A 72,089-nucleotide genomic window follows, 5' to 3' on the forward strand; every position below is an offset into this window, starting at 1 on the left:
TTGCGGAAGCTGAAAAACTATGGCTTACCATGGCCGCCTGCAAGCCGAATTCTGTTGCCCAGCCCTGCGTGTGTGATCGCTAACCCCAAAGCCACAGGCACTCAATATAAGATGCAAAATGCGACCTTGTACCAAAATCACACGTGCTATGTAATGTGAATAGTGTTCACCGTGAAAGTGTATAGACATTGTTCTGTAAAATGTATCTTCACTGCCTTTTTTTCCACCAGCAACTGCAAATGTTTCAAGCCTCCCTCCTCCGTCCCAAAGGCTATTTCAGATAAGGCGGTGAAAAAACCGCACGCGCGAAAAAATGTTCTCTGAGCTCATGCAATCGTCTGGCACTGACAGAGCTCAGCAGAATGTGTGGAGGGACACAGTAGCAGAGTACAGGAAAGTGGCTGATGAACGTGAGGATAGGTTTGCGGCAGGAAGACCAGAGGAGATATGATGCAACACTGGGTCTACTGCTGGATCAAACGGACATGCTCCAGTGTCTGGTGGAGATTCATGAACGGCAGCAGGATCACAGACTGCTGCTGCAGCCCCTGTTTAACCGCCCTCCCTCCTCCCCAAGTTCCATAGCCTCCTCACCCAGACGCCCAAGAATGCGGGGCCGGGGGAGGCTCCGAGCACCCAACCACTCCACCCCAGTGGACAGCCCAAGCAACAGAAGGCTGTCATTCAACAAGTTTTGAAGACTTTTCCTTCCCTCCTACCCTCCTCCCACATCCCACCTGGGCTACCTTGTGAGTTATCTCCCTATTTTTATAATCAATTAATAAAGAATACATGTTTATTGTATAGTAGTGACTTTATTTCCTTTGCAAGCAAGCTGTGATCAAAGGGGGGAGGGCGGGTGGCTTACAGGCAATTTAGAGGCAACCAAGGGGCGGGTTTTCATCAAGGAGAAACAAACAGAAGTGTCACACAGTACCCTGGCCAGTCATGAAACTGGTTTTCAAAGCTTCTCTGATGCGTAGCGCTTCCTGCTGTGCTCTTCTAACCGCCCTGGTGTCTGGCTGCACTTATTCAGCAGCCAGGCGATTTGCCTCAACCTCCCACCCCGCCATAAACATTTCCCCCTTACTCTCACAGAGTCTGTGAAGCACACAGCAAGCAGCAATAACAATGGGAATATTGGTTTCGCTGAGGTGTGAGCGAGTCGGTAAACTGCACCAGCGACCCTTTAAACGTCCAAATGCACACACTATCACCATTCTGCACTTGCTCAGCCTATAGTTGAACAGCTCCTTACTAGTGTCCAGGGTGCCTGTGTATGGCTTCATGAGCTAGGGTATTAAGGGGTAGGCTGGGTCCCCAAGGATAACTATAGGCGTTTCAACATCCCCAACAGTTATTTTCTGATCTGGGAAGTAAATCCCTTCCTGCAGCCTTTTAAACAGACCAGAGTTCTTGAAGACGTGAGTGTCATGAACCTTTCTCGGCCATCCCACATTGATGTTGGTGAAACGACCCTTGTGATCCACCAGTGCTTGCAGCACCATTGAAATTACCCCTTGCAGTTTATGTACTGGCTGCCTTGGTGGTCTGGTCCCAAGATAGGGTTATGCATTCCGTCTATAGCCCCACTACAGTTAGGGAATCCCATTGCAGCAAAGCCATCTAGTATGACCTGCACATTTCCCAGAGTCACTGCCTTTGATAGCAGCAGCTCAATGATCGCTTTGGCTACTTGCATCACAGCAACCCCCACAGTAGATTTGCCCACTCCAAACTGATTACTGACTGACCGGTAGCTGTCTGGCATTGCAAGCTTCTACAGGGCTATTGCCACTCACTTGTGAATTGTGAGGGCTGCTCTCATCTTGGTATTCTTGTGCTTCAGGGCAGGAGAAAGCAAGTCACAAAGTTCCATGAAAGTGCTCTTACGCATGCGAAAGTTTCGGAGCCACTGGGAATCATCCCAAACCTGCAACACTATGTGGTCCCACCAGTCTGTGCTTGTTTCCCGGGCCCAGAATCGGCGTTCCATGGCATGAGCCTGCCCCAGTAACACCATGATCTCCAAATTGCCGGGGCCCGCGGTTTTAGAGAAATCTGTGTTCATGTCTTCATCACTGGGCTGCCGTCGCCTCCTCGCCTGGTTTTTCAGGTGCTGGTTCTGCGTAAACTGCACGATAATGCGTGAGGTGTTTACAGTGGTTATAACTGCTGCGGTGAGCTGAACGGGCTCCATGCTTGCTGTGCTATGGCGTCTGCTCAGGCAATCCAGGGAAAAGGGCGCAAAATGATTGCCATTGCTTTCACGGAGGGAGGGAGGGTTGACTGACAACATTTATCCATAACCACCCGTGACAAATTTTTGGCCCCATCAGGCACTGGGAGCTCAGCCCAGAATTCCCATGGGCAGCGGGGACTGCGGGAACTGTGGGATAGCTACCCACAGTGCACCGCTCAGAATGTCGACGCTTGCCGTGGTACTGTGGACGCACTCCGCCGAATTAATGTGCTTAGTGTGGATGCATGCACTCGACCTTGTACAGTCTGTTCCCAAAAATCGACTTCTGTAAAATTGGAGTACTTCTGTAGTGTAGACATGGTCACACCTTTAGTTAATTCAGATCAGCTTTCCTGGATGTCCCCATGTAGACTAGCCCTTAGACACAACCAATGGGAGACATAACTCTTACTTTGGCCTGGTCTACAGTAGGAAATTAGGTTGGTGTAACTACATTGCTCAGGGGTGTGAAAAATCCATCCCCCTGAACGACGCAGTTAAACTGACAGAACGGCCAGTGTAGACAGAATTCTCCTATTGACCTAGCTACCGCCTCTCAGCAAGGTGGACTACCTAAGCTCAGGAGTGTGCACAAAGTGGGGCAAGCAGGGACAGAGCCCTCCCCACCCCCCACAGTAATTAGAAGGGGCACAGAACTCCTCTGGGGCTGTGGGGGGGAAAGTGAGCTCCTCTGACCCCGGGGCCAAAGCGGGAGCTGACAGCTCCTCCAGCCCTGGGGCGGGGGGGGGGGAATCTGTCCCCCCACCCGAGTTTAATATCGGAAGGCTGCTCGCAATGCATGTCCAGGCAGAGCTCTTAGCTGCAGTGTTGGGCAGCCAGATCCCCTCCTCCAGGAGCTAGAGTTCTCTAGAACCACCCCACCCCTTCTCTGCCTCCATCAATTAGCAGCTGAGATGATATAGAGTGACAATCCTCCTAACCAATAGTAGAGTGGCAGTGAGCAGGGCCCCTGGGGGTGGGGAAGGCAAGGAAGGGATTGGTGGACTGAGGAGCATAGGGTCCGGGGGTGGGCGGGCACAGGGTACCCCGCAGCCGTGGTGGGCAGGAGGGGGGAGCACATGGTCCCCAGTGGGGCCCTGGGGGCGGAGAGTGAGCTCCTCTTGCCCCCGGGCCATGTGGGAGCATAGAACATGCCCCCCCCCCAAAAGGGGTCAAACTTTTATTCCTGTGCATGCCCCTAAAGGGGCGAACCCCTCCCATCGGCGTAGGTAGTGTCGTCACTGAAGTGCTACTGTGGTGGAGCTGCATCGTTGCAGCGTTTGACGTGTAGACAAGCCTGTTCCCTAGCTGTAGATGTGTTAAAGAGATGGGGCATTTTCCTTTCTTCACTTTCCTTTATAGTCTTTCTTCTGTCTAAACAAAATAACTTTTAAAGTTCAAGGCTTGTCTACCCTTGAAATGCCACAACAGCACAGCTGCGCTGATGTCACGCTTCAGTGTGGATGCTATCTACACCGATGTGAGGGGTTCTCCCATTAGTTTATGTAATCCACCTCCCCGAGAGGCAGTAGCTGCGTCGACAGAAGAATTCTTCCAAAAACCCAGTGCTGTCTATATTGGGGCTTAGGTTGGCTTAACTATGCTGCTCAGGGATGTGGGTTTTTCACACCCCTAAGCGACATAATTAAACCGATTTAATTTTCTAATCTAGACCAGACCTTACTCTCCAGATGCCAATTGTTTGGCCATCATATTTAGCTGGCTCATCTCTCCCAGACGCAGGCTGAAAAGAGGCATGACTTGCTGGGGTGCTGCTGACTCACGGTACCCCATCAGTCATTGCTATGGACTGTTGGAAATGGTTGACCAATCTGTTCAAGGGTAGTTTAAATGTACTCTGTTCCAGCAGGGTTTCTTGTTGCACTACTCACAGGCAAGAATTTAGGGGTAAACCGTCCAAAATAACAAGGAACCAAGATACAATTGGCTTGTCAGGGGAAAAAGATATTTACAGCTATAAAATGAAGGGGTTTGAAGAATTCCACTGAATAATTTCCTGTTGACTTTATCGTTCTCACTAGTCTTCCTATCTTCCTCAAGGGTGTTAGAAATACATGTGGGGAAGCATCAAGAAATGATTGAGTCTCTGTACTGTGTGTCCTTTAGTCGATATTTTTGTTTTTTAACAGACGACTTACTCTTGCAACACAGCTGCTGTTTCTATAGTCCATCTTGGAAAATTTCCATTCTAAATTGCTATTTTACGTACAAATTTTTCAACTGTTTAAAATCTCACTATGCTGAAACCTGATCTTGAGAAGTCAAAATAATAATTTCACTCGATTTCAAAGTATTTCTTTGTTGCGCTAATGGTGAACTGTGTCTTGTTGCATTTTTGGCACAAGCTATATATTGATTTCCAAAGCCAGTAACATGGAATATTACCCAGAGGGATCCTCAAGTATTAAGTAATAGAGTCAGATGAACAGCAGCTTGTAATTTAGCACAGAAATTTTGAATGTGTGTGAAATAAGATTTTCAAAAGCACAAGCATTGGTCTAACTCTGCGCCATTTGAAATCAGTGGTGATAGTAAAATTCCTATGGAAGCAGAATTAAGCCAGCATTGAGCACCTTTAGAAATCCTGCCTATGTAGTACCAACGGTCATATACAGCCTTGGGTTGGGGTCTATCCATTATTTTAATTATATTTAGTGCCCTTAAAAGGCAGCAGATTTACAGTCCTGCAGATTAAATTCTTCTCCTTATAAATTGGACTCATAAAGCATGTCCCCAGTCAACTCTCCCAATGTGCCTCAACTCTCACCTGGAGATGCCACTTTTAGAGAAGAGAGATTAGTTCAGTACCTGGTCTCCCTTCTGAGATTGCAAACAAAGGAGCCATTTGGTATAAATGTGATGGTTTTTTGGATGTGACACTTGTCCACTAGGAACTAAACTGAGATCACCAAACTCGCTTCACAAATTCTGTCACACCAGTCTTAGGTCTTGGTCATTACCATCCTGTGCTAGATTTGAATTAGCAACCTAGAGGCTAAATCTAATCTAAAATCAATTGTCAGTAAATCTAGTGCTATCCATAGTTCTTTTATCTGTAATTGACACCCGTCTTGATGATTCAGCTATTTTAGTGTTAGTGTAGCTTTCTTTGATTAGTCCTGGGTGCACCATGAGCTTAGGAAGGCTCAGGGAGAAAAAGTGCTCATGATTATTGTATATGACCTCAAAAGTAGAAAGGGCAGGATCCAGAAGATGAGTCTTTCAAGTGTGTTCAGTTAGTATGTGAGTCTTGAGATACAGCTAAAATAGCATTTTTCGTGGCATATTCAGTTAACTCTGTTGCTCCCCGTTCCAAACAGAACAGAGCTGAGATTAGTAGAATCTTTCACACTTCTGAACCGTGACTGTTGTATTTGAGTGTATCCTTCTCCCCCTCTCACGCTTTGTCTACACTACACGGCTTTTAGTGACACGGCCGTGTCGCTAAAAGTCGGGCAGTGTAAACGCTGTTTGTCGGCACTTTTGCCAACAAAATGCTTCCACCCCCTTTGAGTGGGGTTCGCGTTGTCAGCAGGAAAGCGCTCCTGCCAACAACGAGCCATTTACACTGCCACTTGCCGCAGCAAAACTTTTGTCTTTCGGGGAAGGGCCTTTTTTAAGCACGTGTGAACGACAAAAGTTTTGTGGTTCAATTGGCAGTGTAGACAAAGCCTTATGGCTTGTGTCATAAAAATAAAGGAAGGGTAACCACCTTTCTGTATACAGAACTATAAAATCCTTCCTGGCCAGAGGCAAAACCCTTCACCTGTAAAGGGTTAAGAAGCTAAGATAACCTCGCTGGCACCTGACCAAAATGACCAATGAGGAGACAAGATATTTTCAAAGCTGGAAGGGGGGAACAAAGGGTCTGTCTGGCTGTGTGATGCTTTTGCTGGGACCAAGTCAGGAATGCTCTTCAGAACTTCTGTTAAATTAGTAAATAATCTAGCTAGAAATGCGTTAGATTTCCTTTTGTTTAAATGGCTGGTAAATAAGCTGTGCTGAATGGAATGTATATTCCTGTTTTTGTGTCTTTTTGTAACTTAAGGTTTTGCCTAGAGGGATTCTCTATGTTTTGAATCTGATTACCCTGTAAGGTATTTACCATCCTGATTTTACAGAGGTGATTGTTTTACTTTTTCTTTCATTAAAATTCTTCTTTTAAGATCCTGATTGTTTTTTCATTGTTCTTAAGATCCAAGGGTTTGGGTCTGTGTTCACCTATGCAAATTGGTGAGAATTTTTATCAAGCCTTCCGCAGGAAAGGGGGTGTAAGGCTTGGGGGGATATTTTGGGGGGAAGACGTCTCCAAGTGGTCTCTTTCCCTGTTCTTTGTTTAACACGCTTGGTGGTGGCAGCATAGGGTTCAAGGATAAGGCAAAGTTTGTACCTGGGGGAACTTTTTAACCTAAGCTTGTAAGAATAAGTTTAGGGGGTCTTTCATGCAGGTCCCCACATCTGTACCCTAGAGTTCGGAGTGGGGAAGGAACCTTGACACTTACCTACACTGGCAAGTTTTTTCGATGAAACTAATGTCGCCAAGGAAAAATTGACAAAAACAAAGTTGCCAAAGCATGTCTACATTTGCTCCCTCTGTCAACAGATCATGTCCACATTCGGGGCATCTTTGTCAACAGCGAGAGCAGTGGACAGTGGGTATGTATCCCACAGTGCCTGGCAACACCATCCGTCGCTAGGTGTTGTGAGAATGCGGAAACAGAGCACGGTGCATCCTGGGATGTGCAAAATGTACCATCATGCACTGCTTTGTGTCCCATTCCTCCAAAGGCCTCTGGCTTCCTTTCGTGCTGTTTTTCTAGCTGTCATTCTTTTGTAGTGCATGCCAGCATCTGCAGTGAGAGAGGTAGATCCTGCACTTCTCTCCTATGTGCTGTTAGCTGTCATGAGGACATTGCGCATGTCAGCACAGTTACTCAGAGTTACTCGCAAAGTTAGCCGAGGATGAATCACAGGCCCCCAAGTGTCATATGGACGGCAGCAACTTATCAGTGCTTTGTGCATTCACAGAGCAGCTGCATACGGTAGACAGTTGCTTTTCGGCTAGGGAAACAAGCACTGATTGATGAGATCGCATTGTCATGCAGGTGTGGGAAGACGACCAGTGGGTACAGAACTTTAGGATGTGTAAAGCAACCTTCATGGAGCTTTGTGCTGAGTTGTTCCCCGACCTGCAGCGTAAGGACACCAGAATGAGAGCTGCCCTTTTGGTAGAGAAGCGTGTTGCAATCGCTGTGTGGAAGCTGGCGAATCCAGACTGCTACCGGTCAGTTGCAAATCGATTTGGAGTAGGAAAGTCCACTGTTGGGGCTGTATTACTCCAAGTGTGCAGGGCAATAAATCACATCCTGCTGCATAGGACTGTGACTCTGGGAAATGTGCATGACATAGCGGGTGGCTTTGCAGAGATGGGTTTCCTTAACTGTGGCGGGGCGATTGATGGCACACACATTCCAATTTTAGCACCAGACCACCTTGCCTCTGAATACATCAATAGGAAGGGATACTTCTCCATGGTGTTGCTGGCGCTTGTGGATCACCGGGGGCATTTCATGGACATCAGTGCAGGCTGGTCTGGAAAGGTGCACATGCATCTTCAGGAACAGTGGCCTGTACAGAAAGCTGCAGGTGGGGGCTTTCTTTCCAGACCACGAGTTCACAGTGGGGGATGTGGAAATACTCGTAGTAATCCTGGGAGACCCGGCTTACCCCTTACAGCCCTGGCTCATGAAATCTTACACAGGGCACCTGGACAGCAGCAAGGAGCATTTTAACAACAGGCTGAGCAGGTGCTGCATGGTAGTCGAATGTGCCTTTGGCCGTTTGAAAGCTCGCTGGAGGTGTTTAAATAGCAGGCTAGACCTTACCGAGGATAATATTCCCATGGTCATAGCCACGTGCTGCTCTTTCCATAATCTGTGTGAATCTAAGGGTGAAATGTTTGCTCAGGTGTGGAGTACTGAGGCAGAACGCTTGGCTGCACAGTTTGAACAGCCAGATGCTGGGGCTGTCAGAGGAGCCCAGAGGGCTGCTATTACCATCAGAGAGGCTTTGAGGAACCACTTTGACAATGAGGGGCACTAACACATGTCTGCTTTGGAGTTGCTTCCCTGTTGTGTCCATGTACAAATTTGGGGCCCAAGATCCATGCAACACAATGCTTTAGAAGCCTGTTCCTGAGAGTGGATTGATTTGCTATATGCTTTTGTAGAACACAGAATAAAAACGCTGTACCATTAAATACCTCAGCCTTTATTTATTGTTAAAAAGGATAAAACCTCACAACTGTGTGTAGCTCCAGCTATCATTGTGCCAGCTGTGAGTGGGGGTGGAGCGATGGGGAAATGTAGGAGTGCTGTGGAGTGAAAAGGAATGTGTGGGCATGGGCAGGGGGGGGGTTGGCAAAGAATTGTGCATCTGCTGCAGTGGCGCTCGACCACGGATCTGCTCAGTCTGCAGCTGGATCAGGGACTTGAGCATCTCTGTCTGATCCTCCATCACTTTTAGCATCTGCTCTGTCGCTTGCCTAGCAAAAGCAGCACTCACCTTTCTGTCCTGCCTTTCGGCTTCCCAGCACTCTTTGCATGCCCTGGTCTGTCTCTCATCGTACTGCAGCACCTCGTGGAACATCTCCTCTTTGCTGTGCCTAGGTTTTTTTCTTATCTGCCACAGCCAGTCGGCGGGGGTGCGTGGCGATAGGTGCATACTGAACAGAAGAGGGATTGTTACATTCCAGCAAACGATTGAAACATTTTAGTAAAAAGGACATTTTGCTAGTAGAAATCACTTTCTCTCTGAGACTCTAGGCAGGCACACAGCTCCGCGAGCACCCCAATCATGGTGAGTGTCGGGAGTGCGGGGAAGGCGGTTGTGCGTACGGACAAAAAGGCAACGGCTTTCAGGGCAGCTTTTCAGGGAACTCATTCTAAAATTATCCCATACTTTTTCACAGGCGGCCAACCTGCTGGCTGACATCTCGCTGCTGAGGGTGAGCAGAGAAACCAGGGCTCAGCTGCTGCATGCTTGCAGCTTTCACCCTGGTCTATATGCAGCTCGGCTATGTGCCGCTTTGGTCCCAGCTCCAGTGATTGCTAAATGGCATGGGACAGTTTCCTACAATGGGGGAACTAACAAGGCTGCAATCCCTTGGAATCTGCGGTAGAGGATTAACAAGTACCTCTTTGAAACTTTCCAGAGCCTCTCTCTGGAGAATTCCCTGCAGGTCTCGATGTCCATTGACACCCTGCTTGGCCATGTAGATTAGCTACACAGGGCAATGTCCATCTCACAGAAAACACTATCTGCCTCCCACTTTTTGGTTCACTACACAAGCCAAGCAATTTACTCAGAGTCTCATCTGCTTCCTGCTCCCCACTGAGCACTTCTGGAGTGGAGAAAAGTTCCTGGCTGCCTGCCCCACTGGGCGACCCCACTTCTAGCTCGACTTCTTCATCCACAATTTCAGCCTCCGGGTTACTCCCTTTCAGCTGCATGCGAAGTTTCCACAGGGCAACCAGCGATGGAGGTGGGGTCACCACTGAGGACAGCATTCAGCTCCTTATAGAAGCGGTATGTCTTAGGTACACCACCAGAGCGATGGTTCGCCTCCTGCACCTTATGGTACGCCTGCCTCAGCTCCTTCATCTTCGCTCTGCACTGCTGCGTTTCCTGATCATAGCCCTTTTCACACAAGCCTTGAGAAATTTGCCCATATGTGTCCCGATTCCTACGGGTAATTTGCAGCTGCGACTGAACGGGCTCCTCTCCCCATATACTGATCAGATCCAACAACTCAGCGGCGGTCCAAGCGGGAGGGCATTCGGTGTGATAGCCAGCCATGCTCACCTGGGAAGCCAGCAAACAGGAAATGAGATTTAAAATTCCCAGAGCTTGCAAGGGGGAGGGGTGGGTTGGCTGCAGGGGAGCGGAGTTCAAACCGCTGACCAGAGCGGCAGCATGGGAATTGTGGGATGCTTGCTGGAGGCCAATAAAATTGGGGAAAAAAACCTTGTGGTGTCTACACTGGCGGTTTGTCGACAATAAAGGGAGGGGGAAAGACAAAAGTATCTCTCAGGGATGGAAGTTTTTTGTTGCCAAAACTAGGCGGGTTTGTTTTTTTTTCCCGAAAAAAGGCACATTGCAGTATGTACACTATCACTGTTTTGTTGCCAAAAGCCAGTTAGGGTTCGTATTTAGTGCAGCCTGGTTTTAAATCACTCAAATAACGTAGCTAATAGACTTCACTGTGGGAGGAAGTGTTCCATGATTTCAGTCTAAATCTTCCTCTGTTCAGTTTAAATCCCATTCCTTTTAGTGATGCTGTACCTCCCTGAATCTCTTTACCAGTCCCTGTCCCTCCTGGGTGAATACACCCTCCAAATGTTTTGTGAACAGTTCTCATTACCCTTGTATTGTAGTCACTGTATTTAGCCAAGCTCTACGTCCAGTTGTATACATTTTCATTGAATTTAATGGAGCTGTACTAATATAATTGAGAACAGAAGATGGTTTCTTTTAATCATTCCTCATAAATGATCCATTTCCTTAAAGATTTTTTTGTTTTCTCCTCTGAATTCCTTTCACTTTGTCAGCATCTTGGGGGCAAAGAGGCATGCCCAGAGTTAGCACCTGAATTCTTTTTGAAGTATGTAGCATGTTTCCACAAGCATGTTATCAATTATGGATAATTCCATCATTCCTCTTTTCTGACTATTTTCCAGAAATTCACATCTAAATATGCACATCTGGTACAAATAAAAAAAAATCTGATTTGTACGTGTTTCACATCAGACCTCCAAGGATAATGACTGCTTTTCCTTGCCTATATATTTTGATCAACCCAAGTTGGTAAATCCTCTTTTGCATAATCCCATAAGCTTCATAATATTGCACAGGATGAGGTAGCTTTTTTGTGCTTTGCTAACTGTGTTTACTTTCACTGATACGGTCAGCTTCTGAAGAACGTCTCGTGAACAGAATAACATTTCCAGTTTGAATGTTTTGCTCCATTTGCAGCCAAAATGTTTATACAATACCCCAGTCAACAAAGTTACGCAAAACTCTTTCATAAACTGGGTATGTCTGCAATTGGAATAAAAATCATTTGTGTGCTACAGCAGATGTGCCAATGTACTTTGCACATCTGTAATGCCTTCCATCTGAGGATCTCAAAGCACTGTATGGACATTAATATCTCTACTTTATAGACAGAGTAAGAGGCATAGGAACAGATTTCCCCCCCTTTCTTTTTTTTGGAGGGGAGGGAAGAGGAACAAAGCCCAAGGTGTACAGGTGAACATATGTTGCAGCTGTGATGGTGCTATCTGTAATTACACATGCAGGGCCTGTCGTCATTAGGGCTACGCATTTTAATGTAACTTTATTCCATAGGGCCTAGAGCTGGTAGACCACTGATGTCAATGGGGAACACATGGGGTATATAAGTCTAAGCAGGACCTGGCATTTATGTTCTTCTTCTTAGCATATGTGCAGTGTGCCTCGGGTGGCACGTGACCAGTTTTCATCATCAAATTTAGTCCGCTGGTTGGATCATTAGCTTCCCCAGCTTGGGCTGGTACTGACTGGGAGTGTGATGTCAATGCTGCTCCATTTCTCCCTCCCTTACCCCTCCTCCCCCCCGCTGCCACCTTTACGTTGAAAGTGCTATAGAGCAGGGGCCCTGTGTTTGCATTCTGTAAAGTACCCCATCCATGCAGAGGGCTATATAAACAATAGCCCTGGTGTAGTATAGATTTAAAGATGGCAGAATGAGTGTAAACAATGACATTTAGGATTCCAAGGTTCAACTGAAAGTGGGATAGAAAGAATGTGGGTTTGGCATGTCTAGTTGGAAGAAACTGCAAATCCTGTATTCTGAGTGGTGGCTGCATGTGCGGGAGAGAGAGAGAATTCAGTTTTTTATCTCCTTGGTGAGAAGAAAAGGTTGTGAAAGATCACAAGTGAAAATTAATATCAAATGGTTACTTACCTTTCAATGACTGTGATTCTTGGAACTGTGTTGTCCACACAGATTCCACCCGTGGTGCACACATGCTGTGCATGCCCAGGATCAGATTCTGTTGAAATAGCCATTTCCATTGTACCCTGGGAGTCCTTGCCGCCACTGTAACCAAGGATATAAGGGATGGAGCAGTCTCAATGACTTCTCAGTTCTTTTGCCAATAAAGAATCCCAGTTGTCAGGACTCCCAGTAGGCAGGGACATTGTGGAATCTGAATGCACAATACATCTCTAAGAACCACAACTACAGCAGGGTAGGCAACTGTTCATTCTTCTTTGAGTCATTGTCCACATTGATTTCACTCGTGGTGACTAGCAAGCAGTATTCTGTTCATGGAGGTGGGTTAGAGGAGTTCTGTTTACATATCAGTCAAAGGACCTCCCTACCAAAGCCTGCGGCTGATCTAGAGGCTTGCACCAAGGTGTAATGAATAGAAAAAGTGTGGACTGACCTTCAAGTCACTACCCTACAAATCTCAGTCAATGGGACATATTCAAAGAGGTGGTGGAAACTGCTTGGGCTCTAGTTGAGTGAGATCTGATGCGCCCAGGAGGCTTTCTGAGGTAGCACATAGCGGGTAAATATGCAGTCCAAAATATACTTAGGCAGTCTCTGAAAGGATATTTGTTGCCCTCTCATTCATACAGCAAATGAACAAACAGTCTTGGTGATGCTGAGATTGATCTGCTCCTGTCCCAGCAGAAAGACAATGCTCTCATGATATCCCTCGTGTGGAGTTTTGCCTCAGCCAGGAAAGAATAACATTTTGGGAAAAAGACCTGTAGATGAATAGATTGTCAGAATTTCACATGAAGCAATCATGAACAGGTATTTTGGGTGAGGCCTGTCTTGTGAAAGATGCTGTGGTGGGGAGGGGCTGTCAGGAGCGCCTGAATCTCCCCTGTTCTCTTGAATTAGGTAATAGTCACCAGGAAGGCCATCTTCATGGACAGATGGTGGAGGGACCAAATAGCTGTGGGCTCAAAGGGAGATCCTGTCACATCAATTGGCACTTGGTTGAGATTCCATGGAAGATGGGGTTCTATGATTGGTAGAAAGGCATGGGTAAGACCTTGGAGAAATTTCCTCCTGATAGAATGAGAGGATACCATGTGGCCCTGCACCAGGGTATGGCTTAATGAGATTGCAGCCACATTAACCTTAATTGAGCTGAGACCGTCCTGACTGAGTAAGAGCCCAAAATATTGGGGATTGTCCCTTGCAGCGAAGCACACTGTTGTCATTTGGACCAAATAGAGAATTCTTTCTAGTTGGCTTGGCAAGTTCATCTCATTGAGGGCTTTCTGTTGTGACACAGGATGTTCAGGACCACCACAGAGCAGTCTTTTGCGGTAGCTGTCAGCCAGCCAATATCCAAGCTGTCAGGTATAGGGACTCTGGGGCTGGATGAAGGACCTGACCATTGCTTGAGACAGAAGGATGAACTTTTGAATGGACAGTCTCAGTAGATCAGAGTACCAGAACTGCCTGAACCAAGCTGGGGCTATTAGGATGATAGTCCCTGCGTCTTGCCTTAGCTTTCTCAATACCCCAGGGAGTAAAGTGTTGATGGGAAGGCCTACCTCGGACCTGGACTCTGAGGAATGAGAAAGGCATGCATGAGGCATCTGTTCTTGCCTCCTTGGGAGCAGAATCTCTGACACTTGTTGTTGTGGCGCATCATGAACAGATCTGTTGTTGGATATCCCCATCAGAGGAGGATGAGGAGGAGGACTTGAGGGACCACTCGTGACTCTGGGAGATCCCTGCTGAGCTCATGCACTATAGTGGGCTGAAGGCCAGAGAGATGGAGAGTTGTCAGAGTGACGTGTTCCAGTTCCTCACACATGGCCTCCTGGCACAAAGAGAACAATTGTGCTCCTCCTTGCCTGTCAATGTAATGTATTGCCATGGTGTTGTCTGAAGTTCCTGCCTGATAATGCCTCAAAAGAGGGGTAGGGATGCCTTGGATGCCAGCAAAAATGCTCTAAGTTCAAAGACATGGAAATGAAGGGAGGCCTTGGGGGCTGACCACTTATCTCAAATTTTTAGGTGACCCACATGGGTTACTTACCATGGGGTGGAGGCATGCATAACTAGTTTTTGATGGAAGAAACATGGAGAACAGAACTTGTTGCATCTGATTACAAGGGAGACCCTCTTGTCCATGTAGTCTCAGATAAACTGATTTCAGATAACTGATCTTTGTCTCAGATAAACTTTGCAGCAGTGAAAGGTAAAGTTTGGCAAGCTGTGTGATGTGTATATATGTGCCAGCACTTGACCCGGAACCTTCAAACAGGTTCTCACCTGCGTGATAGGCTGCCCTTGAAACTGTCATGTGATGTCTATCATAATGCGGCCCCTCTGAGACAGGTATGCTCCCAACAATTTGATGCTGTGTGTTTGGTGTCAATGTGGATTTGATGCTTTGCTTTTGGCGTCATTGTTGATTTGTCCTTGTTGAGCCTGTATGCCAAAAAGATCTAGCCTTTGGGTCTTTTTACCTGGAAGTGGATCTTTCCTGTTGCCTGGGATCCATGGGTGGAATGCTAGAAGAAGTTCATGTAATCCTTAGCCAGCACCTGATATCTCCTGTCTGCATATGTGAAGGTCCTAGAGATGGATACGGGGTGTGCCATATGAGTTTTGTGGGTTCCAAAAGCCCTTTGTCAATAGGAAAGGCTGTCCTACCAGATGATGAGAGTTGGAGGATATCCAGTTGTTTGTTTTTTTTCTTGAATTATCTTGAGAGGCGTACCCAAAGTCTCCTCAAGAGATCTTAAAATGCCTTAATTCATCCGAGAAGGCAGTGGAAGAAAAGTTAGTTGTCTCCTTTGGTGATGAGGATGAGATGGCCAGTAGTCAGAGGAGAGATTATCTCTGCTGGGCTCTTATTCTTCCTCCATATGTTGTTGACACATTAGGGTTGATACGAGAGCCGGCTGTAGTACCTGTTTTGGAGAAGGCTGCCTTGGTCTGGAGACAGCAGAAGAAGCTGGTTTCTTGACATAGGGACTGATACCTCAAGGTGACATGGGACCAAGACAAGTAGGAATACTGCGGGAAAGGAGGGCACACTAGCTTGACAGTTCCCTTCTGGAACCTGTGGACTCATGGGTGCGTCTCAGGGATTCCATCTTCTATTGTCTGTGTCCAGGGAGTTATTCATGGTAGACATAAATCTCATTCCAGGGAAGATGATCTGCGGTGTTCCCCAAAGGAGGCCAAAAAGGTGAAGTCATCTTCCATAGACAGGGCATCCCCTGTCAAGTCTATGCCCACCACCATCACGTTGAAAGAGGGACCCATTATATTTATTGCCTCCCTCAGTCTGTCCACGATTAGAGACTCTGATACTGGCCCCATCACGAAGTCTGCAGCCACTAAGAAGTGCGGTGGTGTGAGTAAAGCTTTTGGTATTGAAGAGTTGGTCAGTGCCAAATGAGCGACTGGCATCACTGAGGTCACTGCCAATGAGCCTGGTTTGGGTTTCCTCAGCACTGCAGTCATCATCCTGAAGTCATCTGTGGCTGGCGTACGTGCGTCAGTCCCCTAAGCAGTACTGGAATTAGTGTAGTGCTTACGGTGAGAAGCGATCTGTGTTGGTTTCACCATGGAGTTCAGCAATGCCAGCTTTGTGGCTCTGAGAAGGCACCTAAGGGAAGGGTTTCTTGGGACCTTCTGCTGAGCAGAGCAGAACAGCAAGGTTTCTGGTAGTCCCTTGAGGTTGGGATGGTGTCGTGGCTCACCAGGGCACTGGAGGAGTGTAAGTGATCTGAAGGTGGTGATCTCTCCAGTTGTTTCACAGGGTCAGTTGAAGCTTGTACAGACCTCTCCGGAAGATGAAGCTTCAGTCACCCTTCTGTCTCTCAAAGTGTGCTTGGAAAATGTCCTGCACGTGGCCATCTCCTAGGCAGAGAGGGCATCTCAGGTGGCCGTCATTGATGGACATTGTGGTATCACACAATGAGCAGATCTTAAATTCTGGAGACTTGCTTTTGGCCATTTTAGGCTGTGTATAGGAGGAGGAAGGAGACTATCTTGGGCCTTGTACATGGGGTTGTGGAGGCAAGAACCATTAATCTTATTAAAATGACAATAGACAAGTCTTAGTTTTTCAATCCATCCTTTTTTCTTAATGATCTAAGAACTATAATGACTAGAATAACAACAGGTCTACAGATCTAAGTGGTGAACTGCCAGGTTCTGTGTCTCAGCCACAGGTGGTAAAAAGGAACTGAAATGCAGTTGAGGCCACCTCACCTCTGACACCCTCATTACGAGGGCTCCCAAGGCACAGGTGTGGCCCCAGTGCATGCTGCTATTTCAAAAGAATCTGCTCTGGCATGTATGGGCCATATACGCACCAATAGTGGAATCTGTGCGGACAGTCACTCAAACAAAATGTTCTGGCAGTTCAAGTCTTCCCCAATGTTGATGCTAAATCACGCTCCTACTTATAAATACGTAAATTAAGGAGCACTTTAAATGCTTCAGGGCTAATTTCACACACAAGAAAAAGTGGAGACATTTTTTCAGATACCTTGTCTAGAAGCAGTGAATGTATGAGGCTTAGCAGATTATGCGTTTTTGAAAACAGTTTTATGTTCAACAAGACGATAGAGCCAGCAGCAACCACAGTGCAGGCAGATACACTTGGCGATCTGTTTTGTTTTTGTTTTTTGGGGTTTTTTTTGCTTGCTCTCAAATTGGTAAACAGCAGTGGACACACCAAACGATACTCGAGCAAAGCACTGCAATAAACATTCCTGATTTTTTGATTGGGCCCTAGTTTTGGACTGTCTTAATCTATGTAAACAATATAATTTTGTATCTATAATTTTAAAGACCTCTGTTGCATCACATTAAAGCCTCAGTTCCTCTTAACTTAGCCTCTTGAGACCTTTGTTGCCCTACACTGCACATTCTCAAGGGCAATATAATTTTCCTGTGCTAAGGTTACTAATACAGATCACAGGATTCCAGGTAACTAGCTTCAGTACAAAGCAAAGATTTCATTTATTCTTCAGAGGCCAAGCCCTGGCACAAAGGTTAAGTAAGCAGATTGTGGCAGGGGATCTTCACAGGGACCATGAAGAACTAATCTTCCCACCCAGGATGTGACGCATTAGTGCACCCTCTCCCCAAACGCTGCAGCTCACGGGCTCTAGTCACAAGTGGGGTTTGCCCCATGGAGCCACATCTAGACAGAAATAACTACAGCTAAAGAAAGTAATACACAGGATTTGATATAAAAGAAAACAGATCTCCTTCCTGTCTGAAGAGGAAGATAAGAAACATCCACCTCAGTAAATGTAGGTGCAGAATATGGATTTTGTCAATGGTTACTGTTTGTTGTAGTAGTGTTCTGTTGTAAGGTTGAGGGAAAAAAGGAGAGAATGTGAGATTTGCTGTCACTTGCAGGGACATATTTGTAATCACATTTGTTTACAAAATAGGACGTGTACATCAGAGCAGGCACTGACTTGACAGGATAAAGCGTCACAGATTTGCACTGTGCATAGTGCCCTCATGTGGATTTTAGTGTATAGTTACATTTGCAGATTCATTAAATTTTATATGATAATTATATGACAGATGTGGTAGCTGCATTAAGACTCCGGCAAGAACTGTCCAGTACAATCCCATGTGTTAACCCAGACGGAACTCCAGCATCCTCATCAAACCCAAAATACTGTATTTGTGATTTGACCTGAATTGAGACAGAGCTCAGCAAAATTCATCTTAAAAATTAATTTTATGTTGGCAAAAGGTGGCAGAGAGGAGTGTGCTGCAATTTTTCAGTTCTCTGAGAACTTATTTCCATGGTGCTTTATCCCCCACCTGTAGGGATGTAAATTGTAGTCGACACTCACATGCCATACACTAACTGCATGACATGCACTAAAAGTTCTCTAATGTGTGTTAATGTAATCCCATTTCAAACCGTAGTTAATGTGCACTAGGGAACTTTTAATGCATGTCAGCAGGGTTCAAATGGACCAGTTAGTGCACTACATGTTAATGTGGACTAAATTTTACACCACTCTGTTGCAGACTGAAGCACTGTGTACGCAAGCCCGAACACTACCGAAAACACCACCACAAACTGCAGCTGTGCCTCTGGAATGTGAACAACTGACCACTAAAAACTGTACTGAATCCCCCAAGTCTTTTCTCACAGGCTACTTACCAGCAGAGAATAACAGCTTGTGGTCAGTGGAATGGATTCCTACCCCACACACAGGTGAAACACTGTACATTCCAGTGCCAATAGTCTGAAGGTTACAGTCCCTTCCCTCTGCCCTGCAAACCCATTTCTTTACTGATAGTGTTGTTGTCCAGGATGAGTGGATATTTAAACAGGGAATGTAAGCTAAAGAATGTGCGTGTGTTTAAGTATAAAAGGCAAAGAGGAAACCACAAAACGTACTGGTGGCTACTGATGATATACATCAGAAGCTATCTACATATTCCACTTGGGGGATTTCACTGGCACAAGTTAAAAAATGCCACAAACAGCTGCAAAAAACTGAAACACTTTCGGCATGGTAAAACCACGTTAGTAACAATGTACTGTCTCAATGCAAATCTTCCTGTGAGCCAGATGGTGAGGCAGCAGCAGCGAAAAAGATGGGTGGAAACTTCTCAGAATGAGGTTTTGGGTCTCCGGCCTTGCTACATCTTCTAATGTTGCAGTACATTCAAAGGGCCTGATTCTGATCTGGGGTAGAAGACTTTTATCCCAGTGTAACTCCACTTTCTTCAGTAAAGTTACTGCACTTTTTACTGGTGTAAATGAGATGTCTGGACCTCTGAATGCTAGAATGCATTATTTGCAATACTAGTCTGCAATGAAAAACAATTTGTACAGTCATTTCTTATGTGAGTTGAGGTTACTTGTTCATAATGACGGGACTAATAATCAGATCAGTGGCGAATGGTAAATTTATTTTTTTATTAATAGTAAATGGGACTGGTACATGAAATTACTTTCTGACAAACACAGTGTAGGAAGGTGTCCAGTTTACTAACTAAGGGAACTCCGAGTGGAGGCTGTATAGGCGATGTCTTACAGTAAGTGAACACGCTGTTAGAAAAGTTAGAACAATGATTGTGTCTAATGGACCATTGTTTCAGTAATCAGTATTCGTGTATCAGTTTTGACGTGAGATCACGTTTGACACAAAACATCATTAAATATCAAGGATTATTGAAATCAGAAAATTTACAAAAGAAAGAAAAAATAGCTATGGCTAATCATCAGTTTAAAAGTACATTTCCTTATCTCGCTCGCTTAAAATCATCTTGTTTCTGTTTCGTCTTAAAGCCAGCTGTGGTACAGCAATGCAATTGGATGCTGTAATATAAAACTCCAATAGCACAACTGTTCCTCTGAAAGCATTTGTTATCCACTCTCACTGGAATGTTGCCAAGCAAATAATCTAAAATTACGCTTAAAACTGATCATTTAACAACAAATATTACATGAACCCTTTTTTAATCTAACAAACTCCCTATACCCAGATAACTGATTTTATGCCAAGGAATCTCTAGCACTATCATCAGCTGGAACACAGCTGTGTTGGAGGCTCTGGTCTGATCTGATGGTAGGATATCTTCTCTTCCAGCTTCATTAAGATGCAGATAGGGGGTTTCCCTGCAGCTGGATCAGATGAAATAGGTAGGCACTGGATTTTTCCATTACCCATTTGAAAGCCCACGCATTTGTTGTTTCTGCAAAGTCTCTTAACAAATAAAACCTATGAGCAGTTAAAGTTTTGCTTTAGTAGGTTATCAGATGGAATGGCAAGAAACTGTTATCATAAAAGTCTAGAGAAAAGAAGTGCTCATGCCCAGCATTACTTTAGATTACAAGGTGGTGTTGAAAATGAAGAAGGAAATTGAACTGGAACTGAAACTAAAGCACTGCCAACATGTATACATTTTCTGATCATTTCATCTAATTAAGTTATTAGCACAGAATCCTGAGCTACAATAATGCCACAGCATGTCAGGCTACTGCCTCCAAAGTTAAGGAACACGATCCAAGAATAGCACAGAGAACATACCATCTAGAGGAAGATTCTGAAGACATTCCAGGGATTTTCTCCACTGGTGGTAGCACTGACCAGACTACACAGATTTCCCAGACATTGGTAGCATTCAAACATCCATTTTAGACAAGCCAAAATGATCAAGAGTTCAACATGAAGTGCCATAATTCATGACGGAAATTCTTAAACTAATTTTTTTTGCAAAATAGGCAGATTTTCTTCTGACATTCAATATAAACTGTGATCTGGACATCTGACACCTGTAAAATTACCAAGTTCCATCAGTGCCTATTTAAAGAAAAATGAACATTTTAATTAGTGCTTGCCTATCCTTGAAGTATCACTCCCTGAAATACAATTTTTTCCCCTGTAATATCTGTATTCTTTTCTTTAAAAAAAACCTGTTTCATTCTCTTCAGAACAAAACTGCAAGTGGCTGACTGGCTCTGGCCAACTTTTCTATTTGTGTCATTGATATGCAAACCAGCCATCTGGTTTACTCTGTATGTCATGTAAATATGTGTATCTTATTTTTCTCCCTATATATTCAGGAGCTTCGCCATAACTTCGTAGGATTCGGTCTGACTATTCTTTGTAAGGATATTGTCCCAATCTAAGCTATTGTACTTGTCTCTCTTTTGGGCCTTGAATCAAGAAAGCATCTCTGTTCCAGACAGCACTGAAGCAAGTGGTTAAAGTTAAGCACATGCTTAAATCCCACTGAAGTAGATGGAAGTTCAGCACATGCTTAAAGTTCAACACATGTTCCTCAGGTGTTTTCCTGAATTGAAACCCTTCAAGCCTTGATATTTGTTTTGAGTATAGTGCCAACCATGCTGTCAACTCTTGCTAATCCGTACTATAATTGTTTATTAATCATTGCCTCCACAGGTGTAACCTCGAATTAGCACTAATTGGCTTTCTTTATATTCTCTTCAAGAGCAATGTCTAGTGTCAAATTCTCCTTTGAGTGACAGCACTGCAAGTTCACTGACAACAATGCAGTTACACCAGTGTAAATCAGACAAAAATATAGCTCCCTATATCTAATCAGTTTCCATTACGTTCCTGACTAATTCCTGAAGTACATGATCACTATCATGTGGACCTTCTCTTCTATGCAAAACATTCAGTTTCACCCATCTGTGTAAACTAAACAGCTATCACTATAGTTTTCACCAGCAGACTGGTGGTGTTCAATGGGAATATATGGTAGTTCTGATATTCAAACAGCTTTCCTCCAACCCTGTATTTGTCTGATTCAGCTTTCACCGCTACAATAAGTAGTAGTAGCAAGAGGCTGGCAGTGCATAGACCGTGGACAAAAAATTCATTCTTAAGGAAAAGTGCCTTTCTGTGATAAATTATTTGATCTGTTGGAGCTGTTACTGCAGTGCAAGGATACTGTTGTCAATTCCTGTCCTTATACATGTTTTGCCATAACTTTCCCACACTATAATAGCTTCTTTCCTAAAGGTGTTCTTTTAAAACCTTGAGTGGATATTAAGATTGAGTAGAAAGTCTCCATTCCTCTTACTTGGTTTATATGCACAGAAGAAATCTTATATGATCTGAGTCCTGAGCATACATTATAACCTGTCAGTCATTTAAAGACTCTGTTTTAAGAGGTAAATTCAGTTTTATTTTATATCACTTCAGTGATATTTATGACTATTTTTAATATGGGATTCTGTTCCCAAATTCACTGCTGGTGTAACTGGTTTAACTCTAGAGACTGGAAATGTACTCCTCTGGACAACATATTTTATGTTTAATCTAAAAATTAATGCAATCATAATATTTTTCTTGACAGGTGAATAGAAAATTTTCCTGTTTTATATTTACTAGCAAAAGAAATTTGCAGCTGATCAGTTGTATTCCTATTGTATAATTCAGGGAAAGGCATCACTGCAGAATGGCAGGGTTGTACTGTATCTGGTGAGCACCCCGGATTACCTGATCCTCCCACATTTACCCTATGGTGCACTTGCATTTTTAAAAACCAAACCCTAATAACTACCACATTCTTAGTGTCATTGTGACCTTCAAGTTTAATTTTTATTAAAACAAAATAAGTTAAGAATATAAAGGAACAGAATTTTTTTTAAAAAATATACAAATAAGTCAGTTGTATCATTCTTATCAACATTCAACAAACAAAGAGTATTTCAGGTACTATATATTGCATATTCAACAAAAATATGCAATTACAATATGCAACTTACATGGCCAGCCAGTCCCCCAGTGTTCATACCTTTCATGCTACTTAACTTCCCAAAACAGGAATTTCATACCCATATTTGCTAGTCTTTAGTATAAACCTTCCCAGCTTAATACACTATTTGGCCTTCTCATGTCCCTGTTCCATACATGGAAATCCCATTGAAATTAAGAGCAGTTTTGCATAAAGTTTATTTACAGAATAGGGCTCCACTATCCACTTAGTCTCTGACCTGTAAGCTTATAAAGGCATAATTCTGATTTCATTTACACTCCTGAAAATCAGAAACTAACTCTTCTAAAGTGTATGGAGTTAATGCTAGTGTTATAAAACCAGCATATAAGAAGTGAGATCAGAATAAGGTCCCAGGGTTTCACAGAAGTAAAAGGGGAAGATAGCTAATGTTCATTTTTAGTAAAGCAATACATCCATTCTTCCATGCAATCATGATCCCAAATCCTGTAGGAACCCTACTGAAATCTCTCTGATTTTTGAAATGAATATGGTAGTATTTTTATAAGGAACAAATAAAGACTTTGTAGGTTATTCTTTATTCTGTGTGCTTTACTGCTGACAAAGAAAAAATCCTGCTAACCCCATTAACCTTTTTCAACACAACGGCACTAGCATTTATAATTAGAAATCAGTATAGCACTCTGATCATGATATCAATTTACCTAACAGTAAAAATATATACCAACATAATTTGATGCTAAATAAAAAGCTCTCTGCAGGGCAAATTGGAACTATGGTCACTTTCATAATGCATATGAGTGTAAAGGGATGATATAGAGCTTAGCATTTGGTTCCATTTGTGTGTATCCACAGAAGGGTTGCCATTCTGGCACTTTTCATTCACTTCTTACAATATGCATATGTTTCTCTGACATACATAGATAGTACACTAGACCTATGTATGACTAGGACCCATACAGCCTCTCTTGTGCATGATTGCATGATTATTCTTTCCTTAAAGTACATGCAATTATGACTATCACATGAAAGTTAATCCATAAAATCCTGTATATGAGTCCAAATCATACAAAAACTCATAGCAAAGGTAAGTATAAAATTTGACTCTAGTACAGCAGTGCAATGATTTCAAACTTTCTCTGTCAGTTTAAACTAGCTTTCTAGTGAATGGTAAGTGTATCTGGTATTTTACTGACTGGAGATGTTTTCATGTAAACAAAGTAAATGTTGGGTTTCAAAGCAGAAGTTGATTTACATTTGGGCTAAACTTCAGAACAAAATAAAACAAAACAGTGTAACTTGCTTTTAGAGCACAATCCGAAAATCTGATCAGAGAAAATCTCTGTGTTAAAAATCTCATTACAAAGAAACATTGACATTACCTATTTACACCCCAATTCCTCAAAGTAGAGCTAAAGAATAAAATATTTCAGTAGATCTCAGCAGAAAAGGCACAAAACACAAAGCAGGGCATGCTTGTGTCATTTTGTCACAAAGAAGCATTGACCATTGTAAAACATGGAAAAAGTCAGTATTTATGTGACATCTCTCAATATCATAGATACATGGGGGATATATCTTCCTCCCAATGTACATACATAACTTCCAGAAAAGCTGGAAATAATTACTAAAAAGGGTAGCACAGGAATGAAAATATACCCATGGTTTGTTACAATCTACACCTCAACTTATGCATTAAGGAGGCTGATAGATGTTTTATCATTATTGGTAAACAAATACACTGCAGTGTCTTTATAATACAGTCTCTGTGAACTGGGGATTGTGGGCGTTATGTGGGATTGATGAGGTTTAGTGGAGTTGGGAACCACCTTGTGCATTTAAATATATAATTTAACTGCTTCCTTGCTCCATACAAAAGCATTAAAATATGTAAAAGAAGCCTGAGTCCTTGCAAAGAAGAACGGTTGTTCTTAGAAGAGAACTTTGCCTATACTGTGCAGGAATGGCTATTCTGATGTTAAGGTGCTTCAAAAAGGCAGATCAATGATCTACAATTTCCAAGGCATTTCTCTCTATAATGCACCGTCATACATCCATCTGCTGTGGCAGTGTCCTGTTTGCTATATTTCTATAACTAGCCTGTCTTCATCATCACTGCTTGTGTCAGCGTATTCCACTCGGGTTTGTTTCCTTATCATCTCTAAACCTCTTGTTTTGTATGTTTTGGAAGGTGTTTCAGAGCTAGCTGTGGACTCTGTGGGACTGAAGGGAAATGAGGGCTCTTTAAAAGTATTAGTGCCAGTTTCATTAAGTGTTCCATGGCCATCTGATTGTAAGCAGGCTCCATTCTTGTCCACGCATCCATGAGGACTGGTATCAGAAGAGTTTATCCCCTGTATATTAGCTGTGCTAGGTAAGCTAGTACTTGCGATTGATGTCTCAGGAAGGGTGTTTACCTTTGATCCCAATGAAGCTGAACACACAGTTTTGGAACTAGGATTAAGTTTGTCCTTCAGAGCTGAGTAAGAATTTCCTTCCATTGGATGTTCCTCCTTTCCTGAGGTCTGGATCAATGGGTATAATGCAGTAAAAGTTTGACCTTGTGACTCTACATTGAGTATATTTTTGTGGTTAGCTTCTGGACATAAGAAAAAAGGAGCAGTAACCTCTGAACCCATACTCACATGCTGGCAGCATGTGCCAGTGCCTACAAAATCAAAAGGAAAAGACCAAAAAGAGGACTCCTCAGGGTCAGAATGAGCATTTGGCTGTGACTCCACTGGAAATGATTTCTGAAGCATGAGAGGTTGAGCCATTAAACAGCAGATGTTCAGATCATTGTTTGTTTCTCGCATGGCTGCTTTAGCTGGTGATGAACACGAGCATGTTACCATAGGTAATCCTGGAGTTGCATTAAAGTTCTGAAGAAAGAAATTGCCTCTTGAGTGTTTCTCAGTTGGTCTAGTAACATCCTGCAGCAGATGTGGGCAGGGGGGAAAGGATCGGGAAGGAAATGAATTTCAATTTACATTAAAATTTTCAATCCAAAGCAATTTCATCCTTTGTAAAGAGAATGAAATAACAATTATGTTGACTATATCCACATGACTATAAGACTGTTTATATTGGGTGTAACTCTGTTGAGATCAACTGAGTTATACAGGCATAAATGTGGTCCTTCATCTCTACAATTGTGATTATATTTGCTTTCCTTTTTGTCATAACTACAAGACAAAGTATTCATCCCTCCAGTGATTGCTAATTTCTAATAAATGAGGTAAATTACTTGTGCATTTCTCCACTATTGGTTAGTTGTTGAAGGTTTTTTTGTTGGTTGTTGGTGTGTCTGTGTGTATTTTGTTTTTTGCTTTTTAGCTAGGTGATAGCTTATGGCTGAAATAGGGGGTTGCTGACTAACTGCATGGTTACATGGTGTCCGGTTGATTTTCTTTATGTTGAAATACTATGTACACATTGCAAGGGAGTGTGTATAACTGAAGCATTAAGAAGCTAAAAACACAGGGTTTATTATGTTGTTTGTGAGCAGTATAGAAATACCAAGGTGGGTGTGCATCTACAGCAAAGTTGGTTTGTTGAGGAGCATCTGAAGAGTTAGATTCCTAAATATGAGAATTAATTTTCATAAAAATGTAATTTTACAATAGTAATTTATACTAATATATTCAAAACTCATATAGTAGCTGTGACAGTGAGAGAAATGCCATTTCAAGTTATGTTATTTTCATTGCAAAAACATTCTAAATTCAGTGATTTTGAATGTTTTTGCAGCCACGTTACCTTACCATCTTTGCAGCATTTGTAAAAACACAAAATCTGAGAAGCAAATAAATGGGAAAAAATTAAACTGCAGAAGCTTTCAAATAACAATAGGGTGAAATTGAAGTTTTCTAAAATCAGTGTCGTCATCTGTGTATTTAACAAAGAATTACAGGTAAAACACCTACTTTTCCATCCAGTTTGCCTTTTTGCCTGAATTTGCTTGGATGCCCAGCTGGTGAAAATATTCCTGAGTTATTTTTGTGATTCCTGTCTTCTTTCTTATGAATATTCCCTTTGGACACTGGCTTGTCTGAGGTGGGGCAAGATAGCTCTTCCTGCTGGGGGAGATAATTATCTGTTGGGAAAGAGATGATTTAGAGAGATTTTTAAGGTTAGATACAGTGCTCAATGAGTTTTCCATAAACCTTTTTTTTTTCTTTTTTTTATATCTATGGACAGATTTTGACTTCTTAAATTGTTGTATCGAATTAATTCTGAACATGATTTATCCTAATGTACTTTCACCTCTGGATTCCTTGCAAACTGTTAGCAGCTGTCTTGAGTAGTTGCTATTTGTAATCTGCTATTCAAGCTGAGTGACTTTTCATGAATATTCCTGAGTGAATCTTCTTCAGCCCTTCTTTTCAATTAACATTCTTGTGAGCAAAATTTTGCATGTACATATCTTCATGGGAAGCAACTTAAAGGTCTCGTGAATACCAGTGAAGCAAATTTTGAAGTTTTGATTCCAATAAAAGATCTTAAATACTTTTTTCTTCAGAATTTGCTTACCTTTCTATCCTTCATGTATCTTTATACAAAAATTTAAATGATAGAGGCCGGGGGGTGAGGTAGTGGGGGAGAAGGGTAGAAGGAGATGTGTTAATAAGAACAAGGGAGTAGGAAAAGAAGTTAGGGAAGAAATGTTAATGAGATACAAAACTGCAAGCCAAGGGAATGGCCAGAAAGTATCTGAACTTCAAATTTCAGAATGGAAAAGGGACCGAACTGGAAGGACCTACTACAGTTAAGTTGCTTTGCCACATTGCAGTGGCAAGTAGTAATTGCAGTGTTGTTGTACCCCTGTTGGTCGCAGGCTATAAAACAGACAAGCTGGGTGAGTGAGGTAATATCTTTGATTGGACCAGCTTCTGTTGGTGAAAGAGACAGGATTTTGAGCTTACACAGAGCTCTTCCTCAGGGAGTACTGGCAGAATCCATCATAAGAAACAGCCAGCTCTTGTATATTGCAACTATACCAGCTCATATCTCCCAGGTTACTAGCATTAAGTAGCTAACTAATTAGATAAATTAGATAAATGGAGAGGATCAGGGTGAGGTACAAATAGTCAAAAAAGACAGCAAATGATTCTTCTGTTGATTGGAATTATATGATAATTTGCCTTTTATTGCACTGCACACTGCTGCTACGTGCTATTGCTGATCACAAAAGGGATAAGTCAGTAGAGCTGGCTGGAAGTTGGAATTCCTTCCTGCAAGAAGTTTCCAATTTTTGAAAAAATGTTTTGTCCCAGGTCATGATGAAACTCAAAATGAACATTTTTCACAGAAAGGGATTTCTAGACAAACTCAATTTGGGGGAAAACAACAGTGGAATTTTTCAGCTTGCTGGCGCCTGCCTGGAAGGCTCTTGTAAACTTTGTTTTCAGAAAGTGAGCTTGACAAAAGCCTTCCGGGTGGGCTGCCAGAGAGACAGAGAGCTGGGGTGCTCAGCCCTAGCCTGGGGGGAGACAGGGAGGCTGAGCACAGGGCTCTCAGCCACTGGTAGCTGGGCAGGCTGAGAGCTGGGAAGGCAGTCACAGTGCTCAGCCTCTGGCAGATTACCTGCAAGGCTCTTGTCCATTTCATTTTCTGCCTGCAGGGAGAAAATGAAATTGACTAGACGTTGGAAGAAGGCAGTGGGGAGCTATCATTTTGAAATGTTTTAAAATGTTTTACTACAGATCACTCTGTTTACCTACCAATGTGATCATACATCAACCTCATAAACTTCCCTGATTTCAGCACCATGGTCAACACTAATTTCCTATTACAAATGAGACATACACCTACTTATCACAAATAATGGCCCAGATTTTCAACCCTGTGAGCTATACTTAGATATGGATTTTGTGCCTTAAGGCAGAGCCCTGAACAAGATACCACCCAGGCAGTAGACCCACAAGGCACAATTCCTCCATGCCTCTTGTGCTGGAAGTATAATCTTGCTTGGTCTTAGGCAAATGTGCATGTGGGAAATGTGGGCCTTATCCCTTGCATGGCTGTGTAACATGAGGGAACAGTCTAACCAATCTAATGAGTAGAGAGAGATTGGCTGATTTACAATAAGGGGCTCTCTCTATGTTTATGTTCAGTTCGCATGTGCAACTTTTCTTGTATCAAAACCTTGTCTCTGCTTCCATTCTTTCTGTGTTCATAAATAGTATTTGACTTGTGAGGAATTGTGCCCAGAATCAGCAGTGCGGCTCATCCATAAAATTCAGCACAGAATGCCAGCAAATTTCTGGAGTACTCTCTTTACTTTATATACATATGGCACTTAAACCAGAATACATAAGCTACTAAAACCCCTCAATCCATATTTTTATTTATTTGAATAAGTACTACAAGGTTAATTTATTATGCAATAGAATTATAGAATCTTTTAGCAGAAAAACAGAAATGTTCAAAAATATTTTTACTGCAAAATATAACAGTGCAGCACAGCAAATAAACTATAAATCTGCTGTGTCAACAGTTAGACATGATTATGATTCTAATAACAGAATTAGTGATTTTTTCAACCATATTTGAGTTGTACAATTTCTCTGTCTCCTATATATAGATATATACAATTTGTATTTTATTTATAACTTGATAATTCAGAGCACTTTATTTACAGTCTGCTGAGCCCAGATATTGTAGGCAGCAGGGCTGGTGATTTAAGAGGAAGCACTCTTCTGAATCAATACTGAAGTTCTGAACCAGGATGCTGAGGCCCCTTTTTCAGATCAAAAGTAAAATCAAGATTCATGTTATCACTAAACAAGTTGATGTGTTTCACTCCAGAAGTGGCTTCATTTCAGGTTCTTTCTGTACCTCACAATGTATTAAGAAACCGAATTATTAATTTTTGTCAAGCACTTCAAATGAACACTGCCATAGAAGAACAAAGTTATTGTTATGTCCATTTATTAATTTGAACTATCATAAATTCCTTTATTTCAGGAATAACAATATAAAACTGACTGATATAAATTATTGTATAAATATAAACTTATTCTGTATTTGAGGATACCACTAACTCTTGTGCAGTCCACCCCTATGAAAAACTGTAGACTACTTGGGCACTTCCATGAAGGATAGCTGTACCTAGTGACTCAGAGATCTCATCAGTTGTTCCAGTCATCAGGAGATGGGTGGCAGTGAAAGGAGACCCACTGTCTACAACTGTACCTGTTCTATAGACAAAGTTTTTTTTCCCTAGGGCTGGCACCAGGCATGTTTATTATCACATAACACATTTTCCCAGTATCTAGCTTCTCTTACAAAGGTATAGGCAGATGGGGATTTTGAAAAGTTGGGCCCTGATTTGCTTTGATGGTCATAAGAACATCATTGCAAAGGGAGGAAATACAATATTTGCAGCCATATATAAAACATAATATGTATCAGATAAATTGGTTTATATTAAAAATTAATAAAAGAATATTACACGCTTGCAAACATGAATAGGTGAGTTATCCTTACCTTGCAATTTTGACGCAGGAGAGTGGCATTTCTCGCATTGATTAAGGCTATCATGTGTGTGGAGCAGCTGATGCTTTTTCAGAGAATCTAGTGTCCTGTTTGGAAGCCAGTGTTGCTTGCTCAGCTTGTTAGTTTTCAGTTGACTATATCCGTGCATGTGGTTCCCTTTGGACCTGCATTGTAAAATATACCATTTTCAGTGAAAACACAAACAGATATGTTGTAAGTAGTTGCTATTTAAAAGTAGCCTTAGTAGAGTATTATCACAACTTCACTGGAATTCCACTGGGGCTGAAACTGGCTTATAGAAGGTACGACTATAATGAATAAAGGAAATGTTACTTTTATGTATGCCACAAAAGATCCTGTATTAGAGAGCCTTAGTAGCAATGGGCAAAATCCTGAAGTTCTTAATTTTACTGGAGTTGGTGGAAGCTTTGGCTGAGTAGGACTGTGTAAAAATTGAGTAAAGACTTCAAACCTTGGTGCATCGAAAGGAAAGGGCTGTGTACTCTGCAGGAAATCCACAGATTTTGCAACCAGGCAAGATATCAAAACAAGATCATACCTCAAGGACCAGGGTCACACAAGGACACATGTACTTGTCTGCAAGTGGCCTCTGGCTCAATTTCTTATGTGCTACTGTTTGCTTATCACTACTAAAGAACATAAATATTTCAAGGACTTAGATCAAGGAGTTTGAGTTCTCTGGTTTTTGCTTTGAAGTGACAAAAGCCTATTAGTTAAGTTTACACATCAGAAGATGTCTCCTTGGGAATGCTGATGAAGAAATACTCACCTAGCTTCCAAAATATGACAGCACCTCACATCTGTGTGAGTCATAATGAGTGGGACTTTCAAATGTACCTTAGAACGTCACTGAAAGTCAGTGGGAGATGTGGTCTTAAATCACTTCAGGTTTGGCTCCACTGTAGTAAAACACCCATGGCTGGCCTATCTCAGCTGACAGGCTCACAAGGTTCAGGCTGCCGGGCTATAAAATTGCAGTGTAGATGTTTGGGCTCAGGCTAACGGAAGGGTCTCAGAGTCTGGGCTTGCGTGAGATTCAGCATCAAGAACAAGGCTTTGTAAGTGCCAAATTTTTAGCCAGCCCATAGATTTACATGAACATTTCTGTGTGTAAAAACAAACAAACTTGCATTTGTGTGCCTGGTTTAGGCAACTAGCTCCCTAAATGTGCGATCCATGCATTCAAATGACTATCTGCCATGTAAAATGAGGGCACTCAGTTATTTTTTGAAAAATAAGTGCACAGATTCAGAGGTCAGGACAAAAAGTCTGGCCCTAAAGGAATGTGACTAGACTATTTAGATGGCACAGGTCAGCTCTTAGTTCTCTGTTTTTATTATTCTCTCCTTGGCTGTAGCTTAAGCCAATATATGGTCCGATTTTTGCTTGTCTCTTTAAGGCATTTGGCTCATTGAGCTGCTTTCTCTTTGCTCAGCCTGCTTTTTTGCTTAACAAGTGAAATCTTTTTTTCAGAATCACTGGGCCTCAGACAAGAGAATTTGGCCCATGTATGACTTAATTGGGAGTCCCATATGGGTATCTGAAGGCAGATTTGGGTTAGACTACTGACTTAGGGTCCAGTCCTGGAAACCTGAGACAGGCAAAATGCCCATTGACTGAGTAGAGACTAAAGGATTGAGCTCATGTTTTCTAAATTGTTTTTAACAGCTTATTTGTGCATTAAATATATTCTATAGACCAAAATAGCTAAAGGATTAAGTCATGGGAAAGAGAAATGAGAGAGAGAGAGAACACACAAAACCCAGCAAATTCTTTCCAACCACCATGATCTAGCTCATTGGTTCTCAAACTTTCGTACTGGTGACCCCTTTCATATAGCAAGCCTCTGTGTACAACCCCCCATATAAATTAAAAAACACGTTTTTGTATATTTAACACCATTATAAATGCTGGAGGCAAATGTTGGGGTTTGGGGTGGAGGCTGACAGCTTGCAACCCCCCCATGTAATAACCTTGTGACCCCCGAGGGTCCTGACCCCCAGTTTGAGAACCCCGGAAGCTAGTCCACAGTTTATGGAACTATGGAGGCAGAAGAGACCCACAGCTGCACCCTTGGCATAAATTCATTACACCTTTGTTTTATCTATCGGAAATACAACATAACTTTTAATTTCAATTCTGGCCTAAATTCATTCTTTTTTTCTTTTTAATTTATCAATATAGAGCCCTACTTCTTGTCACTTAAGAGGGTTAGTGGTGGTTTTTTTTATCCTATCCCTTTTCTTACCATGTTACAATTGTTCAAGAGGCATGAACTAGAAAAAAACATGTGTGACAATGTATAGTGCTACAGGAAAGCTTTGCAGCATTCTTAATTCATTTCCTCTAAAACAGAAAAGTGTGTGATAAACAGGAACTGAAAACAGTCACGTGAGAGTTTCTGAAAATGTGTATGGGGGGCAGGGATTGCCAGGAAAAGAACTGACAAGTAGAAAGAAGGCAATTCAGCCCTGAAGGTCTGATCTTGTAATTCTGTTAAAGTCAATAGAGATTTTTCCTGTTTCAGGACAGCAGAATTGAGCACTTTAAACCCTGATCCTGGACTGAGCTTTGTGTGCACAGACCCTTACTTCTACATAGGGCCCACTAATTTTAATTCAGTGAGGTTTTCCACAGTTGCAGGACTCTGCCTGCACAAAGCATATTACAGGACAGAGCCCGTAGATACAGTCACATTAATGGCAGTAGTTTAGTTGATAGCAAAGCTCGGTCATCAAACATACACTGACACAAATCAGGATGGGGACATGCATTCACATTAGGTCCAGATTAGATGTGGTCCTATTGGAGAAAAATTAAATTGGCAGCCTTTGCCTCAGTGGCTCAGAGGCTTTGACTCACTCCTCTCAAATAAGCATCAGTTAACAGTACTGGAAAATCCTCATGCCTGCAATTTATACCTTCTTATATCCTTCTGTTGGATGCTCCTCCAGTTACTACCCTATCATTTACTACCCTGTCATTACCCCCTCAATACATGTATAACACCGACAGACCCTGGTCGTCAGCGAGCAGGATTGAAGCTGGGACCTCCTCTGGAGCTTAGTGCATGAGCCTCTACTGCATGAGCTAAAAGCCACATGGCTGTTAGCTAAGGCTGTAGAGCAGACTCATTAATCTCTCTCTCTAAGGGTATGTCTACACTACGAAATTAGGTCGAATTTATAGAAGTCGTTTTTTTAGAAATCGGTTTTATATATTCGAGTGTGTTTGTCCCCACAGAAAATGCTCTAAATGCATTAAGTGCATTAACTCAGCGGAGTGCTTCCACAGTACCGAGGCAAGCGTCGACTTCTGGAGTGTTGCACTGTGGGTAGCTATCCCACAGTTCCCGCAGTCTCCGCTGCCCATTGGAATTCTGGGTTGAGATCCCAATGCCTGATGGGGCTAAAACATTGTCGCAGGTGGTTCTGGGTACATATCGTCAGGCCCCCGTTCCCTCCCTCCCTCCGTGAAAGAAAGGGCAGACAATCGTTTTGCGCCTTTTTTCTTGAGTTACCTGTGCAGATGCCATACCACGGCCAGCATGGAGCCCGCTCAGGTAACTGTCACCGTATGTCTCCTGGGTGCTGGCAGACATGGTACTGCATTGCTACACAGCAGCAGCAACCCCTTGCCTTATGGCAGCAGACGGTACAGTAGGACTGGTAGCCGTCATCGTCATGTCCGAGGTGCTCCTGGTCGCCTCTGTGAGGTCGATCAGGAGCACCTGGGCAGACATGGGCGCAGCGACTAAATTTGGAGTGACTTGATCAGGTCATTCTCTTTAGTCCTGCAGTCAATCCTATTGAACCATCTTATGGTGAGCAGGCAGGCGATACGGATTGCTAGCAGTCCTCTTGTACCATTTTCTGCCGGGCAGGCAAGAGATGAGGATGGCTAGCAGTCCTATTGTACCATCTACTGCTGAGCAGCCATGAGATGTGGATGGCATGCAGTCCTTCTGCACCGTCTGCTGCCAGTCAAAGATGTAAAAGATAGCTGGAGTGTATCAAAACAAGAAATAGACCAGATTTGTTTTGTACTCATTTGCAAACCCCCCCTCCGCCCCCTGTCTAGGGGACTCATTCCTCTATGTCACACTGCAGTCACTCACAGAGAAGGTGCAGCGAGGTAAATCTAGCCATGTATCAATCAGAGGCCAGACCAACCTGCTTGTTCCAATAAAAACAATAACTTAGGTGCACCATTTCTTATTGGAACCCTCCGTGAAGTCCTGCCTGAAATACTCCTTGATGTAAAGCCACCCCCTTTGTTGATTTTAACTCCCTGTAAGCCATGTCATCAGTCGCCCCTCCCTGCGTCAGAGCAATGGCAGACAATCGTGCATCTGAGTTGATAGTGCTGTCCAGAGCAGTCACAATGGAGCACTCTGGGATAGCTCCCAGAGGCCAATACCGTCGAATTGTGTCCACAGTACCCCAAATTCGACCCGGCAAGGCCGATTTAAGCGCTAATCCACTTGTCAGGGATGGAGTAAGGAAATCGATTTTAAGAGCCCTTTAATTCGAAATAAAGGGCTTCATCATGTAGACGGGTGCAGGTTTACATCGACTTAACGCTGCTAAATTCGACTTAAAGTCCTAGTGTAGACCAGGGCTCAGTGGTCTCCGTGCCACTAGATGGGACAAAACACCACACACAGGAGGTATGTGGGTTACACATGTTACATCAATTCAAATTCATTGATGCTGGCTTGTCGGTTTACTGAGGTGTCACTATCATCACTTCTGATTACGGCCCTCTGTCTTTATAGTGTTCACCCAGTTTATCCAGGATAGTGTTATTCTGCCAGGGCAAATTTAAATTTAGTGCAAGCAGACACTGAAGTTTTTGGAGCTGTACCCACTTACTCTAGGGTTAAATTTGTCTCCCAGTCACCAACCCGGTCTTTCTTAGCATAGCAGCAAATCCTGTACTAACTGCTGTGTAAAAAGATCTTTTCTTGATCCAGAAGAGAAATTCTCTTGTCTCTACGGTAACCAGGAATGCTTTGGCTCAATGTAGTTTGACCCAGATTATCAGATCACAGGCCAGGCATGGCTTTTGGCCATGCAATGGCTTTATGGGTGACATCTATCAAGAGCACAAAAACAGCAAGTAAGACCTAAATAATAATACAGTTCTTCGTAGTTCTGCATTGTACTTCATCTGCAATTAGAGAACTAAAGGTTCAAAGTTTGGGTCCCTCCAGGAAAAAAAAATTGATTCTTTTGTTCCCTCTTGAAATTATAAACTTCAGACAACTGTGAGCATTAATTGACAAGGTTTCCCTCTGCCTTTGACACATTTGTGATGTGCCTAGAAAGCTTTGCACTTTCTTTATAAAATAACATAATTAATTTAATGATCATGCATTTTCCCAAAGCATCATGCTTCTCTGTTTTGGTTAATCAGCATTTTGGGGGCACCCGTTTTTAGTTTCTGAATCTTATATCTATCTTAGTAAAATGCTACCTATATTGGATGAGGTTGAAAACAACATTGTTTACCATTTTGGGTTGATTTTCATTTTTTTCTGTTTATGGCTCCTCTTGGATTTATTTGTTGTGAATGTTTCCCTTCTGCAAAGTATTTCTTTCTTCTCTCGCTCTGCAATATTTTCTGAAGCTCCACTTCCTCTAGCCTTTGAACTGGACTGTTGAGAATAGTGAGAAGATTATACTTGTGCACTTCAAAGCACATGAACATTTCTGAGTGAGTTACAGAAATAAACTGATTAGATTAACAGAATGTTGTCAAATAGTGTAAATCCTACATTTAACAGTGTAATAATGATCTTTGGTAACAGATTCCTTCTGTATTTAAAAAAGTATTTATATGTTGTGTGTTTAAATTCATCACTACCTGAATATTAACCATAAAATTAAAAATAAGACAAGTTTAATATTTTTCTGGGCCCATGCAAAAATAATGTATGTGCTCTAGTACTGCCCTGCTGGGTGTGAGGTTGACGTTCACCTTAGACATTCTTCCAGGAGCTGTAAATCTCTTGAACTGATTAGTTACTCTTAAACTAAAAATATCATTCAAAATCTTAAAAACATTTTATAAAGTATGAACACAAGTGTCTCTGTTAAGATGTGAGTTCATCCTCATGAAAGATTTTCACTGTGAATTCAAGTGTAAAGCAAAACAGATTCTGGTACAGGGGCTGTCCTTTTTACTTGTTTGTAAAGCACTTAGCACAATGGGTCCCTTGACCCTCAACTGTGACTCCTAAGGGCTACTATAATACAAATAATAATTTAAAATGAAAACAGAAAAAAGCACATGCTGGAATAGAGGAATCCAAAGACTATAAAATTCAAGTTACAATAAAGTTAAAGCATGCTTTTCTGGCCAAATTTCCATGCAATAGGATATGCTTATTTCCATAAAATATGCAAGTCCTGTGCACGAAATGAGCAGCTATGTGCAGTTTGCATATGTACCTGTGTATTTTATATCTATAGTCACCTGTGTGTGCCCACACATGCGTATTTTGGGAGAAAAATTTAGGCACTTTTTTGTTAAAGTAGATTAATTCAAGGCTCTCAATAATCTGGGACAGAATAGGATTTATATGTACGCTGGAATAATATGCCCCCTAACCTTCATTCTCCTATTCTTTCTAATTAAAGAGTAATCTTGGAGAACTGTGCCCCTGTTCTGAAATAGGAAATAGGATTCACAACATTACCTTCTGTAGCTGCTCTCCCTGTGAAAAGGATGAAACCAGTGTTTTTAAATTCCCAGTGGTCATGCCATAGGGCACAGTCTTGCTAATATTTTTCATTTTGATAAAAGAAAAGTCACATTTTGACAATGTGCCTTCAATACCAGAATTTTTCTTACAGATGTGCAAGGAAGAGTAAGCAGAGTCGGCCTTCTCCTTTTGCTCAGCAGGTAGAGGAAGGCTTCTGGTTAAACAACACCAAGTTAATTGAGGCTCAGCATTTAGTGATGGAAAGGAGCCCTTTGTGCTTGAGATCCTTGAGTTTCCCGAGAGACAAGTCAAACTGATTTGGGACAGTGCAGGGAGTTCCTTACGTTGAGTACTGAGGGTGTGGCAATAAAACGTGCCAAAGGAATGGCAAAAATAATTTGAATTGTCCATTGAACACACAGAATACTGTAAATCCTGCAACCCTGGTGAAGTGTCCTTAAGGATGCCTGAAGAGCTACCATCTGTGTCCCATCCCATGATTGTCTGTTCAGTGTCCCCGCTAGAGGTTGCCCCTTTGCCTGATGAAGATGTCATTATTAAAGAGTTATTTCCTGAGTGAAGGTGGCGTAAGACCTGATTCTCTCCTTTGATGTCGGCAGATATGAAAAAGCCACCTGTGTACATAGAAGTAAAGCATACTTTCTTCTCTGTGGTTTGTGCAGAGCAACCAGTTGTACTTATCCACTTCTCGTCTGCTTGCATTCGATCACTTAAGTTATCTTTATGCTTAGTCTCTTTCCAGGTGTCTTTGATTATTTCCTTCTGCCTGCAGCTTTGGTTCTGAAAGCTGTCATCTATCTTGTTTGGGATGTTAGTTGTTCTTGAGTTGACTGATGAACAAGGTACCAGAGCCTTCCAGTTTGTATGTACACCCCATCTGAGCCCTACTGCTTTGGCCTGGTGTCTCAGTTCAAATTCTAAAGGGGACAAAAACACATCACCAGAATCAACACTGACTGTCCTACTGTTGATAGTGCAGGAAGTTTTGGTTATCGAAACTGGTAGAGAAATACCAGGCATGCTTTCCTGCCTTGGTTCCACTAAAAGTGACAGGTCTGTAGTACTCTCTTCTTGCGGTAATTTAAGGATGTACTTTGGAGAAAATGCATTTTTCTTCAGAGGTGGAGTTACCTGACCAAACTCCAGATTTTGAGTAGTGGAAGATATGCCAGCATCATCACCGCTATGCAGTGACACTCTTGCTCCTGCTGTCACAGGACATGTTTTGGCTCCTGTATCTGTCACCTTACTTAAGGCAAAAGAACTACAATTATCTCTCTTTAACTCAGGCACCAGAAATTCAGAAAGTGAAGCTGTTGAGACCTTTGCTGATTGTGGAAGAAGGTTAGCAGTATTATCACTATCATATATGGGTTCTATGTGGAGTTTCATTGTTTTCTCATATTCCATGCCTTCAGCACTGCTGATTGATTCATTCATGTCTGTGCTTGAATTCTGCTCTCCGTCTTTAGCTGACTGTTTAACTAATGCTAGGGAGACGGCATGTACACTATAACAGTCTATCAATTTCACTGTTTCACCTACTGTGTTATTTTCGCTACCGGAGCTGGGACTGGATTTTAGAGCTGCATTATCTCTGCTCTTCAGCTCATCGACTTTCAGTTTTTTTCTCTCTGATGGTAGCTTTTGGAATTCCTGTGTAGATTCACCACTGCTGCAGTTGTGTGCCCTTAAGGCCATCTGTGCATGTTGAGAAGTTTCTTTACTATTAAAAATATTTTCACTATCTAATATGAGGGTATTGGATTCGCTCCCAGGATGTGACTCTTCCAATTGACTATTATGCATTTGCAGACTATCAGTGTTCAGCATGTTAGAGTTTAATTGACTAGCTCTCTGCTTAAGTTGAAGCCTCGTTTCATGACTGCTTACAGCCAGTAACGTGTTATTGCCACCTGTATATTTATCTGAACTATGTTTGTTGCTGCAGCCATGTTTTGGGGAAGTTTTGCATATTACACTCGGTTCACCAGCATTTACTGAATGTGCCATTTCCATTAGTTCTGTAAATCTGCCTGCATCCTCTTCTGAGGAGACACCATGCAGTACACGATTACCAATGCGACAGGGTTTTGATTTCACAGTGTTTAATTCTGTGTTAGAAATGGTCACAGGGGAGGAAAGATTCCCGCTTAAAGAGCTCCTCCCCTCTTTTGGCTGAATAACTCCATCACCACTGGCTGCTTCCTTTGGATCAGGGGTGAAGCCTATATGGTCTGTTGCCTTTTCCCCCCTTTGATTCAGTTTCTTGGCAGTTTGACTGCTTTTCATTTTTTGGTAGATTTTCTTGAATGTTTCGTCACCATACATCTGCCATTTTTCCTGAGAGAACATTTTTAATTTCCTTTGAGTTGACTTCTTACATTTAGCGTTCACTCCTTCTCCCCCAGCTCCAGGCTTTTTAGTTTCTTTCATCTCCTCAAAGGGAGAATAATCATAGACTGCATTACTTAGTGGCAAATCATCCACTGCTGTTTGTCTGACAAGTGCACGGGGATGGCTGTTAGGAAAATCCACTGAACTTGTAGCAAGGTTGTTGCTATGCAACAAACTAGAAGAGCTTGTATTCAGGGGCTGCCTAGTGAGAGATGGTAGATTTGAGCTACCCACTCTGTCATGTGCCATTCTTGTGCTCTCTACAAATGGCAAAGAGTTGCTTCTTGTGACAGGCACACAGTCTATTGTTGTCGAGAATTGCGTGGGGACTGAATGAAAAAACAATGGCTTGGATTTTTCTATGGGTGTAAAGGTAGATTTTGCTGAACAAAGGGAAAGATTCTTTTTCCTGTTTACATCAAGAGATCTGATGTCAAAATGGAAGGAGTCTTTGTATGTGTAAGGCATTGGCAGATCAATACTGCCCTGCTTGGAAAGCACTGTTTTTCTGGGTCTAACGTTGTCTAATTGGGTATCATCCACCACAGCTTTGTTATGAGAGATCAGTTTTGAGATATGCTCTTCCAGCTTCTTTTTCTCTAGCATCAAGGCTGTTGCTTTCTCAGCTGAATCCAGTTTTGCACTACTTCCTGCCATGCACCTTAAGCCACTGAAGGCAGTTTCATTTTCCAGCTCTGTGCTTTGTTCACAAAGACTATGCAGGGGGCTGGAGGTCAGCATCTGTTGTTCTGTACTATCAGAGCGTGACAGATATCCAGAATCAGTGCTCTCACACTTCTTCAGCTTATAGTCAGATGGTTTGCAGTCCCATTGCTTATCTGAATAAGTTGCTTGCTGCCTTTGCAACTGAATATGTTTATTTGCTGTTGAGAATCTTTGCTCCTGTATCATCTTTCTCTGGTGTACACTGTCTGGCAAAACTACTAGAGAAGATAGGTTTTGGGGATCTTGCATTGGTTCTCTTTCAGAAGCACCCTGACTTGCCTCTGGCCAATAGGAATCATCAATTGTTATTTTCTGACTTTCTGATGTAAGCGATAAAGCGTTCAGTGTTGGCACTGAAATAATGGATGGAAATTTTTTAGTGTCCACTGTGGTACTGGTTTCTGAAATTATTTGTTTAATCCCTGGCCCCTGCTTTTCACAGACATTGTTGTCTCGTTTTGCACCCTGATGTGACATGATGCTATCTGTTGCCTTCTCATTCTCCTCTATTATGCCACTGTTGTCAGACCCTGAGGGCAGCTTGGTATTGTTGACATGTGTTTGGGTTCTTCTGTGTTTATACAAATTGCTTTGAGTTTTAAATGCAATACCACAGGTGGTGCAGGGAAAGGGCCTCTCACCTGTGTGTGAGCGAATATGTTTCTCAAGGACACTTGGCTTCAGGCAATCTCGTCCACAGTGTTTACAGATGTACTTCCCGGCGTTTTTGAATTTCCCTGGGCTTCCAACAGGTGCATTTGAACAGGAACTTGATGGTAAAACCGGTGAACTAACTATGTTTAATGTCAAAGTTTGCCCTGCTTGTTTCTGAGCAACTGACTGAAGCTGATCTGTCCTCTCTGAATGCAGAAGTGGGTTTAGGATTAAAGGCATATTACTGCTGTCTAGATTTATGCTGCTTCCACCAGCTGCTAACTGGTTGTTTGATTGATAGCATCCTGACTGGATAGGATGATACAGTGGTATGGTAAGGGCTTTCAGGTATATAGTCTGAGACAGGGCTTGTTCCTGCTGAAAAATCACAGGACTCTGTCTGATACTTGATGAACCCTGTGCAGCCTGAAGAGATGAGACTTTAACTGATTGATCAGCTAGTGCAACTGTGGAATGGGGTTGCCTCTGTGCCTCCATTTCAAAGGTTATATGTTATCCAGTTCAGTTATCTATGGGAAACAAATACAACATATAGTTATGTTTGAAATGAAAAACCATGATTTTCTTCAGCTGTTTATTATGCCATATAAATTCGGCATCTACTATACTAGTAGATGCAAAATTTAATTATATTTCTATAAGGTCTTCCATACTGAAGAATATCAAAACTTTTTATACAAACTTTACATGTACAGGAATCAGTTTATTCACTACTAAAATAGTGTCACCTCTGGTTTGTTGGATGGAAGCTAACAAAACACAGGAACATTACACAAAAGTTTAGTATAGTGCAAAGGAGACCTACTGCTAAAGACTCCTTTTAAAATCTATCCTGAAGTGGTACTCAGATATTAAAAATCTTAGTCTTCAAACTGACATCAAAGCACTTTCATAATATTGGAAATGGTATAGGATAGGATACAGTGTATAGTACAGTAATATAGAATTACTTTGCATTAGTCTGATGTTATATCTTTGTCCAAATTACTTTCTAGATGAGCAGCTTTCAGTGCTCCCAAAGATTCATGATTAACTTATTCTCACTGAACAGTATGCTTAATAAAATACAATGTTAAACTTTGTAGGCCAAGTCTTCATCAGGATACTCTTGTGCGCGCTTGATTTACACATGTACAACTGCCAACATGGTACAAATGCACAGTGGCACACACAACTGCACTTTTGAAGATCAGTCTTCAGAAAAAAATAACAAAGCTTGGACATTTAATCAGATATAAAATATAAATGATTGTAATTAATGCAGTAACTAAAGGATACAAATATACCCTGTTTAAAATAAAACACATGCCTAATGAAGCTTTGACAAGAGGCAGTGTAGCCTGTTAGTTACAACTGCAGATTGGGAATCAGAACTTCTGTATTCAGAGTAACAGCCGTGTTAGTCTGTATTCGCAAAAAGAAAAGGAGTACTTGTGGCACCTTAGAGACTAACCAGTTTATTTGAGCATGAGCTTTCGTGAGCTACAGCTCACTTCATCAGATACCTGATGATGAAGTGAGCTGTAGCTCACGAAAGCTCATGCTCAAATAAACTGGTTAGTCTCTAAGGTGCCACAAGTACTCCTTTTCTTTTTGCGAACTTCTGTATTGTATTCCCCACTCCTCCGTTCATTTGTGTTGTGACCCTAATCACACCAGTTCTGATAGTACCCACTGAAGTCAGTGATATGTTTTCCATTTACTTTAATGGGTATTCTATCAGAACCTTAGTGCCTAAATTTACACATCTGTAAAATGGATTTAACAATTAATTACTCACAAACTTCACATAGATGTTGAGAATTAGGGCTTTGAGATTTTCAGATGGAAGATGCTATACAACTGACAAATTCATTATATATCTATCACTCTCAATATAGTTTTAAATAAATAAGTTTAATTTGTTGACACCATATATTGTGTTAGTTCTGTCTTTTGAAACTAATCTGGAAGCCACTGATGTTTGGAAAAAAAAACATAATTAGAGTTTAATGTAGCATTTTAACAAGAATTGAGTGTGAGCCACATAATCCCATATCTAATACCCCTACCATTTCGGAAAGTTCATATCCAACTTTGGTTACAGTCAGGTCCCTCTCTAATTATAACAAGTCTCTGTTTCTAAAATAAACATTCCTTAAAAAGAACTGGTGTCTAGATCTACTCTCCAGTGTGAGACAATACAAAGTAATGGATGCACTGCAGTTTAATCTGCATTTGATACTTTTAACTACAGCTGATGCAGACAGGCCACAATTACAAGGAAATTTGCACAGACAGTTATTAAAGAGTCACTGCTACAAACAATGAGTGTTATGCGTGGCCCCCATACAATGACCTTGTTTAAGTGAGGCTGAAGACACTGTCAGAATTAAACAAGAAATCAAAATGTGAAAACAAAATGAAACTGTAAATTTAAAAGGTTCCTTTTTTTACTATCCAAATTTATATATGTAAAAGATATAACAGATGTTAGAGGTCACACTGTTGGAGGCAAAAAGTGGAGATAGCTTACAAAGTTGTCTTTGTATGTGTTGAATGAATTAGAGACACCATGATGGCATGTTGCCTTGTGTTTATATATATATATATATATAGAGAGAGAGAGAGAGAGAGAGAGAGAGAGAGAATAGCTGGGCAAAAATTATGTAGGTACAGCTTGCACACTCAAAAAGGATGCTACCCTTTAAGAAAATGTGTCCCAATATACTTGTTTTGGTTCAAGATTTGGTTATCAGGTTCAGAGCAATTTTTATTTTCACAAACCTGATTTGGCTAGCCTTGGTGGTTTGTTCGCTCTCCCCTCCTCCCCTTCCTAAAAGTAAAAGCAAGTTGGAAAGCCATAAAAATAAGTTACTTTAAAATTACCATTAGGAAGAGCAGAAATAGCAGGATAATATCAGCATAATCTATCATAAATAGAGCCTGACTAAACAGTAGAAAACTTCTTGTGAAAATTCATTCAAATTGTGATTCATCTATGTTCACAACCCTTTCGTGTTTAGTTTTTCTGAATATTCAAATACTTAGGTTTACTAGAGCAAATAGTCGCAAAAAGCACATTTTTTTAATAACAGTCAACAGTGACATTTGAAATGTGCACTGTGTTGGCTTCTCACATAATTCACTGTTACAGTTTCTGCTACCTAATTGGATGATCTATGTAGCGAACTGTCACAGAATAAACAGAAAATATTGTAATCAAATATAACAATCTGAATTTTGAAACTATGCCATGTGACTTGTATAGCTAACCCATACAGCATTCATTGCAGGTATTCACAACAAACTCTTTGTAAGATATACTCTCTGAAGAAATTTGTGAATAATGTTAAATAATTACATTAGAGGACTTTTCAATCTATTTGCAGACAATTCATGATCAGGAAAAATGGCAGTGCTTCTGAACTAAATTAGTTGATCTGAATTATTCACTCAATTGCAGTTGGAATAGCTGATAAACCAAAGATCCGATAGTGGTTCAGCCACTATGTTGACTGAGAAAGTTAGCACAGGACTCAATTGAGCTAATATATCACATGAACAAATGGAGAAGTTGTGGGAATAACCCTGTATGTGCGATCAGGTGGAACTAGTCACAGTTCACAAACATGCTAGGGCTACTTGCTCAATCATAATGAAATCCATGATGAAATTCTAGGCTGTAGACTAGGAGTAAGGGTCAAGACTACAAATTAAAAATAGGAGTTCTGAGGTAGCATGAATAAAACTAAAAGAGCCTCTAGAGACCCCTCTATGCTATGATATTGAACCACAACAGCAGCATAGCCCTCTATAAAGGTCAGCCATCTATAAAGGTACAGCTACATCAAGCTATGACTGCCCATGGAACAAACTGTACTTCTCCACTTGAGCAAAGGGGGACCAATCAATCTGCCTCAGTTCCTTAGCAGATACAAATTACTTCCCTCACCCCTGCACCAGCTCAGCTCCACTGGTTAGCAAATTGGGGAGGAGTAGGCAGAAACAAGGAGTGGAGTAGAAGCCCCAAAGCACCTTCTCTCTCCTTCGCCCATCTGGGAGGTTGCATTGGCAGGGAGGGAGTCTTGCTTCCCTTTGCACAGTCATGTAAGGCTGGGCCACATTCTGACCCAAAGTAGACACACATCTGATAATGGGCATGGTACATATGAACTTGTCTTGCTGTATGGTGTACCTCTACTTAAGGAAGTTCTTGTGTTACACAGGAAGTCAGACTAGATGATCACAGTGGTCCCTTCTGGCCTTAGAATCTTTGAAAACCCAACATTTGACATGAGTCAACGCAGAATACATTGACATACCCTGCCCTTTCACCTCCTTCCCATGGCCAATGCTTTTGTGTGTTTAAACCCACCTGCCAGGCATGAATTTCACTTTTCCGTGTTAGAGGTTTCTATAAGGAGCAATCATTCTGTGGTATGGTGTTTTACAGAAATGGGAAGTAGAACATAAACTATACCCAGCCCCACTGCAATATGAGGTAACAAAGCAAAGACATAATAATTTCCAAGTAAGACTGTGCCTTTCTATAAGAATGACCAATCAGACTGGCTGTTTTCATGATATCCTCGGATTTATCAAAACATTTATTAAAAAGATCATTACTCTGAAATACCCAACTGCACTATAGAATAGCAACTTATTTGTTAGTGTGCAAAATAATGGGACAGTGGATACACATATCTAGTAGTTCAGTTTTTATGCAGCAATATGCCTATAATAATAATTTCACTGGTAGGTAGATGACATGATACCCCAGAAATACCCCAGATAGGTAAATTAAATAAATGAATAGCTACCTCAGAAAGATAGACAATAAGAGGTTTACATTTTCAGAAAAATGTCTGTGTGACTAATTTTCACTGTACACAGTTACCATGAAAAGTTTGTGGAGGATATTTTCCTGAGAACAGCCCCAATACTTTGCAATGTAATAAAAAGGAAAAGTCAGACATCTCCTGTTTCTTTTTTTAAGGCCATGTCTACACTACCCGCCAGAGTGTAGCAGGTAGTGATCTATTGGGGATCGCGCTGCAGTCAACTCCGGAACTCCACCACAGCGAGAGGCGGAAGCGGAGTCGACGGGGGAGCAGCGGCCGTCGATCCCACGCTGCGAGGACGTGAAGTAAGTGATTCTAAGTTGATCTAGGATACGTTGGCTTCAGTTACGCTATTCTCGTAGCTGAAGTTGCGTATCTTAGATCAATTACCCCCGCAGAGTAGACCAGGCCTAAGATGAGCATTAATCATCAGCTATATAGTCACAATATAATTTTTGGGAAAGTTTTAAGTAATGCTAAACTTTTGAATTAAATGGTAACACGCATGCAGCTTAACTGATGCATGTATAGTTAAGTGACATTATTTCTATTCAATTCTGGCAGTTCTCTGTTTTTCGTACCAATTGATGTTATCTTTCTTCCTAGGTGATGTCCTGTGTTGCTTACATTTTAGTGTGGTGCATAAGATCTCACTTTTCATGTCTTTATAGTATAAAGATACTTCTACAGAAAAAAAACACAATATTCTTTTGCACATAGGCTGTGCTGCTGCAGCAACAGTTTATCACAATCTCATTGTAACTCAAGGTTAATTCTAGATAGTCTTTATCTAATATAGCAAATCAATTTTTACAAAAAGCATCCAATCCTGAAAAGTACTGAGTGCCCTCAACTCTTATTGACATTTGGGGAAATGGAGAGTGCTCAGCACCTCCAAGGGGGTACTTGGTACCTTGTGGGACTGGCTCCACAGGGTCAAAACCTGGTCCCATTGAAGCTAATGGGAGTTGTGCTACTGGCAAAAGTGGAGCAGGATTTGGCTTATCCTGAATTTTTCCAGCCAATTCTTCAAGTTTAAAAAGTATTACTTTTATATTGGCATTAACAAAAGTGGTCACTGTAATTCCATTAAAATACATTAATTCAGTCACTGGTCCAAATCATGATTCTAGTTACTCCAGTGTAAATAAATCCTATAAAGTCAATCGAGTAGCTCCAGATTGACACCAGTGTAGCCAGGGTTGCCAGGTGTCCGGCTTTCGACTGGAATGCCCAGTCGAAAAGGGATCCCAACAGCTCTGGTCAGCACCGCTGACTGGGCTGTTAGAAGTCCGGTTGGCTGTGTAGCAGGGCTAAGGCAGGCTCCCTGCCTGCCATGGCTCCGTGTGGCTCCTGGAAGCAGCGGCATGTCCCCGCTCTGGCTCTTAGGTGTAGGGGCAGCCAGAGGGCTCCACATATTGCCCCTGCCCCAAGTGCCAGCTCTGTAGCTCCCATTGGCTGGGAGCCATGGCCTGTGCGGGCAATGCCTGTGGATGGGGCAGTGCACAGAGCCACCTAGCCGCGCTTTCGCATAGGAGCTGGAGGGGGGACATGCCGCTGCTTCTGGCAGCCACCTGAGGTAAGTGCCACCCAGAGCCTGCACCCCCTCCCATGCCCTAACCCCCTGCCCCAGCCCTGATACCCCTCCAAACCCCTCGGACCCAGCCCAGAGCACCCTTCTGCACCCCAAACCCCTTATCCCCAGCCCATCCCAGAGCCTGTACCCCCAGCCAAAGCTCTCATCACCACCCCGCGCCCCACCCCCTGCCCCAGCCCTGATCCCCCTCTCGCCCTCCAAACACCTTGGTCCCAGCCCAGAGCACCCTCCTACACCCCAAACCCCTCATCCCTGGCTCCACCCCAGAGCCCACACCCTGAGCTGGAGCCCTCACCCCCTCCTGCACCCCAACCCCTAAAGCCAGCCCTGTGAAAATGAGTGAGGGTGGGAAGAGTGAGTGACAGAGGGAGTGGGGATGGAGTGAGCAGGGGGCAGGGCCTCAGAGGAGGGGTAGAACGGGGGAAGGGTGTTTGGTTTTGTGCGAGTAGAAAGTTGGCAACCTAAGTGTAGCAGAGATTGGCTTTTAACTCACTGTGTTAACATATCAGTTACATTAATATTAAACACATAAAAATATGGGAGAATAACAGAGCTACATTTTCCTATATAAATTGCTTCTTTATTATGTCATATATATTATATATCCTTGGGTTTCTGAGCACTACAATACAGCCCCATTGTAATCCTGAATTATACAACCAAAACACTCTTTCTACCCACTGGGTATCTAATACCGCATACAAACTGTGCTGTAAAGTTGCAATCACATATTTAAAAATATTGCTAACAGTCCAGCATGCAATCTATTTCTGGTATTTCTTCTTTACATTTCTTTACACAGTATCTCACATACCTTTTGTGAAGAGTAATTTTTAAATAAACACAATATTCAGTCCCCTGACTTGGCCTATGGGTATTATCCATAGGCACAAAAAGCCTGATGTGTTTTATCACACCGAAGTAGCTGTTGAACATTCTACACATGCATAATGTACTATACTGGCTGATAGGATGCCTTTTAAAAGGCTTCCAGTCATTCCTACTCCAAATATAATACTGCAGAGTATAGAAAAGATTAAGATATCCTCTTTTGTGTAGAAATAAGAGAATTTTTTTAGCTTACCGTACTTTGCATATAACTAAGTATTTCACCAAAAGAAGCCTCATTGCTGTCAATATTTGATGCAATCAGAGAGAGAGAGAGAAATGCGGACAGACTTGAAACAGATAAGAAGTAGGAAGTAATTTTTTTTTCTGTATACACTAGTAAGTGTCATAGTAACAATCTTCAAAAAACAGGAAGAGATGAAACAGGAACATGAAACAGCGTTTCAACCTTTTTCTATCATTATCATTAGTCATCTAACAGCCCATAAACAGAATCAGCAGCCTTGAAATGTAGGTGTTTTATAAATTGCATTACTGGTAACATTGTTAAGTGAAAGATATTAATGTGATACAAAGAATACTCCTACAATTATATGTGACTAAAGCTAATTTTCTTAAAATACTTTTTGTACAACTGTAGCAGGTAGTTCTTAAAATTGTAGTGGAAATGAACAGTGAAAGACACAGATGTTTGTTAGACAAGAATCCTAATATCTATCCAATGTGAGTATGATCCAAGGGCTTCTGATAGTGCAGCACAGTTAGGGAACAAGTGATAACTGGAATGGTATAGGACACAGATACTTTAGCTATGTTGGAAAAATGCAGTTAGCGTAGGCTGAGAAAAAGAGACTTTGGCATCTAAAATCAGCTTAGAGTTACATAGAAAATATGGTGAGGCCCAGTTGCAAAAACAAGTGAAGAGACAGTCTTAATTGTCCAGATCTTGAGTGTGGGAGTTCACTTCATCAGGTCAGACACATTACCACTCAAGTTCATTGCTACATGACAGCTTTCCAGCCCTTAAGTGACATGGGCAAAGAGGCCCTGACCCCTTCTAAAAGCTGTTTTACTTTCAGCAGTCTTCCCTCCTGCTCTCCACAGATGTGGATAGCCGTGAATGTAACAGAACCAGTGTGGTTTCACTGCACTAGACGACTTGCTGTGAAAAATCCTAGTAGGGGGTTCACACACCTTGTGCCACTGAGGCTTGATCCACATTATCCCCAGAGGAAGACTTTGATGTAAGCCAGGGAAGAAGCATCAGTGTGGCCAGTAGACTCATATATTAGGAGGTTCTGTAGTGTGATGTTTACTGTTTTTTTATGGATGCAGCCCTTAGATGAAACACGAATTTTATTGCTTTGAGTGATTCTCTGTGCCACATCATTGGATTGTACATGCCAAACTGGAACACGTGAACTTCATTTCCCAAGCTTGTGCAAATTAGCCCTTTCTTGGCCTGCAAATGATACATGCTCATCACTAATACCTTGGAGATGTCATGTCTTCATAATGCAAATTTTACTTTGGCTATCATCATATCATCATGTGCTGACTCATTTGGTAAACACAGAAGTTATGTTTTTTTTGATTGATTGGTCCATATTCCCTGCGTATCCACTGGAGTCTTTGAGATCAATGGTTCAGAGTTTGGATCATCTCTTCAGATGGAAGTGGGTTTTAGTTTTGCAAAACTTTATTGGTCTGGATTTGTTTGTTTTTCTCTCACTCACTCATTCCCGCTCTCTCTCTCACACACACACACAACTGAGAGTGACTTTCATCCTGGTTCCATTTACCAAACCCCTAGATTCTGGGGTGGTAGCCAGATAAGTGGTTCTGGGGTTAGCCAATCTCTAATTCTTTCCTTTATTTTTTTTTATTTTTTTCCTTTTATTTATGAAGAAAAAAGCTCTTACTAATACCCAGTATAAAGTATGGGAGCCGTCCACTCCTGTGGTATACAGGAATATTCTTAGCAATAGTTAAACATTAAATTAATGCATGCAGTTAAAATAAGATCAGTGAAACTACAAAAAACATGCTTTGTGCCAGCAATGATTCTTGCTTTGTGTCAAGGTTCCTCCCCCACTCTGAACTCTAGGGTACAGAGTGGGGACCTGCATGAAAAACCTCCTAAGCTTATCTTTACCAGCTTAGGTCAAAACTTCCCCAAGGTACAAAATATTCCACCCTTTGTCCTTGGATTGGCCGCTACCACCACCAAACTAATACTGGTTACTGGGGAAGAGCTGTTTGGATGCGTCTTTCCCCCCAAAATACTTCCCAAAACCTTGCACCCCACTTCCTGGACAAGGTTTGGTAAAAAGCCTCACCAATTTGCCTAGGTGACTACAGATCCAGACCCTTGGATCTTAAGAACAATGAACAATCCTCCCAACACTTGCACCCCCCCCTTTTTCTGGGAAATGTTAGATAAAAAGCCTCACCAATTTGCATAGGTGACCACAGACCCAAACCCTTGGATCTGAGAACAATGAAAAAGCATTCAGTTTTCTTACAAGAAGACTTTTAATAAAAATAGAAGTAAATAGAATTAAAGAAATCCCCCCTGTAAAATCAAGATGGTAGATATCTTACAGGGTAATTAGATTCAAAAACATAGAGAACCCCTCTAGGCAAAACCTTAAGTTACAAAAAAGATACACAGACAGAAATAGTTATTCTATTCAGCATAATTCTTTTCTCAGCCATTTAAAGAAATAATAATCTAACACATACCTAGCTAGATTACTTACTAAAAGTTCTAAGACTCCATTCCTGGTCTGTCCCCGGCAGAAACCAGCATATAGACAGACACACACCCTTTGTTTCTCTCCCTCCTCCCAGCTTTTTAAAGTATCTTGTCTCCTCATTGGTCATTTTGGTCAGGTGCCAGCGAGGTTACCTTTAGCTTCTTAACCCTTTACAGGTGAGAGGAGCTTTCCCCTGGCCAGGAGGGATTTCAAAGGGGTTTACCCTTCCCTTTATATTTATGACACTTTGGGTTCACACATTTGCTTTATGCATATGTGTAAGAATAACTACAATACAGCAATGAGTTCCAGTTCCACTGAGGATACTCTCCTTACTGAATCTATCCCAATTCCATACATGTAAGTGAGAACTTCTGAAGGACTATCATGTGCTAAGGCCAACAAACTGATGTAAAAGAAGATATTAATTTTAAAACAGGGGTTCTGCCCTTAACTTAAATGAGCCACACGCATAGTTATGGGCATCTCACAAGCAATTACAAATGGTTTCTCTTAAAAGGCAAAAACTGTCTCTAAGATGATTTAAGCTTCTGCTTGGGACTGTGATTATCATTACTACTCTCACTGAGTACATTTAAAGAATATTCCAGTTTTAGAAATATTACCAACTCCAGCAATATTCCCTTTCTTTAAAATGGAAAATACTGCTGGAACTGGAAATATCTCTAAAACCATCATTATTTATGATAGTCTATAGTTTGTAGTTTTATATAGTGCTAGCATTATGCTAGATCCTTTAAAAATAAACATAAATGCAAGGTGCCATCCCTGAGGAGCTTACAATTTAAATTAACATTGTACAGATTGGGGATGGGGTACAAGTAAAAGCAATGGAATGACCAGTTGTTTAGCACGTATCATTAGCTACACATTTTGTATGGTACTTCTTATGTTTGTTAATGTGTGTTTGAGGGTAAGATTAAAATATACAGGCTTCATCCCCAGGCATGCAGAGCACTCTGAAGCTTCAGCAAAGACCTGATCAAAATCAAGGGACAGGCTCCCACTGTCTTCCCTGTGCTGTGGATCAGGCTCACAGTGTAGAATATAGTACGAGCAGGGTGAAAAATTTTTCTCCTTAACCTCTGAGGATAGGACAAGAAGCAATGGGCTTAAATTGCAGCAACGGCAGTTCAGGTTGGACATTAGGAAAAACTTCCTAACTATCAGGGTGGTTAAGCTCTGGAATAAATTGCACATGGAGGTTGTGGAATCATCAGTATTGGAGATTTTTAAGAGCAGGTAGACAAACATCTGTCAGTGATGGTCTAGATAATACTTAGGCTTGCCATGAGTGCAGAAGACTGGACTAGATGACCTCTTGAGGTCCCTTCCGTTCCTACAATGTTATGATTCTATCCCATCTGTATGGCTGAGTGTGCTAGCAAGGGTACAATGCACATTACACCTATGTACATGTTGACCCATTCCACTCTCCAGAACACCGTAGCATACTAGTTTTCTGTTTGAAATGCAAGAGACTGGTTGGTTTGTTTTAAAAGCCAATCTATTTTTAGATGTCACCAACCCTCCACTGCCTGTATAGGAATCTTTAGGCAAGATCAGTTATGTGCATTTCAGACCAAATCCTGGTCCCACTGAAGTCAGTGGCAAAGCTCCCGCTAACTGGTCCACGATTTGGCAGCATGATTTTTATAATAATTCATAATGATGAACATAGCAGAATAGAAATAATAATAAAAATAATGTGTTATCCACCAAGGAATATCTGGTGCTACCAAACTCACTTCACGTGAGTAAGACTATGGAATTCTGAATATTCATTCTAACCTGCAGAAGCAGAAAATCCATCCTGAAAATGCCTCTGACTACACCGACTTCATATTTGTCATTTTCAGTATGCCTATCCAAATTATTCCACTGAGTCACTGTTCTCAAATACAAGAAGCCTGCACATAACAAAGCATTAGATCTTGTTAATATAAAAAATAAGTAAGAAAGAGGGGTTTTTAAATTATTCATATAATTGTTTAGAGAAAATGAGTTGAATAGGAAAAACTGTACTTTTAGTTATTTTCAGATGCATAATTAGCTTTCTATGATTTTTGTTCATCATTTATTATCCATGGACATTTTTACATGTACACTAGAAGTGATGGGGCCAAATCCTGTTCTCTAATACACCAGGGCAATTCCTGGTACTTCACTGTGGCCCATATTTTAGTGTTTGTAAATATAAACCAGTGGTCTGTATACACTTTTAATTTCAAACTTTAAAAACTATACATCAGACAAAAGAAAAATCTTGGACTGAGGGTTACATATCATGCTTCAGTCCATTATTCCCTGTGATTTACTTTTTTCATATTTATTTTTTTCAACTGAATGGCACCACCTATATACAAACTGAAACAAAAAGTTCATCTAATTTCTTAGCCACCATGTGGCTTCTTCTGCTACCTCAAATTTAATTAGTGAAATATACAGTTTGTTGTGACCAAGACTAATTTACTTGGTTTCTTGGAAGACACCAGAAAAAACCTTGCATTTATAGTGTTTTGAAAGTATGGCGCCCAACTATCTTGGCTTCTTCCAGAGCAATAAGAACATGTAAAAGCTCATCCCCAAGATGTACCTTAATCTAAAATCAGAACACAAATCATTTGGGATACTCCTGGCCAAGGATTCTCATGCCCTGTCTTCAGTAGAGCTACACCAATTTTACACCAGCTGAGGATCTGGCCTTCTGACTGTTGCAAAAAACAATTGCAATCTCTGGCTGTTTAAAGGCCATTTTATGCTGCTTATGGCCTTAATCCATCCCGCGGTGTTCTGAATGAAAGACCCTTTTACCAGGCTAACATATAACTGCAGGTCAGCTATACTTAGTGGCAGGGAGGGATTATTTGTTTTTGGTTTTTACTCCTTGTATAATCCTCTTGAAAAGTTAAACTGGTTGCAGGATGTTTCAAATGGAAAAAAAACGCTGGTCTTTGGAACAAAGAGAGTTGATTTAAAAGCTAAATTCTACATTAGTACTGACAAAGTACATCTGTCTTCTGAGAACTCATACATTTCCTCTTCTGAGTTTTAAAAGAATGCACATTTATTTACAAAACAAAATGCTGACACAGTTCAACAAGCACATTTATACTTTCATCCTTGCCAGCACAGATACTTCTGGCCACATAAGAGATAAATGACAGCGTCTCTCACAAGGAAATGCCATGTCAACTGCTTGAGTGGCACTGACAAGCTGTACTCTTATGAAATGTTAGGGCCAACCCATCTCTGCAGGAAACCATTCAGCAGTGGCGCTCCATTGTGCTAGAGACTGTACAAACATAAAACCGAACCATCAATAGATTTATAAGTTGAAAGTTGGCACTGTCATATTTAGTAAGCACCTATGAGGAAGGTAGCTTTTATTAACTGCACATTTAGCCAGTTCAGTCTGAAATGTTTCAGCCTCTGGCATCATCTAGTTCCCACTAGGCATGTTCAGATACTTCAGACAGGTATTTAGCATAGTCAGTCCCATATGTGAAACATGATACCTATATTTACAACAACCAGCACCTTAAGTTCTTGGGGCAGGTTGGCTAGGGGACCTGGGTGGAAAATGAAGGGCAGCTGGAGGAAGCCCTGAATAGTTATCTGAATAAACATGGATTTGCTTGCACTGCTCACTTTATCTGCCGGATAGTCCCACACATCTATATAATAAAGTTGTGGCCTAATTAAATCCATATCAAGTGCCTCTTATCCTTCTTTCGGTATAGCCAGACAATGTTTATTGGAAGGACTTCCTGGAGAACAGATCACACTTGTATTCAATTACATTTTCATACACAGTATGAAAAAGTAATTGTACCATTAGTAATACATTAATTACTAATGGTGCAACAAATATCATTTTGTTTGGTAGAACAGAAGGGTGTTTTTTGGGAGGGGGTTCTGTATTGTTTTTAGAGTGTACAAGTTCCATATACTTCTACACTTCAATTCTAATTAGTAACAGTGGTGTTGATGGACTTTCTCACTGGCCCAGAAGTGACTGCTAGTCTCCCCCAAGATACCTTTTTTCACTGTAAACAGTTTCTCTGTCTGGCACTTATTCTCATTCTTACCTCATTCCCTGAAGCTGAAATCATCCCCCAATGCCTCGTAACAAAAGTGCGTATGTGACTTCAGCTCTTTAGTTGTTCAAGAGATCTGATCCTGTGAAGTTCTGAGTACCTGCACCAGGGTGCTGACTGCGCACTTCTGCTAAAGTTAATAGAGTTGAGGGTGCTCAGCCTGTTGCAGGATCAGGACCCAGGTTTAGAACCTCCTCATCTTTGGGAATATTGATAATCTTTCCCAGGAGAATCAGTTTTAACCATAGTCTGACCCTGAGACATCTGCCTGCTCATTGTGATATCAATAGTCCCTGAAAATCACACACCTTACCTCAGTTGTTGTGTAATATACAAAGCAGCTACAAAACATGCTTTATCTAATTTTGAAGTCATGGGACCGTAAGAGTCTCTCTTCAGGTACTGTGTATGAATATTTGGGGGAAATTTACCCTTCCTAATTCCACAATATGCTCCTACCATTTCTTAGTTTTACATAAGTGGTTTCTTTTTGTGGATATTGCACCAGAATATTATAATCCTTTCAGAGTATATGAAAGAGAGAAAATTAAACCTGTAAGATCAAAATACTCCAGATAAAATGTAGCAGCTGACTTAAGTTTCTATAACAACTGAAAAATATACACCACCTATGACAGCAAAGAATTTAGGATTTATCTTGATGGTTAATAGAAGTACATCAATTTGTGCTCTTCATTTTTTCTCCTCTTGGGTATTTTTAAGTTTGAAACCTCCAAAAGGTTTGACCTCAGTATAAACACTCTGTAAGCTAAAAATATATTTTAATATGTACATAAAACATTATTTTTGACTTATAGTTTTCTCAATCAGTATAATTTGTACATCAAAGTATTTTCCACTCTAATTCCTATACCACTTCTCATCTCAGCTGAATCACACAGTACTCTCTGGATTATTCTACGTCTGTACTTCTATTTTAAACTTAGCTTATTTCTCTCAAAAGGGAAACACATTTAATACATCTGTTATTCCTGCACATTGTTGGCAGCTCTATAGTGACCAGAAAAATAGGACGTTTCTAGTTGCACAACAAAAAAAATTAAGGGAGTTTGTATTTTTATTTTGTCGCATCATCAAATTCACTGTGCATTTTCTATGCTAGGAAAGAGTTAACAACCTTCAGCCAAGAATCTGCAATCAACAGGTTGCACTAAGAGTAAAATAATAACCTTAATCCATCTTTTAAAGTTTTGGAGACTGGACTAACAGATTTAAAAATACTGATTATAAAGCTGTCTCAGACAGACGTGGGACTGGTACTAAAATGCTCTATGTTTTGGAGAAAAGCTTCCCTCATCTCGAATTTAAATAATTACTGCATTAAAACAAGCACAACTTAATGATTTATCTCATTCTGCATAGAATTTCTATCCACATAAAGTAACAACAAAGCACTTGCTAACCTTTAGGCGGTCAGTCCATAGGCAGGTGGAGTGGTACAGGTCTCTCTGGAATAGCGTTGAAACAAAAGAAGCATCCCGTTTCCTTTTTCAATTTTCTTTTTTTTTTTTAAACTGATCATTGAAGGTTTTGCAGTGGGGTGTGTGGAGGTGGGGGTGATTTCAGCCCATGCTTGGCGTGGGAAGAGTTTTAATGGCTGTTGCTGGTAATATGGTTTGCCTGTTACAGTGTCTGCACTACTGCAGCTCTGTGTGGGCGTAAAGAAATGACACGACTGGGTTTCAAACCATTACAGTGAACATTTGCAAACAGATTAAAAAAAAAAAAAACCATCGGGTACAAATGAAAAATTATTTTTTTCTTTCTTATATTCTCTCTTGGTTTTTAAAGGAGCCTTCTTTTTTAACCTTAAAGACTTAATAGATTTAATGCCCTTTCACTCCATCCAGTTCTCCTTCTGGGCCTATAAGATAAAGAATGTAGCTGAAATATTTAGGAAGATTCTTGGTTGTGTTTTGCAATAAATGTTTCACTATCATCTTTATTTCCACTCTTCAAGGGATTACAAGAAGTTAGTCTTTTTAAAACTCCTTATCAGAATAATTTTTATTTTCTGTAGCATCATTTACATATGCCTTGTAAAACACTTCAGTGACTTAATCATACAGAGTTTTAAATTATACAGAGCTTTATTCAATATAAAAGCAACCCGTTGAGATTTGATTGAACAGGACTCTGAAGGGCCAAATTTTGCCCCCTCTTCTGGGGACACAGAGGCTCCTGATTCAGTCAGACAAGTAGAAAATAGGTGGCAGAATTTAAGCACTGTGCAGGAGATCCAAAAGCAGAGCTCTATGTGTGAAGGCAGTTATCTGAGGCTTCCTGCGCTTCAACATGAAGGGGGGATTTAGAGGTGCCCTATGGAAGGGGTGGAACTGGCAGATTCATAACTATAAAGATTCATCAGCTATTCTTCTGCAAGGAGAGGGAGTGCACTAGCCACTGGAACTAATCTATATTCCAAGAAAGAGTGATTAATTCCGATAGTCAAAAGTGCAATTTATCACTTCACATCACTATCACATGTGTGAGTATGACACCCAGATTTTTAGAAAAATATGTAAGCATTTGGCACACAAAAATGCAATGCAGTGAGCCCAATTTTCATGTGCTGTTAACATGATTTCATATTGTTATTATTTATTGCTTGTATTACAGCAGCACCTAGAGACTGCCACCAAGAATGGAGCCTATTGTGCTAGGCTCTGTACAAACGCACATACAGTCTCTTTCCCCCCAAAGAACTTGCAATCTAAGTGGATAGACAAAGGTCGGGGGGGGGGGGGGATAGAAGCGAAGTGACTGGTACACGATCACATGGCAGATTAGTGGCAGAACTGAATTAAGAATCCACATCTATTCACTCCCAGTCCAGTGCCCTATCCACTATATCACCCTGTCACCCCCTATACTGTGCTGTAGCTTTTATCCCAAAGAATCTGTGTAGGGGTGTCCACCCCACACAAGACGGGAAGGGGTTAAGGTGGCCAGGTAGGCCTATTAACTCCACAGGCTGCACCAGAAAAAAAGCCAAGGAGCAGGGAATTTGATTGCAATAAGATTCAGCTGTGCAGAAATAGGCGGGGCCTATAAAACCAAGAAGTTGGCAACAGACGGGTTGCTACTGGGAAAGAGCAGACACACTCTGGGAAGAGGGAGGAGGGTTTGGAACTGGTACTCCCAGAGAAGGGGAAACCAGCAGTCCAGGGAAGGAGCAGTGAGAGCTGGGAGAGTAAAGCCCAGAACTACTGGGTTGTGTGTGCCTGGACTTGAATACAGAGTAGAGAGCAGGCCCAAGTTCCCCTACCAACCTCCTACTTGAGTCAGTGAATGGGAAGACTGCCTAGGACTGCTGAAGGAAAGAATTGAATATACCCCAAAATGGGGAGAAACTGAGTGATCTGGCGAGAGGGGTGAGTCATGAAGAGAACACTGCAGTTCCTGGAGTGAGAGAGGAGCTCCAGACTACAGTGAGAGAGTAACAATGGGCAACGGCGAGAGGGGGTGTTGACCTCACGGAGTTAATCCCCAGAGCAGCCAGGAAGAAGCGCTACACTAGCCATGAGTGGGGCACCCCATCACAGGATCCCCAAGTGCTTTACAAATTATATTCATATAGCCCCACAGAAATGCAGCTACCTGACACTGCATAACATAATGGAGAGGGGACATTTTGGCCAATGGTACCAAAGACCCCTACTCTTAAGAACTGTGGAAACGTTCAAGTTCACATAACAGACAAAATGCTGGTGATTTAAGTCTCATCAAAAGACCCAGGCAAAAAATAAACCTTATGGAGTTCAGTTTATTTGCCTCCAAAGGAGTTCACTCACTCCTACCGGAGTTGGAATCTATAGTTCCAAGGAGTCAGTGTTTTCACACCTTATTGTTATTTATTATTTGTATTTTAGTAGCACCCATCACATGCTAAGCAATGTCCACACACAGGAAGATAACGTGTAAGCTCTTAAGAGCAGGCACTAAGAAAACCAAGAACCTCACTCATGTGACCATTGTGAAGCCTCACCGAAAGAGCTGTTTTCTTTTTACACAGAACATGGGACTTTGTTGGAGTAAGGCAAAATCATTATCCCTAAAGCTACTCTGTCTCTCTGCTTTGTAGTTGAGATTCTGTCTAGGATGCTTCTCAGACCTCTTCATGCCTGGCTTTTTGCTACAGGTTTAACATAATAATACACATATCCTCATAATCTGATACTGCAAGATTATTCCTTGCCCCTGCAAGTAATCTTATTGGGTCAACAGAAGTAAATGCATGAGTAAAAATGCAAGTTTAGGCCTATGGTGCTCAGATTACTAATCCACCCCTCTAAAATAGAAAGCCAGAATGAGATACATTTATTAAAAATGAATTACATTATGATGTATTAAAAATACTTTCATTTCCATATCTTCCTGGTAGAACATACCATAAAATATCTAGCGTTGATAAAAGAACCAGTTCGAGTGTGTTTGTGATGGTGTAGGGTCTGGCAGCAATGGATACTCAGACTCTTTTAATGACAGATGATAGCAGGTTATAGCCAACTCTAATGAAACTTTTCCAGACAGAATAGCTGATGAATCTTTATAGTTATGAATCTGCCAGTTCCAGACAAAGATGTCAGTGGCGTCAGTACTGACAATAAAAAAGTGTAGAGGTGAAAGATACAGAGTTCCCAGCAGAGTGTTACATTCATGTAGACTCTGACAAGTTTGTGTGTGATAATACAGTATAATATGGACTCTGAACTGAAACTGCTTAAGTCAATTCACTTAAGATTGTAGATTTCCTAGCGCTCTAACTCCCTGTGTGTTGCAGAAGCAACAAGTCAGACTCTTATCTCTTAAATTATCTGTTCCTTTCAACATTAATGTAATCTTTGTGTAGATAAAGGGACTGCCTCAGACTGCTCAACACAGAAACTCCTGACCAATTAAGCAGTTTTTGTGTCATGGTCCTTGAGATCTTGCAGCCCTCAAGACATGTCCTAAAAGTCCTCATCTTCTAATGACATTTCACATGACAAAACCACTTGGATTTCTGAGGATAAAATCTGTGCTGCAGCTCCTGGAGGGGGGAAAAATTGGGAAAGGGAGCCAGAGCCAGAGGGATTGGGGAGAAGGAGCTAGGACATGGCTCTGAGGGGAAATAGAGACTGGTTAAGAAAGAACACTGGTGTGCGGGACCCAAGTAGGGAATCTTGCATCAGGTACAGTACTGAGATGGGAGCAAAACTGGGACTTGGGGGGAGAAAAGTACTGGCTGGGTGAGGGGACTGGGACAAGGAGTCGGGGAGGGGACTAGGATGGGGACCTGGGTGGTGTGGAGAGACAGGACTAGCACAAGGACAGGCTAGAGGGGACACAGGCAAAAGAGGTCAGGCTTGGAGAACAGCGGCAGAAGAGTTCGTGCCCACAACAGCACATTCTCCTACAGAACCTGTAAGGTTATCTCTACACTATAATTAAAAACCCACTGCTGGCCAGTGCCAGCTGTCTCAAGTTCATGGGGCTCAGGCTGGGTGACAGTTTAATTGCTATGTAGATGTTAGCTCTGGGATCCTGCAAAAGTTTGTCTCTCTCACCAACAGAAGTTGGTCCAATAAAAGACATTACCTCATCCACCTTGACTCTCTAACCTATTACTTCTGTCAGTTACTCTGTTAGCTCAAGTGGCAGAGGTCTGTGTTGTGGATCTAAAACAGGGATTGGCAAACTCTGGCATGCAACCTGTCAGGGAAATCCACTGGTGGGGCCGGGACGGTTTGTTTACATGCAGCATCCGCAGCTTCGGCTGATCACAGCTCCCACTGGCCACGGTTCGCCATTCCAGGCCAATGGACGCTGTGGGAAGAAGCGTGTGCCGAGGGATGTGCTGGCCGCTGCTTCCCGCAGCCCCAGTGGGCCTGGAACGGCAAACTGTGGCCAGTGGGAGCTGCGATCGGCCAAACCTGCGGACACTGCAGCTAAACAAACTGTCCCAGCCCACCAGCGGATTTCCCTGAGGGGCTGTGTGCCAAAGGTTGCCGATCCCTGATCTAAAGAATCCAATGAACTGTACAGGACTCAGTATAAGTCCATATGATGTAATTTCTGTTTTTCAGTTTGCTGTTTCAAAATGCTAGGTAAATTATGCTACTAAAATGGATGTTAAACCATATTTAAAAAAATATTATGGTTGCAAAATCAGGTACTCAAAACTTAGGAAATGCCCATGCAACCTTAATTCAGCCTCCTTGTGCATATACAGTATGATACAGTCTTATATTACGTGATTATGTATTATTTTTTCTAAATGACCCCTGCCTCATTTGTAAGTTGACTGAAAACCTTTAAAGGAAGGATTAAGAAGACGGAGGTATTTGAATAGGTCACAGATATTCAAAGCAGGAGAAATGAACATACCCCAGTAAACTGACAGCTATCTGTAGCCTCATATTACTAATACGTAATAGCAACAAATAAAGACTAATATTAAACTTTAATAAGAACTAAATACAACTCCTCCATTTGCACAAACTTCCAAGCTGTTAATATTTTGTCTACATATAAAAAATTAGTAAATTAGCACTTTAATTGCTTATGGCAAAAAAATGTTGAGTAGTAGTACAATTTAAAGGTAAAAAATTTGGAGATTAGATTCAGTTATTCCTAATTAGAATTCAAAAACTCATAGAGATATGAATAGCAATAAGTTGTTTTCTTCTTTTTTTCCCCCCACTTGGTAACTTATTCTAACCATTGAAATTTAATTTCACTCAAACTATTCTAGGATCCTATTAGGTAACAAAGTAACCTGATGAGGGAGAATAGGAAGAGCACACTACAAAAACCAAATGCTATTCTATTACACTTTAATCCTGATTGTTTTCATTTTTTCCCATTAATACCATAATTCTTTGCACTTCTAATGCACTCCTATAAGATTCTAAAAGCACTTTACAGAGAAAAATTAAGGATGTCTCACATCTTTGTTCTATTATACCAATTTACAGCTGTGTAAACTGAGTTAACTGGAAGAAAGAGTATGTGATTTAACCAAAACCACGAGGCAGGGGCAATGCTGGGACCAGAAACCAGGAGTCCTAATTTCCAATTCCCTTCTCTGTTAGAATATTCACTGTGTCAAAACCACTTTTCACAAATTTCTTCTGCTATAGTTACTTATTATTTTATTGGAACTACAAGGGTTTCAAAGTTCATTATTTCTACTAAACTAATTTTTCATTTGTCATTGCTAAAAGGATACTAAAGTCATGATTTTTTCAAGCTATTCTGAAAGAGGCCCTCATCTTGGGACCTGTAAGAGTAAATAATAATAACTAATATGTACGAGGCTAGCCATAAATCTTTGGGCTTAATGGAAAAGCCCTCATGTTTTATGAAAAATATGTAAATTTTTAAACAATTCAGTACATTCATCATTTTAAAAGAAAATTATATATATTTAGATAATATAAAAGTTTACACTTATATCTACTAAAACTAAAGTAAATTCACACTCAGAGCCACGTTTTTCAACAATAACCTCCATTTTTGTGCTTGCAGAAATAACTGCAGACACAGTTTTGCACCAGAAATTATTTGCAGGCACAATTAAGGTCCACTTAGGGTATGTCTACACTGCACTCTAAGCCCAGACTCTGCCTCAGATTTAAGCCCAGGCTCCCGCTCTGTCCACCACAAAAATCAGTCTGACTCAGCTCAGCAAGCTCCTAGGATGCAGGTCCTAGGACCCTGCTAAGGGGGATGGGTCAGAGCCCCAGCCCCGCTGCGACTTGGATCCAAACCCTATCATTTTGCAGTGTGGAAGCAGCTCAAGCCACAGGCCCAAGTCAGAAGATCTGCATAGTACTGTATGGATGTGTTAGTACAGCTGTGAGACCCAGATCCAGCAATTGTAAACACAGGTTTACAATGCAGCATGAATGCTGAAATGCAGCCTTAGAAACACTGAGTCCACAAGCCTGGGTCCCACAGACCTGGGTTCACATTGCAGTGTAATGAGATGCTTGGATGTCAAAGTGATCCTAATCACACCTGCAATAACTGCAGGTTCAAAAGTAAAGGCCCAGTTGAGGCCAACCTGAAAATTTAGGCTAAAATCCTTACTACTTTGAAGTAACTTTTCATCCGTAGCCAAGTTTTCATCCGTAGGCTCTAAGGATCAAAATTCAAATCTCTTGTTAAAATCCCTAGCTGAGGTCTGTACTGCCTACATACTAGATGTTTAATTCTTAACCACTCGTGTTCTTGCTTTTCTAGGTTTGTCAGAACCTTAATATTAAAATGTAATTTTTCTTTACTGAATAATTTATTATTATTAATTACTATTATTTACTGACTTATTTGTATTTAGGTAGAGTTTGAACATCCCAATCAGAATTGAAGCCACCTTGTGTTAAGCATTGTGAGAACATATAGGAAGACAAAGTCCCTAATGTTAAGAGTCTATAATCTAATTTAAAACAAGACACAAAAAAGTATGTAACAAACAATAGGAGTGAAACAAGAAAGGAGGAGGAGGGGAAGAGTAAGAAGGACGTGTTTCTATCGGCTAGCTGTGGACTTGATCCAACTCCCATTACAGTCAATGGGTGTTTTTAAATTGACTTCAGTAGGCCTTAGATGAGGCCCTATATGCAAAACTTAATGGTTCTGAATCATTAAATTTTTAAAAATATATAATTAAATGTATATCTGTAATTCCCAATTTAACTACTGTTAGCTGCATTTTCCTTTAGACCTCACAGTACAAGAGGTCTGGAGAAGGACACCTTTATGGACTAAATCAATATTTCATGGCTAAAGGGCAACATGGAGGAAAACTGAAGATAAGTGAAAGAAACAGAGAGCTGAGGCTGGCTTCAGTGGTAGAGCAGAGAGGATGTGGGTTATAATGAAGAACTCCCCTTTCTGCACCAACCACCCCTACACTGAAACTGTGAAGGGGGGAGGCACTGGGGACACATACTAACTCTGAAGTACTCTTGTGCTAGAAAACTGCTGCTACAGAAACTTAGTGGTATGTATTTGGAGACTCACTGGAGCATTGTTTGTCATGTATTGAGTATCTTCCACATGTCTGGGGTTTACAAACATATCAGAAATTCAGGTTTCAGAGTAGCAGCCGTGTTAGTCTGTATCCGCAAAAAGAAAAGCTGTAGCTCATGAAAGCTTATGCTCAAATAAATTTGTTAGTCTCTAAGGTACCACAAGTCCTCCTTTTCTTTTTGCTATATCAGAAATTGCGGTTCATGTCCTACAGTCTAATTCAGATCTAGACAGTTCAGTACAGACACAAAAATACTGGATGATGGGTTAGACTAGAAGCAATGCAGATCTCATGGAGAGATCAGAACTGAAGGCCTTTGTAACAGAAGTATATTTTAAAAGAAGGGATATAAATGAGAAGGAGGTTGTTTGTCAAAAGAGAAGACGGTAGTTCTAAAGTTAGGAGGTGATATTGGTACAAGATAAAAAGGAGGTGATTAACAGTAGCTTGTAAAGTGGGAAATATTAGGGCTTGGATACAATTTATTTTGAGACACTGAAAATTTGGGCCTATCTGAATCATCACCCATTTAGCACGGTATGAAAATCCAAGGGGACATAGGACTGGTATTACTAATTATATTTCTGTGTCCTATTTCCCTCTCTCGAGCATGTATGCTTTTACAAAACTGAGTAATCTGAGCTGTATCCACTACAAAGGTTAATACTCCAGGGTACGTACCCTAATAAGTTTTGATTTTTCTGTTCTGAAGTATCATGGGGGGAAAGGAGTATGCAAAAGAGAGAATTCGATACCAAGTATCTGATTTTCACTGAACATTACCCCTCTAAATATAGGTAAAATTGTGTAAAAAAAGGCCCAATTAAGTTTTGGATTAGCAAAAAATGCAGCATCAGGTTCTAACATAAAGATTGTGTTAACTCTTTTTTTAAAAAGCTTAGTTCTAAAATAAAATTTGTGGCTGGGACCTCAGAAATGGAATATCCAAAGCAAATTTATTTTGCCTTTCTCGCTTATGTAATGAAAAAGTGAGATCTGGATCTGGGTAATTCAAAAGCAGAGTCCATTTTATACCACTGTGTCTGGGAATCACCAAGGCTACTTTTAGTTTGACAGATACTGCTCAAAGAGAAAATAATCCAAATAAATAGTGTTGAGGAAGGATTATCAGTTTACCAAAAAAAAAAAAAAAAAAAGTAAGTCAATCTCTGAAGACTAAGAACATTCTTTGATTCTGATGCTCAAGGTCAATATGTCACTTGGAGTAAGAAAGCAAAGCAAGGGTCACGGAGACCAATGTTAGAAGAATTTCCTTTCTTTCACTTCTTAGATCACTGACCATTAGACAAATAATCAGAGTGAATACAAAATGTCCATATATGAGTGTTGTAAATAAAGAGGCTAAAAAACAAACTGTGCTATCACTTACAAACTATGTACCCTTATTATCACTTGGAAGGACATACAAAATGATGGATAGTGTAACAAAAATGTTCAGAGCACTTTACAATATAGCAATATATAAAATCAGAGATTAAGGCAATTAAACACAACAACCAGAACATAGCACTTTAACCTGCTTTTAAGAACTGTTATCAACCGGGAATTATAGATAATCAAAAACATATTCCAAAAAAGCACTCACTCCCATTTCTCAAGATTGTCTTTTGATAGTGCCCAGAATTGAGGGCCCCATTTTGTAAGACGATGTTATACAAAGACATTGTAAAAGATAGTTGTTTCCCCCAAAAGTTTACAAGCAAGTCTGAGAAGACACAACAAGTGCAACAAACAAAGAAAATGGGACAAGAAGGATGACGACAACACTGATTTAAAAAAAAAAAAAATGGTTACTTGACTAACTTCATGCAGTCAATTACATTTTGAAAAATTATAAAAAAAGTCCCTACTTTAATTGCAGGATGATTGTCAAATAATTGCATCTGAGTTGCAGACAAACCATGGAAAATTGTGGAAAAGTAATAATGGACCTTATTATTTGTGGTAATGAAATCCATTATTAGTTTTCTGTGATTTTCCACTGTCAGCTGCCCAAGGCTAAGAGCGGGGGCTCCCGCTCTCAATCGCTATAGGCCCGCCTGAGAGTGGGGGCCCACAGCTGACAGCGGGGGCTCTGGACTGACAGCGGCAACACTGGGCTGACGGGGGGCTCCCGCTGTCGGCTGAACTGGGGCTGAGAGCAGGGCTTTGTATGCAACTCCAGTGGGAAAGGTTACCACCACTCCTCCCGGAACCTAAACCAGTGGAGGGGTGATTAAGGTGAATCACATAGGTTGTAAACAGCTCCCGAAATGTGCCATCCCATGGGAAGACTTTTATATACTGGTTCAAACTGTGTTTTCCAGAGACCAGCAAAGAAAGGGCTTTTAATATAGAAATGCTGTATTTAAACTGACACAGAGCTTTCTTTCCGATCCAGCAAATGTCCAAGGGGTACACCAACCTTTGTGGAAGGGTTGGAAAGTCTTTGGCCTACTAGGGCCCATAAGAGTGCTTGGTGACTCCTGGTATATTTGGAGCAGGGATGGGCAAACTTTTTGGCCCGAGGGCCACATCAGGGTATGAAAATTGTATGGCAGGCCATGAATGCTCACAAAATTGGGGATTGGGGTGCGGGAGGGGCTGATGGCTCCAGCTCTGGGGTGCAGGCTCTGGGGTGGCACCAGAAATGAAGAGTTCAGGAGGGGGTTGGGGTGCAGGAGGGAGGGCTCCAGCTGGGAGTGCAGGCTCTGGGGTGGGGCTGGGGATGAGGGGTTTGGGGTGCAGGAGGGTGCTCTGGGCTGGGACCAAGGGGTTTGGAGGGCAGAAGGGGAATCAGGGCTGGGGCAGGGGAGTGTGAGGGCTCCAGCAGGGGTGTGGGCCCTAGTTTGGGGTGCAGGAGGGTGCTCCAGGCTGGGACCGAGGGGTTCGGAGGGCAGGCGGGGGGTTGGGGCACAGGGTATTGGGGTGCAAGCGCTGGGTGGCGCTTACCTCAAGCAGCTCCCAGAAGCAGCGACATGTCCCCACTCCAGCTCCTATGTGGAGGCGCAGCCAGGTGGCTCTGTGGGCTGCCCTGTCCGCAGGCGCCGCCTCTGCAGCTCCCATTGGCTGCAGTTCCCGGCCAATGGGAGCTGTGGTGGCAGGGCTTGGGGCAGGGGCAGCATGCAGAGTTCCCTGGCTGCCCCTACGTGTAGGAGCCAGAGGAGGGACATGTCACTGCTTCTGGGAGCTGCACGAAGTGGGGCAAGCCCTCTACCCCACTCCCCAGCTGGAGCACCGGAGCAGGGCAAGCCCCAAACCCCGCTCTCCGGCAGGAGCTTGAGGGTTGGATTAAAACATCTGGAGGGCCAAATGCAGCCCCCGGGCTGTAGTTTGCCCACCCCTGATTTAGAGAGTGTATAAAGATATTTATTGGGTTTTTTTAATGTTTTCTCCATAATCCTTTTATTTTAGGAATAAATTTGCTTGCTTAGAGAGAGCTGTGTGGTAACAACTGCAGTACACTGTTCAGAGCCTTCAGAGATAAAGCAAAGCACAGGTGCTGGCCTTTACGCAGATTGGCTTGCTGGAGGTATCAATGTACTTGGGGACTCCCAACACTTCCTGGAAGCATCTGTTATCAGCGTCTTACTGGCACTGGGGTAGCAATGGCATTCCCTGACAGACATCTTTCTGATTTGTCCACCAATGAAAAAATGCAAGTAAGAATCCTGGAACAAATACTGGCAACTTCACGCTTTGCCTATTTGGTTGATAGACCGACCTCAGCCATCCCTGAAATGTCTCCAACTAGCTTGAGGCATGTTCTCATTGATGTTAATGGGTGATCTTGAAAATCTGTTCTAATTCAAAGGATGGCACAAAACCTTTCTTGAGGCAAGAAGTCTTTCACTGTCTTTGAGTTGAGAATTGCCCCTATGAATTCTACTAGTTGGGCTGGAAGTAGATTTGACTTGCTGAGGTTGATCTTGTCCATAAACTTAGCCACTCTATCCCACTGAAAGTAGTCATATTTAGGTAGGAGAGATTGGGAGTTGGCTCTCCTAACTGCAAACCAGCCAAAGAGTAGATTTTTCTACCAGAAAGCTACAGTCTTTGTGATAGTATATCCTTTAGGGTAGATTTAGATGGGTCAGATTTTCTCATCCTCTCATTAGCAGCTGTCATAACTAAGGTGCCTGGAGTAGGATGAATATAAAAATACTTGCATTCCCTCAACAGAACTTGATACCTGTGGTTTGCACACTTTGATGTGGCAGAGGTTAAAACTGGGGTAGCCCATAAATCTTTGGGTCCAAAATTCCCTTGTTTATCGGCATAGCAACTTGACCTTGAAAGACCAGATAGAGATTATCAAATAATTTGTATGTCATCTCTTGAATGAGTTCTAAAGGAATCTCAAGTGTCTATGTCATCCTTTTGATGAGGTCCTGAACTGCGTTAAAGTCATCAATCATAACAGGGACTGATATCACCACTGCTTCATTCAAAGAAGATGAAAATACCACAGCTACTATGGTGTCCCCCTGATGCTCTGTGAAATCACTTTCACTCAGTAGTTCATTCATGCTCGTCTGGAGTAATGTCCTGAAACCCTGTCGTGCTCAGCTGCTGGAGATTTTACTCCTGGAGAGATTATGTGCCAAAAAATTAAAAATTCTGCAAATTTTAGTTGTCAAAATAATGCAATACAATGTTACCAGTTTCAATTGCTTTGATAAGTTATTTAAACTACAATACAGAAAAAAAAAGGCACAATAACTATTCAGCATTTCCTAAACACATGAAAGTTAAGTTACAACTACTTGGTAACTGGTACCCTGCATTCCAGTTATAATCCTGGATTTTCATTTAAATTACATTGCAGAACACCAAACAAGGAAAAAAAAACTAGAATGTCATTTTAAATTTCTCAGACTTTCACACATGAAAGTCATACAGTTTTGCTAGTCATTGTCCTGGACTTAGCTGGGTACTTTGGGAAATGCTTGGTTCTGATTGTCCTGACATTTTATTGACTGCTTGGTAAATGTTTTATTTGCCCTCAAAAGTCCTTTTTATTAAATGGGTAAGTAAAAATCTAACCCTATTGTGCCACTTTGGCACAAGAAAAAAGTGAGAAAGTACATAGATCTTCCGAGCTGATTCCCTTACTGTCATTTATAAGGCTTTACATCACTCTGGCTATGTAGGGGCCTTAAAACATTTACAGGTTTTTATGCTTCTGGGGGAACTGACTGAGAATGGGAACAGTTAAGTAACAATAGAATAATTAACAATGTTACTATGCAGACAGGTTGCTAAAATTCTGCCTCAGAGAATGTGATCAATTAACCATCAACAGCAACACATAATGTGGGTTTTTTTAAATAAGCTATTTTCTTTAACTTAAAAACAAACAATTTTCAGTAACATGATACTAATATTTTATTAAGTGTTTTTTCAGTTCTCAAGAAGTTACATTTTGCTAGGCAGGTAGGCTGCTATACTTCTGCCTTGGGGACAGAGCCTTCCTCCTGCATAACAAAAAGATCTACCCTCCTCCACGACCCTTGAGCCGCAGTATCAAGAGAGCGGGACAGAGTTTCTCTCTCTTGTTGGACAGCCCTGCCCCCTGACGGTGATCAGTGTCTCCCCACAGGCACGCACGCCCAGCCCCCCTCCCATGGCAGTGATTTGCATCTCTGAAGCTGCTCCAGGTACGCTGGAACAGATGTGCTGCCTAGGCTGCCGGGGGAGAAAGGCGTGTGTCCCCCCAGATTTATTTTGCGTTTTTCTGCATGGGGGGCACAGAAATATGCAGGCCATATGAATTCTCCGCTCCCAAATGGGAGCAGAATTCTGTCTGGAGTAAGATTTGTCCCCAGTTCTTAATGGAGAAACCTGAAATTGGCCTGGATACTAAGACCATGGGGTCCCATGCAGGCCTGTAAAGACACAATGTGCAGCTCCAAACAACTATGCTGGTCAAAAGATTCCAGTCTTGCACATGGGGTCCATGGACTCCAAGAATGGGATCCACATATACAGATACTCAAAGATGTGGTGGATTCTCCTTATCTTTATGTCTTTTGTTAGTCAAACACACATTCACACCTATGGCATTGTGTAAATAATATTAAATAATCTACATGAGTAATGTGCCTCAGATAAATCAAGTGAAACTCCATTTAACTCAAGTACACCGATTTAAAACTTCGTAAGGGTTTGTCTACATGGGGAAACTGATTGGAATAGCTAGGGCATAATAACTTTCCATGTGGAAACTCTTATTCCAGAATAAAAGTGTCCACACAGGGAGTTTTTCCAGAATTGCTATAGCTCTTTAAATTCACATCCTACTTTACTCTGGAATAATTTACCTGAATACACAAGCCCCAAGTACAGAACCTGATTCATGGTGTCAGAGGCATCTTCATAATAAAAGCTTGGCAGAGCAGCTAACTGTATCATGACTCAGCTGCTTATGGTATTTTAAGATGACAGGTTTCAGAGTAACAGCCGTGTTAGTCTGTATTCGCAAAAAGAAAAGGAGTACTTGTGGCACCTTAGAGACTAACCAATTTATTTGAGCATGAGCTTTCGTGAGCTAAGTGAGCTGTAGCTCACGAAAGCTCATGCTCAAATAAATTGGTTAGTCTCTAAGGTGCCACAAGTACTCCTTTTCTTTTATTTTAAGATGGTTTTCTTGTGCATAAGTTCATTGTTATGGTAACTACCTGTCCTACAGCCCACAGTCACTAAATCCTTCTGTCTGATTGCTTTTATCATGTATGTAAATCACTACTACTTGCTTTATTCCTTCATCTTGTAGTAATTTATAGAACAAAGGGTTGCCACGTTCTGTTAAATCTTTTGAGCTGCTATCACTTGGCACTAGCAGGCTGATCTTAAAACTTTCCCTCATTTCATTTTCTCTACTACCGAGAAGTTCTTTTCTTGTTGTGTTAAAAAACACAAAGGTTCAATATATAGACAATACTATTTCCTGAACCATTTTTAACAGAGGTGAGGCCAAGTTGAAAAGTCCAGATCTAGAATTCAAAAATCACAATGTTCAGATCCAGGGTTTTGATTTAAGCTCAATTTTAGTTGTTGTTGGGGTTTTTTGTTTTTAAACACAAAAATGTATAACTGAAACTTATTAAAGGGACAGATTTTGCCTGGACCTTGCACAGAGAGGTGCATTTCCCTCTTGTTGTGTCCCACATGCAAGAACCAAGGATTTATAATCACTGTGCTCTCCCTAAGGGCAAGGACTTCGTGGTGCAAGCCACCCTATATAAATCTGCCAATCCATGGTTTCCACCCCTCACCAGCCAGCTGAGCTACATTTTTTACTTTTACACTTCACTTTCACGCATTGTTTTTTTCTCAGTTGTTAGGGAAACACTTAACTTCTCCCCTTGCAATTTAATGTTTAGCTCTATACTGCCACAAAGACAATTTAGGATTTAAAGGTAATTGATCTACTTCCCCAACAGTCTGATTTGGTGCCCTCAGTACTATGACCCAGGTTTGCCTCAAGGAATGACACTTTTTGAAGACACTTCTTTTGTGGGGCCTACAAGAAATATGGTCCCTTGAAATATGTGTTAACTACTTATGGTAAACAATCTGTTCCATGCTGTATTTAGCTGTGACACTGAGTACATTTCCCAGACCTGAAGAGCTCTGTGTAGCTTGAAAGCTTGTCTCTCTCACCAACGGAAATTGGTCCAATAAAAGGTATTACCTCACCCACCTTGTCTGTAATACCCTGGGACCAACATAGCTGCAATACTGCATACAAGAAATGTGTCAGTTAAGTCTTCTACTTATTCATTCGTCTGTTTTTTTTAAATCATTGTTCCATCATACTGTGAACTAATCTTTGATGAATAACTCTTTGATCTTATTGATATTGCCCCTCTCCTATGTCTGCATCCCACAATAGTATCCTACTACCTCCCTCATTTTGTCCTATCTGAAATCAGTCTGCCAGCTCTCCTGTAACAGAGATTTTTTTTATCTCTATTGAGAAGCATCTAGCACACAATTAATAATGCCACATGCTGCATAGTAATCCCAAGTTGTGCACTACATCATAATATTTTGCCTTTATATAGCACTTTTCACCTGTAGATCTCAAAGTGCCTTACAAAGCTGGGTAAAATCATTAGCTCCATTTTACAGGCAGCTGAAGCACAGAGAGTACAAGCTCTGTTATAATTAGGGCTATGATTCTATCATGGAAATTGTGAATTTGAATAAAGTCTGTGAAATCTTGGAAATGGCTATCAGAATACATTTGATTAGGCCCCCAAACCAAGTGGTGTTCTGAGCGGGCACATG

The 72,089-nt window shown here is 41.6% G+C and overlaps 1 protein-coding gene across 1 annotated transcript; it reads right to left on the reverse strand.

The window, feature by feature from the left end:
• Nucleotides 1–22,182: 22,182 nt before the first annotated feature.
• Nucleotides 22,183–56,261, reverse strand: ZNF831 (zinc finger protein 831). The gene is made up of 6 exons (XM_077832427.1): nucleotides 56,179–56,261; nucleotides 36,781–41,114; nucleotides 35,591–35,736; nucleotides 30,048–30,220; nucleotides 26,483–26,652; nucleotides 22,183–25,489 (listed from the first exon to the last, which is right to left on the reverse strand). Exons 2-6 carry the CDS (start codon nucleotides 41,080–41,082, stop codon nucleotides 24,638–24,640), a joined length of 5,643 nt encoding a protein of 1,880 aa, XP_077688553.1. The 5' UTR covers nucleotides 41,083–41,114; nucleotides 56,179–56,261; the 3' UTR covers nucleotides 22,183–24,637.
• Between the last annotated feature and the right edge of the window lie 15,828 nt (nucleotides 56,262–72,089).

Source organism: Eretmochelys imbricata, chromosome 13 (assembly GCF_965152235.1).
Source record: "Eretmochelys imbricata isolate rEreImb1 chromosome 13, rEreImb1.hap1, whole genome shotgun sequence".
Classification (NCBI taxonomy): domain Eukaryota; kingdom Metazoa; phylum Chordata; order Testudines; family Cheloniidae; genus Eretmochelys; species Eretmochelys imbricata.

What these genes read in the sequence shown, in the direction of transcription:
- ZNF831 (XM_077832427.1), bottom strand. Translation starts at nt 41,082, where the DNA reads ATGGAGGCACAGAGGCAACCCCATTCCACAGTTGCACTAGCTGATCAA. An exon ending in ATGAAAATCAACCCAAAATG is followed by an intron (nt 30,221 to 35,590) that starts GTAAACAATGTT and finishes TTTACAATGCAG; the next exon opens with GTCCAAAGGGAACCACATGC. An exon ending in AAGGCAAACTGGATGGAAAA is followed by an intron (nt 25,490 to 26,482) that starts GTAGGTGTTTTA and finishes CATCTGCTGCAG; the next exon opens with GATGTTACTAGACCAACTGA.